This window comes from Pinus tabuliformis, chromosome Q, assembly GCF_031772625.1.
Source record: "Pinus tabuliformis cultivar Carrire ecotype Pingquan chromosome Q, CPIR1, whole genome shotgun sequence".
Classification (NCBI taxonomy): domain Eukaryota; kingdom Viridiplantae; phylum Streptophyta; class Pinopsida; order Pinales; family Pinaceae; genus Pinus; species Pinus tabuliformis.
The window spans coordinates 1,315,247,098-1,315,319,186 of NC_142296.1; the positions used below are offsets into that span (position 1 = coordinate 1,315,247,098).

The 72,089-nt window shown below is 36.9% G+C and overlaps 1 pseudogene; it reads right to left on the reverse strand.

The window, feature by feature from the left end:
* Positions 1 to 16,254: 16,254 nt before the first annotated feature.
* Positions 16,255 to 36,672, reverse strand: LOC149224672 (brefeldin A-inhibited guanine nucleotide-exchange protein 2-like; annotated as a pseudogene).
* Positions 36,673 to 72,089: the final 35,417 nt, after the last annotated feature.

Sequence of the window (72,089 nt, forward strand, 5' to 3'; positions counted from 1 at the left end):
AGACCAACATACAAGAAATATATGACAGTGAAGATAGCCACACTTCATGTTTCAAAGTGCCCATGAGACATAAGTGAGTGCACGTGCATGACAGATAGTCTGTGGACTTATCATGGTGTTGTGTGACACCACGTGCAACTTTGAAGCATAAGCACACTCTTTATTGAGACATGAAAGCAAATGAAAGAAACAAAGATAACTTGTGTTGCGCACGATTGCTTGCAATGTAAGACTCCTCCAATGCATGAGCGATGGGATCGTGTAGTTCGGGTGGAGGAAGTGTGATCTGTGTGTAAGATGCATCTTCAATGCATATAGACGAGTGATGAAGAGCCTTGGGTGATTGAACAGTTTCATGATCGGAAGTGAGACTGACCCCAAGAGAGTGAGGGCCTGACATAACCATCATCTCAGGCTGAAGTGCCTCGATAGTCTTAGGTGTCTCAACTTCATCAGTAGGTAGATAATCGTAAACCGGTGGCTTTGAAATATCAACTACGATAGATTCATCATCGTGATAAAAAATGGAAGCAAATGGATCACGACCACCATGATCAGAAAAATCAATGAATTCTTCGGCATCCTCATGATCAGATGAATCAAACAGATGGGTAGATGAAAATCAAACGAACTCATCCTCTTTGTTTTCAGAAAATACAGATAAAGGATCAAGTGGATCTTCAATTAATAACTTATTCTCTTTGTTTTCGACTGATGGACTAGCATCCGGTGAGTCCTGCAAGTGATCAACAATGGGTGTATCCATAGATGAAGATACACATACAAAATCATGGATGGCAGGTTCCCCAAAGAAGCTAGGAAGGAACAGAGCAGGCTTGGATGGAAGGGAGTCATCCTTCGCTGAGTGTTGATGTTCAAGCTCCCACTCATATTCTTCATGAATGACAGTGCATGTTGGTTGTGCAACACCAACTCCGTCAGTGGGTTGTTCCTCATTCACAACAAGTGAAGAGTCCAGAATGGACAAACACAAGACAACATCATCTAGAGAAACACCTTAGTGTGAATATGGAGGTCAAAGAAAAGAATGCATATGGTAACTCGAAGGACTCACAACCAACTTTGCATGAAAATTAAGTGGAGTGATGTTGGGAGGGTGTGAAGAATGAACATATGTGTGAACATGATCTTCAGCATCACTAGGCGAAGGTGGAATTGTTGAATGAAAGGAAGGCGGAAAATCCATTGAGACAGTGCTTGCTCCCACATGGGAATGTATAGTTCCATCAACGAAGAAGGTTGAGCGAGGCTTGACATCAAGCTTTCTCTTGGGAAAACAAATTTCTTAAGACAATGCTTGAACCGGTCCCAAAGATAAGCGAACTTCATCTGGCTCTTCAGATCTTGAAACTGTAAGTCACGGAAGCGCTGCCAAAAATCAATAATGGATTCATGCAGAGCCTCCGTTGATGTAACAGTTTCTGGTCAATATAGTCTGGACCAAAATGATGGAATGTGTATTCAATAAGATCACAGAAGTGCTCACATGAGTGCACAGCGTTAGCCGTAGTTTGAGCACCCAACAAAATGGGGATTCGCAAAGTGTGAATGCAAACAACAAACCGACCTATTCGCCAGTAAACTCATCTTCCTCATAAATCATGGAAAGGAAGTTATGTAAGTGCTCAAGCCAGACCACTTCGCTTCACCATCATACATGTGAGTGGACAAGAGATTGAAACTCTTCCATGAGATGGAGACATTTTTATGATTCAAAAAACACCTCGGGGGAAGAAGAATTCAAGATTCTATGAAAGATATGCAAAGGGTCAAAAATGGATGAGAGGACACTGCTTGTCATCAAGCCCTCCTTCTAGTGCCAGAAATGTTGATGGTGCTGGACCCGCCAACATGTCAAGGGGATCTCCTCGTAAGAATTTTCAATTAGACCTCAAACCGTTTGGTGTAGGATTCCCAGTAGTGGGTCATAAGATAATTCGTTGACCGTGATGTGACACAGAGGCAGGTAAGATAACTCTGTCAGTAGCAAGGGTGTGACTGATGCAGTTAATCAAGGAATGAGTATGAGAGGTTCCAACACTTCGAAGGGAGAGGAAGGTTAAGGTGAGTTCCAGGTTGAAAGGGATCAATCCCAACTCAGCTAGGAACACACAACATAAAGGACATGCACAGCTTCCAGCAGAGAAGTCAACATGGATGTGGCAGTCACAACATACAAGTAATATTACATGAACAACACTCACGGATCGGTCCGAGACGAGTGTGACGTTTATATAACAAGGTTCAGAGAAAGGTTTGCCCGATGTCCGATAGAGCAGTCGACACAGATGGCGACAACATTAACAACAAGATTCATATAATTGCATACAAATCAGTTCATATACAACTACGTAAGTTAAACAACATATATCATTAAGGAAACTGGAGTAATCCAACTACAATAACAACATATGCATGAAAATGTGTTGGCTTTTATTATATAAAGAAGTGTAAGTCACAATCATACAATACACCATGTAAACCTGCTAGCCCCATCAGTGGAACGTTACAGCCACATCCGCCTGCTCCTCCAAAGATATATACTAGCTCTGTGCAGTGGAGAAGCCAAGGTGCATTACAATATTGTCCAAGCCTTCTTCAAGATAGTCTTAGTAGAAGCTTGGCTGACCAAAAGCCTATACAATGAGTTATGAGGGACTATTTATAGCAAAGGGTGGGGTGACCCTTGACATTCCCCTTTGTGACAATTCAACTACCCTCATGACTCTTCACCTACTCTATGACTGTTACATCCAACTGTTGACACTCGACTTACACTTGACATGACTCAACATTACAATGCACATGTACTCATGTGAGACAACATGGCTTGAGCAAGCCTTGCAAGACATCACTGACACTCGGTCTGTTGTGGTGAGACCAAATCTTTTACATGCTTGTGGTGGTCAAGCTAGTGAGATGATGCCAAGCTTGGTCGTCTATGATGGTGTGCATGCACCTCGTGTTGACATCTTGCTGAAGTGAACTCTTGCCTCCGTTGCAACCGGTGCATTGGTTCTGCCCCTTCATCCAACTCGTCTACTAACATGCGCATGGTCTTCTTGGGTACGATTGAACCGGTAACACACTGCTGCATAGTGTCCCTACTGATCTTCAAGTGTGTGTTGGTGGTCATGCGCGTCAACTTGTCGAAGTGCATCTTCAGCCCCAGTTGGACTTGCTTCTTGTCTTCACCTTAGTGAGTGCGTTGAATGGGTTGGATTGCATGTGTGCACTCAACGACATGCATGCTGCTGGATCATTTTCATGCGATCAACAGCATTGCTCACCATGTTTTCTTTGTGTCAGCTACTAGGATGGACCTTTAACTTGTACTGGATTAGTTTCATCTGTGAGTGCATGTGCACCCACTGTTGTTCATGTTCCTGTTGCAACTCATTGGATTGTTTGTGTAGCTTCATGTTCTTCCTGAGTTGTTGCTTCAGCACATGCAACTCCTTCTTTGTTCCATCTTCTACCTTCATGTGATCTTCATGTTGCGCCATCACTTCATAGCCTAAGTCTCCAAATTTGCTTTCATTATTAGTGGATCTGCCTGATCTTGCAACTTTGATTTACCTCTATGTTGTCAACAACCTTCCTCTTACATTCGCTACGTTCACTTCATTTACTGCGTTCGTTTCATTTGGTATGTTGCCTTCAGTTGTTGTTCATAATGTTGCTCATTGTGATGTTGTTGCTTGATGTCCTTGTCCGCGAATAGCTTGATGTTTTCATGAGTAGGTAAGCCCATGGACACTTGATTGACTGCATCCCCAAGCATGCTTTGAACGATGTCTTCATCTCTGCTCTCTTGGAAACCATTGTACGTGTACTGTTGAGAGGCAGACAAACACCTGTGATACCTGGAGACATGGCAACACTCATAGCAAGAAAGTTGTCAGTCGAAAACAAAAATGAACATGAGAACTAACTTGTAACATAGCTGGGTGAATAATCATGAAGACTGCGCAATTTCCGCTAGTTGGTCAAGATACCAGCTGCCAAGGCTACACAAGGCACATTCCGGGCTACTGAGAGACCGACTAACTGCTGGAACTGCGAAATGCACAGTCCAGTCAGGCAGTTGGCTGTTGGGATTGCGCAATGCGTGATTCCACCTGGGAAAGGTTGCTGGCCCAGGGACAGATTTGTAAAAGCTTTGGGCCAAGCAGCCACTGACCTCCAGGAATGCGGAATTCAGTCCAGGAGGCGAGTGTTGGGCCAGAATGCACAAAATTTGGAGAGTAAGGTGAGCCTTCCTTCTCCAAATTGTGTAATGCATCCTTGTTGAAGGTAGAGACCGAGCCAAGGTTGGCCTGACTTACCGACGGGCAATTGAAAGCAAGTAAGTTGATGAAATGCATGGCGACACTAAGTGATAGCAGAAGTGATAAACAGTGCATGCAAAACATGAATGGAAGATTCAATAAACAAATCAACATGCATGTGGGTGAGTTTGTTCGCCAGTTGGGCGAACATCCGTGCAAAAACAGTTTCATGCATGCGACAGCAATGAGATAGCAGCGAAAATTGAAACAGGGATAGGACAAGCTAGAATACATGTAAATGACAGCAGGTGTTCAAAAAAATCAAGCAAACAATGCTCACACAAGTGAATACACAAAAAGTGACAGAAATGCGGCACAAGGCATGGGAAGCGAGATTACCCCAAAACAAATGAGCTGAGTGTGTCGACTGCTCTTAGATGTGATGTGGGATGTCAGAGCTATAAGGTTGATGTGAGGAATGAGCTCTGCAGCATCTAGTTGATTATTTTTGATAACATCGAGGTTGTGAGGCGCATGCCAAAAATCTAGGGGAAGCGACACTTGGAGGGAGGTTTCTGAATTACTCCTTGCATGTAACCTCCAGCTGCTAAACATAGATCCTTGAAACAATGGATGCCTTTGCATGTTGCCTTGGGAGAAGCATCCTATGCATGCAAGTCTGTTTTGCTCGGTCCTGGAGGGAACCGGTCAACTCAGCTACACATGCAAACGACTGCTCGACTGCTGGAGAAAAATGTGTATTTCTGACTGTAAGCTAGGCTAACTGCCCAAGGGGATTGTGCAATTTCTGGGCCCAGCAGCTAACTGCTACCCAGATTTGCGTAAATCCTACGCTGAACTACTTGTTGATGGGAAAATTTGTGCAAATCCTGTTGGGAGTGTTGGCTGACAGGATTGTGCAATCTTGGAGCCCAGTAAGCTGTCAGAAGGAATTGCATAATTCTTGGAGGGAATAGTTGGTTTCCCTCTAGAAATGTGCAAATTTCACCGGGAAGTTTCTCAATCTTCAGCTGAACCAAGTCCGGGTGAGCAGCCTGTGAAGGGAAAAGATCAAACTGTGATCGACAGGCTGCCTTTGAGCAAGAAAGACACTTAAGCTTGAGGACTTTATGAAGCAAGGCAAGCTGCTGTGAAGGTTGGTAGGGAGGCTCCAAAACAGGCTAAGGCAAAATTTTGGAGGGTGGTTGTATCCGCTACAATAGTCGGATAGTCAACGCCAGAATCAATGGATAGAAGCGTCAGTATTTTAACACCCCTGTTGGAAAAAACTCTCATCCGTCACATATTCGATGTGTCACCACCATCCTGCAACCGTTAAGAGAAATAACACTTTTTTCACACAATTTACCTATACTGTTGATTACCTAACACCTAAACGTCAATTTTTCCTATCGGAAAAAAATGACCTATGTGTTGAGTATCCAATTGTAGACTAGCGTGAGATCTGCCAGATATTCTGCGTTCAGTCCGTTGGATATCCAACAATTTGTAGCATCGCAAAACTGACTTCTAGACATCGGTTTTTTAATGACCATTTCAGCCTTTTTATGTGTTGGATGATCGACATTTGTACTGTCGAATATCCGACTATAGGAATTTACAGGGTAAGTTCCTCAGATAGAACACCAAAGGACACCACTCACAAACAAATCACAGATCAATACACCAGTATTCTTAACGTGGTTAAAACCTTCAAAGAGGGAAATAGTCCATGGCCTAAGCCAATGCGGCCACTTCAGGCAATTTATTAATGTAAAAGAAAGAAAATTTACATAAGCTTCTCTCATGAACGGTCACCCTACAAATGACCCTCCATGCTCTTTAAATAGAGATCATGGACCAATCGGGTGTTAAGCCACGGATCAAGTGTTGGTAATACCGAGGAGAGAATGAACCGTCAAATTGCTTCATGTCTAGAACACATCATGACTATCGGATTGTAAGTTACAAAAGTACATAGTAAAGAAACACACTTTACCTAACTCTACACTAGACCAAGTTATACTTAACTATTTCCTATGTGTCGGAATATCCTAACATCCCCCCTTAAGAACAACTTGGGATAGGATTGAAGGATGTACAAATATGACACAATAGGAGAAGGAAGGAGGCATTAGAGCATATCCCCCCTTAGTGACAACTTCTTGAACTCCAACCATAAATCAAAGTTTAGTAAACTTCGCCTCTGTGAGAGCCTTTGTAAAGATGTTTGCAACTTGACCATCGATTGAACAATATTGTACTTCAAGAACATGGTCATGAATGAACTTTCTGATGAAGTGCATGTGTAGTTCAATGTATTTGTGGTGCTGATGTTGGACTTGATATTTGCATATTTGAATACCACTTTGATTATCACACCAAAGTGTAGTCGGATGCTGCTGCTAAAAGCCAAACTCTAACAGGATCTGATGAAGCCACAAGGCTTCCTTACTAGCTTCTATGGTGCCACGATACTCTGCTTCTACTAAAGAAATAGAAATGGCACTTTGTTTCTTGCAAGCCCATGTAATAGGTCCAAAACCAAGAGTGAAGACATAACCCACAATAGACTTCCGATCATCAGGGTCACCAACCCAATCGGAATCAGTGACACCAACCAATAGAGGAGATTCTTCTACACTATAATTAATCCCAAACTGAAGTGTACCTCGAACATAATGAAGTATTAGTTTAGCTTCTTTCTAATGACTTTCATGTGGGTTTTGCATAAACCAAGCAATAAGGCCAACAACAAAGGAAACGTTAGGACGGGTATGGGTCAGATACAAAAGTTTTCCTCTAAGCTGATGGTATAAGGTAGCATCAACTTCAAGGGAAGTACAAGTGACTGAAATTTTGGCTCCATAATGAAAGGGAGAAGGGGTTGGCTTATAGTCTTCCATGTGAAAGTGGCATAGAAGAACACAGGCATACTTGGACTAGGAAAGGGAAATACCTTCCTTGGATTGCAACACTTGAAGACCAAGAAAATAATGCAATTTTCCTAAGTTTGTCATTTCAAACTGCTTTTTAAGGTTGGACTTCACATGGTTTATAAGGTTTGGATCACTACTAGTAAGGATAAGATCATCAACATAAAGAACAAGAATGATAAGAGACTTACCCACTTTCTTGGTGTACACAGTATTGTCAGAATGACACCTAGAAAATCCAGTTTCTAAAAGAAAGCTATCCATTTTGGCATACCAAGCCTAAGGGGCTTGTTTGAGACCATAAAGGGATTTCTTAACCTGACATACAAGGCTAGAGTCTGTTTGTATAAAGCCAGGTTGTTGTTCAATATAGATTTCTTCATGCAAGTCCCCATGCAAAAAGGCAAATTTAACATCCATCTCATGGACTTCCCATTTGAAAGAGGAAGCAAGGGAAAGAACAAGGCGGATAGAGTTCATTTTGGCAATAGGGGAGAAGGTTTCAGTATATTCAATGCCTTCAACTTGTGAAAAACCCTTAGCAACAAGACTAGCTTTATGTTTATCAACTTTTCCATCTGGTCCATACTTGGTTCTGTAAAACCATTTGCATCTAACAAGTTTTTGTCCCTTTGGAAGAGGAACAAGATCCCATGTATCATTTGCCAATAATGAACGGTATTATTCATTCATAGTCATGTCCCAATCAGGATGGCCTGAAGCTTATGCAAAGGTTTCAGGATCATAATTCGATGGAGCTTGAGCCAGTAAAGAAGAGGCTCTATCAAACTAAGAACAAGTACGACGCTGATCTATAGGATCACCTGCTGCATCCCGAGTAGAGCAGACCCATTTTGGAAGCTGAGGAGCTGAAGGAGGATCCCGAGAAGGTGGGGGAGGATTTTCATCTTCACTGTAATCATCTGAAGAAGAAATATTTTCAGAAGTAGAAGGGATAGAGAGAGGTGGCACATCCGTCGAACTAGGCTCGTAGGCCAATATATTTTTAGAAAACTTTACATCTCTTCTAATGATAACATTTTTGGATTTAGGTGAAAGAAGTCTATATCCTTTGACATCTTTAGAATATCCAACAAAAATACATTTTTCACTCTTAGGTTCTAAGGCTTTATGTTTCTCATTTGGAATATGGTCCATGCTTCACTTCCAAAAACACGAAACTGATTGACATCTGGTTTAATTTAGCTCCATGCTTCTTCTGGAGTGATATTCTTTAAAACATTAGTAGGAGTGCAATTTACCATGTAATTTTCACAGTTAATTGCTTCTGCCCAAAAATTAAGACTAAGTCCTTTAGATAGAAGCATACAAATAGCCATTTCTTTTAAGGTGTGATTATTCCTTTCAGCTACACCATTTTGTTGTGGAGTACATGGAACAATATGTTTCATTTGAATTCCATGCTTAGTGAAAAAGTTGATGAGTTTTTTGTTAACATATTCTCTGCCATTATCAGATCTTAGCTTAAAATTTGATGTCCATAATTTTTTTCAACAAAGGCCTTAAAGGCAAAGAACATGTTAAATACTTCACTCTTGAGTTTTAAGAAGTATATCCACGCACGTCTGGAGAAATCATCAATAAAATTTAAGAAATACTTGTAGGTAGAGAATGAAACAACTGGAAGTGGACCACATAAATCACTATGCAAAAGACGTAAAGGGGCTGAGGCGTGCCAAGAGGCGCATTTTTCAAAACTATCTCGATGATGTTTTCCGAGTACACATCCGGAACAAACACCATCTCTACAAGATACCATAGGAAGACCTGTCACCATATTTTCTTTACATAGATTTTGAAGGAAGTGATAGTTTAAGTGACCAAATTGATCATGCCAAAGTTTGCTCACTTCATCATTATGAGCAACAAATACTAAGGGAAGAGTTGTTGACCCAAAGTTTTTAATCTTATACAACCTTGTAGAATCATTAGCAATGCCAGTAGCTAAAATCTATTTAGGATCTCTTAGGACCTTAATTACAACATCATAAGGTGAAAATTCAATAGTTTTACCTTCACCTGAATGAGTTATCTGATATACAGATAGAAGGTTGCAGGATAAGGTTGGAACACATAATACATCATTAAATTGATCATTGTCTAGATGAACAGTTCCAGTCTCTACAACACTAAAATATCTATCATCACCAACATATATATTTTTGGTGTTACAAACATTTAAAGAAGAAAACATGGCTTTGCTTTTGGCCATGCGATAAGAAGCTCCAGAATCAATGAGCCACTCATGAGAATGAGAAGAAGAAGATACATTTAGTGCATAACCAGACCGAGATGCTTGACAACTACATGCAGAAAATGTTATTCCTGAAGATGAAGTTGAAGTTGAAGAGTGCTCCAAATGGATGTTATGCTTCTTCAATGCTGCTTCCAAGGCTTTCATCTTCTTAAAGCATTTGGATTCTTAGTGGCCATCTCGATTACAAAAGTTGCAATGTCTATCAGTGTTCTTCCCTTTGTTTTTATTTGTCTTATCATTTTGTTGAATTTATTTTTCATTTTGAGACTTGAATTGCTTAGGATCCTTATTTGGTTTAGGAACATTCTTTTTAGGATACTTCTTCTTAGGATTCTTTGAATTTGGTTGTTGTTGGGCGGCTAAGACTTTCTTATAAGAGTTTCCAAAATGAAGAAGACCAAGATGTAAGAGTTTTTCTTATTCTCTTATTAAAGAATCACAAAAGGCATCAAAAGAGAGGGACTTGTAGTCTTGTCCTTGAGAAATAAAGGCTTCTCTAGTAGAATGGAAGGTGGAAACAAACACAGAGTAGGTTGGTCCCAACTTAGTAATAATGGAATAGATAAGACTGTCATCTTATTTCTTAACCTTAACACCTTCCAAGAGAATTCTAAGGGTCTTGAATTTGGACAAAAAATATTCAATGGAAGAAAAATTATTGGGGTCCAACGTAAGCAACTCATTTTCGAGTTGATGGGCTCTAATTCATTTTTAATTCCAAAATCTTTAGTGAGTTGTTTCATTGCTTCATTAGGGATATCGAGATCTACGATATGGAATATAAGGTCTGGAGAAATAAACATCCCTATCAACCCACGTGCTTGATCTTGCCTATTTTCTCATTTGGTTGTCTTATCTTCATCTTTAGGTTTAGTTTCTTGACTTGAGACTATTCTGTAAAGACCTTTACTTCTAAGTAAATCCACAATGTAGGACCGCCATTGGAAGTAGTTGGTGCTGTCAAGAATAACTTGGCATGGACTTTCCATTTTAATGGAAACTGAAGCTGTAGATGCTGAAACTAAGTGTTCCAATGGAAAGATCTCGAAAAATTAGGCCGATTAAAAAAAAAACCGGCTTTGAAAATGGCTTACAGATGAAGAAGTTATGGTTTTTTGAAGAAAAGTTGTTGAAGATGTCGACGAAGTGCGTGAATGTGCGAAAGTGAATGATAATGTTATATTTTAAACCCCTCTCCCCCGTCCTTCCCCACTTTCTAAACTTAATCTAATTAGCTCACTTAAAAAAAAATATATGTGACCCACTTATATAAATAAGTGAAAGTCACTTTTACAATGGTACTTTATGAGTTACCCACTAAATTGTAACTTAAATAGAAGATAAAGAGACTTTATAATTATAAGTGACTCACTTATTATAATGGGTGAGAACACTTTTACATAAAGTAACTTTAAAACCTAAATTACATGCGCTTTTTGAAAAAGTAACTCAACAGAAAGGAAGACTTGAACTCAAGACCTCTGTTCTCATAAAGTAACTTTGGACGAAGTGAGCTAGTTTAAAATATTAGTAACCTTTTTGAAAAAAGGAAGGGTTTTTTTTTTTTGGTCAGTGAAACTTTGGAGTGCGTGCTTACTTGAAAAAACTCTTTTTTCCTACAAAATAAAAAACCACACAACCCAACACGGACATACAAAAAAAAAACCAAACCTTATGGCTTGAAGTTAGGTTTGCCAAAAACTAAATATTTTTCTCAATGTCTTTTATTTTCCAAGATCACACTAAGGCGGGACAAAAAAGAGAATACACATGAGAAAAATCCTTCCTTTCAGTTTCTGATTTGCCCAAATTTCACAAAGTCGCAGGGCAAAGAGCATACGCAGAAATGAAAAGTATAGATCCGGTAATAAAAAAAACAAAGAGCTAAAAAACCCGAAATAAATAGAGAGATGAATAATTAAAACTGCAAATAAAGACTGTATACCTCCAAATCTTAAAAATGACATAGATAGGGCTACTGAAAACTTTTTTCGTGTGAAACGAAGGGGGTTCCTCACTGGAACAGATGCTCCTAACACAATAGAGTAGCCCTATAGGCCTGAAAGCAGTTAGAAACAGTAGATCTAGGAAATGACAATTGCATGCACTTGTACCGGCTTTGGATTTGGATCACCAATGGATGCAGCCCTCAAATAGCTCTGATACCATGTAGGAATTTACAGGATAAGTTCCTTAGATAGAACACCAAAGGACACCGCTCACAAGCATATCATAGATCAATACACCAGTATTCTTGACGTGGTTAAAACCCTCAAAGAGGGAAACAGTCCATGACTTGAGTTAATGCGGCCACTTCAAGCAATTTATTATTGTAAAAGAAAGAAAATTTACAAAAGTTTCTCTCATGAACGGTGACCCTACAAATGACCCTCCATGCTCTTTAATAGAGATCATGGACTAATTGGGTGTTAAGCCACAGATCAAGTGTCGGTAATACCGAGGAGAGAATGAACCGTCGGATCACTTCATGTCTAGAACATATTGTGACCGTCGGATTCTAAGTTAGAAAAGTACATAGCAAAGAAACACGCTTTACCTAACTCTACATTAGACCAAGTTATACTTAACTATTTTTTATGTGTCGGAATATCCCAACATCGACGGTTACTAAATTGTCAAATATTCGATATAATTCCAACGACAATTTGATGAGCACCAATGTGTCGGATAGTCGACACCAATAAGTTGCATATCTGACTAATAACCGTCAGATTTTTGCCCCATTTGTACTAGTGAAGTAAAAAAGAGGAAGGGGAAAAAAGGGAAATTGGAATATTTTTTTAATTTTTCCAATAAGTAAACTTTTATGATGTTTTGAGATGGACATTTAATGAATTTTAAATTTTTTGAATTGACCCAGGTCCGGGTGTGACAAAAGACCCTTCCAAGACCTTTTACTTTTGTGATGTATTAAATTTCATTTTTAAAAGAACATAAATGAATACGTCTGCATGCTATAAAGAAGAGGAAAATGACAATCATCAACACATGAAAACATAAGATGTTGATAAGGGAGTTCGTCCAGGAGGGACTACGTCTCCGGGCCCCAGTGTCAAGATGGTGTAGGCCGCTGCATTAAGTGTTGTCAATAGTGATGATGTACATAAGAGATGATGTCACTATCATACAATGAAAATGCCCTCACGTACGAGTGGAACCAAGAGATGTTCTGCTACAGGAACAGTCAGTCAAAAGACTCCTATCCGTATGATACAAAACTCATGCATGATGATCATCCCACCAACACGACATAAAAGGGATCTCAATGCAAACATACATGGCGACAACTTGAGTATCCCATCAACATGACGACAAAGGGATCTCAAGTAAAACATGACGAATCATGACAACAAGTACATCACACAAACGATTCCACATCACATCAAGCAGGAATCATGAAAACAAGTAAGAAACAAGATCCCACATCAAGCATCAAACAGGGATCTATGCAGCACAATGCATAGCAAAATAAGTACATGAAAAAACTACATATACCTCACATACATTGCCTATCTGAAGAAGAGGATGTCAAACTCATTGCATCGAATCTCATGGCATTGAATCTCATGGAAATGGTTGCTCGCACATGAATGCTGACACTTGTACTCCACTTAGAAAAGTATCCAAGAAATGAAATGAGAAAATGGAAAATCTGAACACATCATCAGATTTATGGCGTCGAATAGTGCAAAAGCGACTGTCAAATTTCTGAATTCTGAGAAAGTGAGAATCTAGGGCTCAATGAGTCTTTTAGATTCCCCCTAGATTCCTCAAAGATTCCCTCCTCTGGGTCCTCTGCAAATCTGTTGCTCAGATCAGGACACTGACTGTGCCATCGAGTTCCTTGCAGAATTCTAAGAAAAAATGAGTATGAAGTTGGTTGCATTTTGACTCTGGCGAATTTCAGCCTCCAAGGAATATGGAAGATTCCCTCAAGGTTCCTCAAATATTCTCCTCCACTGGGAATCTGCAAATTTTCTGCTCAAAAGGTGAATCCAACCTTGCCATAGCGTTCCCTATGAAAATCTGAGAAAATTGACTATAAACTTGGTTATATTCTAACAAAAATAATTTTTACCTCCCCGGAGAATCTTCGGGCATCAAAGAATATTTTGCCTCGAAATGCGTGTCAAGGTTCTGCCTCCTTTTTCTCGAAATCCATGCCCACTCCTAGTTCCTCCATCTGCCTCCCGGGTGCACTGAAAAAACTAGGTTTATATAAATTTTCTAGGCGGACTTAACAATAAGTCAGTTTGGCACAATGGTAAGTAAGGAGAATAGTTGAGGAGGGGTTGGGGGATCGAATCCCGCCCCTCCCAGTTATGTTGAAACCAAAATGCATTTTGGGGGAGGGGGTGGGCAAGTCGGGTCTGCATTAGGTGGCCTACCCCCATAACTCCCGTAACCACATTTAATGGGCGTATGAATATTTGGGTTGATCGTTGGTTCAGTACACGGTACGTTGTATTTATGGCACATGGGGCCGCCACGTGGGCAGGGTCGACCCTCCTGCCGATCGTGGGTTCAACTCCCACCAGCCCCTCAATTAATACGTATGTTATATGAGGTGTGGGGTGGTGGGGGTGGTGGCCCACCACCTCCCTTTTATATATTTTTTTAGTGTTTAATAATAACAATGCATTTTCAAAAATTCGGATTTTAGGCCGAAGGAGACAAATTAATCAAGGTGCAAATTCGCCTAGAATCTGGCCCAGGTTGGCCAGAATCCGATGGTTGGCTTTGGTCCAAGTTGTAGCCTCCTTAAGCCTACCTAGTCACCAAGGTCAATCTGAACTTCGACTGCTTCTAACTTTCGCATACGGACTCAGTTTGACGAACTGTTCACACCACCGCGATCAGAACGACGAGATCCACGCTTTGGTCCTGGTTTGAGAATAATCCAAACACTTTGAATTTTGAGCTTTCATAAGCCCTCTTTGTCCTGTGTGTGTCTCTGGAGCCACTTGGATCATGAATGCACCATAGTGCATCTACAACATGTAATTTTGTTTTCATTAATGAAATTACAATTTTTCCTTGGGGAAAAAATCGTATAAATTAGATGGAGACCCACTAATTCCTTCTTTAGATCCAAATTGTCTAATTAATGCCTCTTCGTTCCACACAGGGATTTTTTCGTAGTCTAACGAGGCCACAAATTTTCCCAGAAAACAATGAAAATTACAGCAGGATTTTGAAAAAACCCAGAAGAAATCCTGATTATAGCTATCAAACTTCAATATTTTGGGTGCCCCGAGGGTTCTTGATGGTGTTGAATCCATCTCCACCATCAAAAATGCAATTCAAACACTCCCAAGATTAGATTTCTTGAGATATTTTTCACCGGATTCCGACGATAATTTTATCGTCTAAGCAAAATTATGGCCTCGATAGACAATGCCCAAAAATTTCTAACAATAGCTACTTATAAGGAGACACCAAGCTTATATCTACATCACAACTCTCAAAAAAAAGGTTTGGCACCTTAATCAATTTTGTAGATAACAGTCATTCTACATATTTTATTAGAATTACTTATCTATTAACCACATCTTTTAAATTTTGTATTATAATTAGTTTTAAATATTTCTTATCTATTAATCAACTTCTTATCATTTTTATTTTTTTTACAAAATTTCAAAAATAAGTATTGCTTTAATGAAAAATCTTACATTAAAAAACACTATTTCAATAAACCAAAACTTAGTTATAACCTCAACTTTATATATAATATGATATTATCCATTAAACCTTCGCCTCTAACAATATTAACCTATAATCTCATCCAAGAAATTTACAACAATAAATATCTTAAAAAAAATTAAGATCATATCCACATCACAACTTTCAAAAAAATATTGAATATTTTTACTACTATTAACACGAGATACTCATTTTACATATTTTCAATAATCCAAAACTTATTTCTAACCTCCACTTTGTATAAAGTATGATATCATCCATTAAACCTTCACATGTAACAATATTTACCTATAATCTCATCAAAGAAGTTTAAAACAATAAATATTTTAAAAGAAGAAAATTAGGTTCATATCCACATCACAACTTTCAAAGAACCGATTGAATATTTTTACTAATATTAACACGTAATAATCCTTTTACATGTTTTACCATATTAACACGTGTTAATATTTTACATATTAACACGTGATAATCTTTTTAAATATGTTTTGTTGAGGAACACAATGATGAAGAACCAAATCATCCCAATTTCGACTAAGTACTTCAAATTAACCAATGGAATTTAAACACTTTAGTGTTGCTTCTTCAACATCATATAATTGAATGGTTGAATAATTTAGTTTCTTAACTACGGATACATGGTGCTTCCAAACCACTCTCAACCAGCCATATACATGAGAACTTATGTTTTTCCAATTTGTGAAAATCCACTTCAAACAAATCTCTTTTGTCATATGCTGCCAAGGTGGAGTGACTTGTACTTGGAAATGATCACTATATATTTTATGTGCATGGATTGGAATAGAATTGCAATAGAATGAAGAGACTTCACAATTACCATTGTGTTAACTGTTGATAACTACCTTCTGTGCATATTATAGACCTCCATAATAGACTGAATTAGAAGAAGTTGCATTGGCGTTGTACTACATTTCATATCAGCGATTACAAGTTGTAACTTGTTTATTCCTTGTGCTTCCATTTCTTCATTGGAGATTGAAGCACCAACTATTGTATTATTCTCTTATGTGGTTCTTGCCATATCAATATCATCCATATTATGAATAATCTTCACAAAATCTGGTAGTGTGTCAACAACTACTTCCTTTAATGATAATACAACTTCTTGCCATCCCTCATTAGAGAAAAGATCTCCAACATTGGTCATAAAATGAACCAAAAGAGCTACACCAATTCCAATCAAGCTTTGATGGGGCTTATTTATAAAACTAATTAAAAGTGTTAGTACTTTGTTTAGTAGAGGGTTTAGTGAATTATAGAACTTGACAAAGAGATCTACAATAAGTTCCATGACCAATGTGCATGTTCCATAAAGCTAAGTGTCTTCTTTAGTATCATTGAGTTAGCCTTTAAGATCATCCCCATGTACCCTCTATCCAGATGGATCAATGGCATGTCTAACATAATCAAATAAGGGACAAAGATTTGAGTCATACACGCGCTCCCGTAGAGCAGGTAAGAACAAATTCCCATGGTTGTGAAGTGTGTCAAAAAGCACTTGTTTGCAAGGCACTTTTTCTATTATATGTCTTGGGATCAAATGAAAATTCAGATAATCCTACCAATAGAGGGAACCAAAAATACAAATTATCATCATTATTAGTAAATGTTGGATTGGTTGGCTTTCAATTTGTTATTGCACCATTTGATGGAGAAAGTGGCTTTCCCTTTTCCTTGTTCTTTGTAGAGGAGCCAAGTTCACCCTCTACAATTTTTAGAGAACAAAATTGAAGAAATGCAATTGCATTCAAACTAACATCCTTGTTGAATCTTCTATTTGTAAATGTAATCAAATAGTTCACATAATTTGTGAATGGTATTGTATTTGTTTCAATTATGTAAGGAAAATAGTCCTACACCATATTTTTAATTGTTTCAAATTTGAGGCTTATGGTCAACATAAGCTGCAATTGTGGACACCCTAACCTTTGATTTTCCAACCTAACTTCACATGATTTACATGAGCAAAAACCATTCTAGAAACACATTGAATGATTAGTTCTCTAATTTCTACAAAGTTTCTCTTCCACATTGTTGATTTGTGTATCTTGGGATGTACTCCAAGCCCTAGGGTTTAGGGTTTGGAGGACAAAGCGCCACAAGGGCAGCTTGTGGGCTTGCAACTCAAGTATGGGGTTTTGGAACCCATCGTGTTTTAGGGAAAACCCATGATGGATTCTCGACATTTGATGGATGAGGATGATAGTGCTCGGAAAGACAATTCCAATGCATCGAAAATCGTCCAAATCTGAGTTGTCGTTAGAGAGAGATGAATTTTTGAAGTTGACATAATTAATTTGGTTGTCAAGTAGGATGACTTGATAAGTGTCACTTCAAGTGAGATGTTGAGCCATTGTATGTGTATAAATACAAGGTGTATTGAGGTCATTTAGAGCATCCATCTTGTGCAACACATACATTGGTGAACAGTTCGTTGGAGAAGAAGATTTTCTTAATTAGCTGCAACAAGGAGAGGTAGTCTAGCATGGGTGAAAGAGGGTTGTTTTAGGGCCTATTTCAGGGTGACCAAGGGTTGGAAGGTAGGTCAAATACATTGCTAGAGGAATGAGGAAATATGGATCTGTTTGAGGGTTGTTTTGGAGGTCATATGGTGGCTAGGAACTCTATTTTATCAGGTTGTGGGAGCTAGGAGTTACTGTGTGTTGTACTGTCCAACAACCCCATTTTAATATATTATAAATTTCCTATGAAATTTATTATATTAAAATAGGGACCCTTCATCTTAAAAAATCTTATAATTAAAGTTTAATACTTAGGCTTTTTAATTAAAACCCAAATATTAAACTTTGATTATCCCAAAAAACCAAATTAAATAGCCCCCAAGACACAAACTATACTTAGGCTTGAGTATTAAACATTATGGGTTATTTGATTAAAAAACAAAATAAAACCTTGCATCGCAAGTTTCATAAGGCTCAAGACCACTCTGCCAACTCCATTGCGAGTGTGATATAAACGGACCCACAAGGATTATCCAATACAAACCATAAAACCCTGTGTCTGTAACTATTGCAAGATCCAAAGGCTTAAGGACAAAACCCGCTACACACTGTCAATTGTGATTGTGATAAAACTCCACCTCCTCACTCCGCATTCATCTCCATGATGTCAGTGTCGAATATATTGCGCTCTACGTTTTCCTGATTTCCTGCAAAAGTGATTTGTTTCAAATAAAATTCATTTATCATCTCATTTATGTTTATCTTATCGATTCTTGTTTTCCATGTTCAAGTTCATGACAGAGAAAGACAGTTGTGCTAATAGTGGCAGATCAGTTCAAACAGAAAGAAGTACATCCAAAGAATTTTATGGAACAAATGAAGTTAATGATGACAACAAATCATTTTCAGAAACTTCTACCAAAATATTGTTTTCCTTTAAGCATTGTTGAAGGGATCTGTTTAATTCCCTCAATGCTCTGCACAATAGATTAGATTTTTTATTTATTTTATTTTATTTTTATTTATTTATTTATTATTATTTTTTATATTTTAGCTTAGATGATGTAGGAAATAAAGGTCCTAAATTTTATAAAGAAAGGCTTACTAAAGCTCACACTACTGTAATTGCATCATTTTCTCAATAAAACAACTGGAACATTGTTTAGGAATTTTCATAAAGAATTTTGAGAGGTTTCATTACTATACTCCTCGAATCATCTTTGTGGGAAGGAATAAACTACTGCTATTTCTTTTATGAGATGAGAAAAGTGTATATGGTATTTATATCATTGTACCTTTGTTTTGTTCATAAGTAAATAGTAAATTTATCTTTTCAGATTGCTTATTAGTAGATATTTAAACAACAATGTTACATGTATTCACTATTGATCATGTTGCCATTGATATTTTTATACATGTTAAGTAATTTGTTGTGATATTCTAAATGTGATATGAGTTTATAAATTATTTTGATTAACTATTTAATCAAACTAATCATCTTGAAATAGTTTCATTTCCATTGGTCTCTGAGCAATCTATATTGTCATTTACTAAGGAAAATCATTATAGATCGCATCTAGATAAAATTTAAACATCCCAGGTTATAGATTAGATTAATACATATAGTTTTGCATTTAATTCATTACTGAAAATCCATCTATTTCACTTCACTATAAGCATTACACACTCATTCAATCACCTTTCATTGGGAAACTAGTCCCATACAATCTAGTCGGAGCTACTACCTAAATGGAAAAGGAGTTGTAATAAGGTTCGGATTGGGTGGTTTTCCCCCTGTGTTGAAGCAGCGATTTTTGATGTCTCGACACAATTTGGCGCTAGAAGGAGGGCATGCAGACTATGAATGGAAATTAAGTCCAATCCAAAAACTAAAGGCCATTCCAAGGGTCATTCTCCCTCCAAATCTCCTACAACTTCCAGATCCCATCCAGAATCTCCTACTTTTAGATCAGGAGTTGTACAATCACCTCCCAAGTCTCCTAGAATACTTCCTGACGTAATCGTTGCGGATTATACTCCAAAATCACCAGAAATTACAACTTTGATAAAGAAATTGGAAGACGTCTCCATTTCAGCAGAAAAGCTAAATCATCCAAAGATTTTGAAGGAAGAATAACTTCTATTTTTCAAAGAACTGGTGTTTTAACTCGGTCCCAAAGTGCAAAACTTGGCATCTCGCCATTTGAATTTCCACTTCAATCCCGCCAAATGAAAATTGCTACATCAAATTCCCAAACATCTACTAGTGAGATTACCTTACTCTCTCATTCACCAACATCTCCATTTCTTCCTTTTTCATTTCCTTTCTCTCTACCGTTCAGTTCATCTATTTCCATTTCCTCTACACAAACAACTAGTGTTGCCTCAAGCAATACTATCATAGTTACAAGTTCTTCTTTCATCACATCCACCTCCCCAACTGTTACAATGAAAGCTAGACCATGGTCCAATCCGGGAGTTGTTCAAATGCCAACACCACTTCATCCTCTACCAAAACATCCTAAAATATGGCTTCCCAAATTCAATCCAGATGATGGGTTACCTGTTGAAGAGCACCTTCATAATTATATGTTAGCCATCAATCTTAATGAAGTAGACAAAGAAGGTGTTATTGTTATATTATTCCCATACACTCTTACTGGATCAACAGGGTCTTGGTACTTTTCATTACCAACCAATTGTATTACTAGTTAGGATATTTTTGAAGAACTGTTTTTTACTAAATTTGGTGATGTTCACCCAACCACATCTCTTATCAATGACCTTTCTTAAAAACAAATTCAGGGGAAAAAGATAAAACATTTCAATTCCAGATTTAACAAATTGTTAAATAAAATACCAACTACTTTTAGATCTGGTGTTGATGTACAAATTGAATGGTATATTTCATCTCTTCCTTCTAACATAGAATTTTTGTAGATAGAGCTAATAAAAATACCTTGGTAGAAAACATGAAAGAAGTTTTGTATGCAGAGAAGGGGATAAATGCACTAGAAAAGAAAAAAGATCAGGAAGGCAGAAAATTAAAAAGAGTTACATTTAAGGATGAAGCAAAAAAGAAAACACCTAAATATCCCTTTGATCTTGAAGGCTTATAACAAGTCCTTAAAACTTTGTCTAATGAGATGGTAGAGATAAAATAAACAAGTAGTTGAATCCTTTTCCAAAAAACCTTTCAGACCATTCAAAAGAAATCATCCACCTAATCCACAACCTCCAAACACGATCTCTAATGTAGAAATTGATGATGAAGACGAGGAATAAGCAGCATTTTCTTCTAATGGATCCCAAGATGAACGATAGTTGAGTTAAATGGAATGTGGGATTTTATTCTTCCTATTTCTGATAATGAAAATGAATATGAAGCATTACCTGTTAGCACAAGAAGTAAAGGTTCAATTGATCTTATACAATCAATTCAAAAACATAAACCTTCAACTTCCATTGGTAAAGATAAAGCTGCTATTAAAAAATCCACTTCCACTTCTCCCCAAGTAATTCCATCTTCATCCAATTCTTCATCTTTACCCAGAACCTTAGTAGTTTCAGATACTATTGAATATAATATAGTTGAGGACATGAATAAAAAAAAAACAAACATTTCCTTCCATGAACTCACTAAACTCAAACAACAATAGAATTTTTTACTAAAAGAGTTTAAAGTAGTACTTGCTTCTCCTCTTCCTACTGTTGTGGTATCCAAAGCTTCTAACGGAATGGGTAAACCTTCTGGTCATCCATTATTTCATTCCTCTGATACTAATCTGATAGGTGACAGAACTAACTCACATACTCCTCCTTTTCTTTTGACTTTTGAAATATTTAATAAAAATGTACATAACTGCTTGGTAGATCCAGGGGCTTCTTCGAATATCATGTCGTATTCAGTTTATATTAAACATTTCACCCCAGAAAACCCCAATTCACATTGTGCAACTCGATAGGAAAAAATTCAAATTATAGGAGAAATGAATTCAGTTCTTATTAAATTATCTTTGAATCTTGAAGTGTTTCAAATAATTGATATACTTGTTGTTGATATCCCAGATTTCTACGGTTTAATTCTTAGCAGAGATTGGTCAGAAAAACTACACGGTTATTTTGCCATTGATTGGTGTCACTTATGGCTCCCATTTAATGGAAAGCGAAATCAAATTATAATCAACTGAGAAAAACACATGAAACATTTAGTAACAGATTTTGAAAGTGAAAATGAGGCAATAGAATTTAATAAAAATGTTCTTGGAAACTACTCTACTGAATCATTTTTTGAGAATTTTAAAGCAAAACATCACCATTTTTGAGTAATTTTGTAACTTCTCAGATTGAAAATTTTTCACAGACATACTTTTCTAGATGTGTAAATATGCTAGAAAAACCATTAGTTAATTCTTTATTCTAGACATTGTATTTTGATGGGTCGAAATAAAGTGATGGAGTAGGAGCAAGTTGCATATTGATTAATCCTAAAGGTGTGAAGACAATGTTGACATGCAGATTGGAATTCGAATGCACAAATAATATTGCAGAATATGAAGCATTGGTCCAAGATATGTATAAAGAAATTAGCCTTGATGTTAAATACCTTCAAGTTTATGGAGATTCAGAAATCATAGTAAAACAAGTAAGAAACATGATCCATTATATCTCTACACACTTGAAGCATTATCAATCACTGGTTTAGTCTCTTACGTCACACCCTTTAGCATTTAACATTTATGTTATTCCTAGGATTCAGAATGCTAACGCTGACCTTCTTGCTAACATTGCATCAAAACTGATCCCATCCGAAGATTAAAGTCCCGATAGATTTTCTGTAGAATTAATCTTTAGGCCATTCATTCCCGATAATATCACCACCTGGCGGGTATTCAATGATGATGAAGACATTTTAAGTTGCTTAACTTCTGAAAAATCATGTGATGACCAAATAATTGATGAAGATGAACACGAGGATAAATTAAAATAGAAAATTGAGGATAATTCTGTACCCAAATTTGTAGTTAAACTTGAGGATCTATATGATTTAAAAGATAGATTTAAAAGAGTTATTAATTAAAAACTACAGAGTTCAACTCTGAGATTTGAATTAATAAATCTTAGGACAGATCTTAATCCTCAGAACATCAATTTAGGACTTGGTATTTCATCTAAAGAAAGATCATCCTTCATTAATTTGTTAAGGAAATATAAAGATGTCTTTGCTTGGAGTTACGAAGATCCGAAAACTTTTGACACTTCTATCATTCAACATACAATCTCGATGATATCAAATGATAAACCTGCCCACCAAAAACTAAGGAAAAGTCATCCGAACTTAGAAAATCAAATCAAAACATAATTAAATAAACTCCTTAAGGCTAAAATCAATTTTCCTGTTAGGCATTCAAGATGGGTTTCCAACTTGGAACCTGTAGGAAGAAAAATGGTGATATCTGAATTTGTATAGATTTTAGGAATCTTAATAAGGCCAGTCAAAAGGATAATTTCCCTCTACCTACTGTGGAACATATTTTACGATCAGTTGTTGGTTCCGAACATATGACTTTCCTTGATGGTTTCTTTGGATATAATCAAATTATGGTCCACCCAGATGATAGGCTAAAGACTACTTTCAAAACCAAATTGGGAACTTATGCCTACCAAAAAATTCCATCCGGTTTAATAAAAGCAGGGGCCACTTTCCAATGAGCCATGGATATAGCTTCAAAGTTTTGTTAAATATGGTATTTCATTAAATCCGAGAAAAAAAAAATCATTTTTCACTCTTAGTGAAGGGAAACTCTTAGGATTTATTGTGTCAAAAAATGTAATTTACATTGACCTTGACAGAATAAAAGAAATTTCTCCACCATACAACAAAAAAAGCATGCAATCATTCTTCAGACAAATCAATTTTGTTAAAAGGTTTGTTCCTGATTTCTCACAAGTCATTTTACCGTTATAGCAAATCATGAAGAAGAACATAGTTTTTAAATGGGGCCAGCATGAAAAGCAATCATTTGAATTAATTAAACAAACAACTATCAAAGCTCCCTCATTAAATACTCTAAATTTCTCCAATCATTTCATCTTCTATACATTTGCTTCTTTAATGTCTTATGCCGATGTTTTGACACAAATTGATAATCAAAAAATTGAAGCACCCAGCTCATTTTTTAGTTCAAATTTTCAAGGTGTTGAATTGAATTATTCAGAAGTTGAAAAATAGGTATTTCTTGTATATAAATCTCTACAGAATTTAATACCTTTTCTCTTAAAAACACACATGAAATTAATAGTCTCATTCCCAGTAGTGAGGCAATTACTAATGCAGAAAGAATTAGGAGAAAAGAGAGCAAATTGGGTAATATCTCTACAGCAATACGATATCAAAATAAAACCAGCCAAAATTATTGGAGGGCAAGGTTTCTGAAAACTGCTTACATGAGAATCCAACACACCAGGCAAAGAGGACACATGTAACAATGAACACATTCCTGAGGTAAGTGTAATTGATGATGATTCTCAATATGTTGATTTAATTTTTTATTTAAAAAATGGATATGCTCCTCCCAAACTCAATTATAAAAGAAAAAGAGCTTTATGATTAAAAGCAAAAAATTATGATATTGTTGATAACGTGTTATTTAGGAGAAACTATGATTCCATATTGGTAAGATGCTTAGAAAAGTATGAAGCAAAAACAATTTTGCAAGAACTTCACGATGGACCAGTAGGTGGACACTTTGAAAAAGATACTACAGCACACAAAATCTTACATGCTAGATATTATTGGCCCACTCTTTGCAAAGATACCCACACATATGTGAGGAAATGCAAAACATGCCAAACTGCTTCTGGAAGACAAAGGAAACCAGCTTTTCCTCTGCAGCCAGTCAACATCGATCATCCATTCGAACAATGGGGACTGGATATCATAGGTGAGATCATTTCTCATTCTTCTAAACAACATAGGTATATTCTCACTGCTACAGATTCCTTCACTAAGTGGGTGGAAGCAATTTCGCTAAAGGTAGTCAATTGTTATTGAATTTATTGATCAATTTATCATCAAAAGATTTGGTTTGCCTTCTGCGCTTATATTTGATAAGGCATCTTATTTTCGGGTACCAGTATAATTGAATTTGCAATTAGGAGAGGTTTTAAACTCAAATATTCTTCTAATTACTATCCCTAGGGAAACGGTTTGGCAGAATCCACTAATAAAAATCTCCTTAGAATAATCAAAAGAATTGTAGATCAAAATCAAAGAAACTGGCATAAAGCTTTAATATTTGCTCTATGGGCTCATAGGATAACTCATAAGGCCTCTATACGTAATTCTTCATTTAACCTAGTCTATGGGAAGGAAGCCATTATTCCATCACATTTAGCTCTTCCTTCATTAGACCTAGTTCAATTTATTGAAGAAACACCTTCTTCTTCATTGCAATTAAGAAATTCACAAATCCTAAAACTATAAGAAGAAAGGGAAAAGGCCAAACTCACACACAGCAAACATCAACAGATGGTGAAATCTTTTTTTGATGCAAGTTCAGTCACACAAAGATCCTTCCAAATTGGAGATCTAGTTCTCAAGTGGGACAAAGCACATGAAGAAAATGGGAAACATACCAAATTTCAGAAATTATGTCTTGGTCCATTTCAGTTTGTTGAATAGAGAAGCCCATCTACATTTATACTTCAAAATTTATCAGGAAAGAGATTCTCTCCCTGCAAATGGGTTCATCTTAAAGAAATTCTTTTATTAATTTCTTTAAAAAATATATATATAATCTGTAAAAATCACTCCCAATGTACATCCTGTTGTAACTTATTTTGTTTTTACAGATTTTGTTAATAAAATGTTAAATAGTACTCTATTGAATTTTCAAACATCTCTTGAAGCTATTTTTATTTTTCATTTTGAAGGTAGGAATTTTTAAGAAGTGGTTACCAAAATTGAAAATTAGATAAAAATTATATAACTAAGAAAATCATTTTCATTAAGTTGTAAAATCTTTAAAAAACCTCAAAATTATATCCTTTTACTCTAGTTTCAGTCAAAAAGGCTATCCTTAAAAAGTAAAGACTGTCTTAGGACTTAAAACTTTTAACTCGGATTTGTCATCCAAAAGTCTTAAGGAGTCAATAGTCCTCCCCTTCCATTAAAAAGGGAATTTTTTAGAGTGTACTCTTAAAATATAATAAATCCAAAAAAATAAGAGGTCTCATCACAAGCTTGCTTACCATGTTCATAGGGGACTAATTAAACTGACATTACCACTCTGAACACCAAACCAGGGTAATGGCTTATGATTTTTAATTGTAAGACAAGGGGTCTCATCACGAGCCAACTTGTTCAGTTTGATTGTTACCAGTGAATGGCATTGTCATCATCTGGCCACCAAACTAGGACAATGGCTTTCTAGCACTAAAAAAAAAAAAAAAACCTCTAATTATTGCACTATTAAATGGATGGGACACTGGATTGTTGTTGGTTAAAAGGTAACCATGTCGAGGTTATGAATGCCTGTTGGCAGCAGTGGCTCTACCTATGACAAACTAGTACATTTTAAAGCTAAGTTGTAAAAGGCCCCCTACTTTATTTTTATAAACTAATTAATGATTGATACAAGTAAATAGGTGTTTTTCATTCACAAAAGGTTTTTAAAAGAGATTGCAAGTTAATGAGTTTTATAGTTAGAGTAATTTTATTTATCTAGATGTTTCGAAAAGCAGTTTTCACTTCTTAGATTATTTTTACTTTTTGGAAAATTTAATTTATCATAGATAACTGGTTCTTCTAGTGAATTGTCAATTGTTATACTGTCCAAAAATCCACATTTTAATATATTATAAATCTCCTATGAAATTTATTATATTAAAATGGGGACCCTTCATCTTAAAAAATATTATAATTAAATTTTAATACTTAGGCTTTTTAATTAAAACCGAAATATTAAACTTTGATTATCCCAAAAAACCAAATTAAATATCCCCCGAGACACAAACTATACTTAGGCTTGAGTATTAAACATTATGGGTTATTTCATTAAAAAAACAAAATAAAACCCCACATCGCAAGTTTCATAAGGCTCAAGACTGCTCTGCCAACTCCATTGCGATTGCGATATAAACCGGACCCACGTGGATTATCCGATAAAAACCATAAAACCCTACATCCATAACTATCGCAAGATCCAAAGGCTTAAGGCCAAAACCCGCTACACACTGCGAATTGCGATTTCGATATAAGCCCCAGACGCGATGGTAAAATCCATTACAATTCATAAAACCCTGTGTCCATGACTACTGCAAGTTCTAAAAAAACTTAATTCCATACCCCACCACCGATTGCGATATGTGATTAAACCTGGACCTGCGGGGATTATCAACTTCACTTCATTAAAATCTTGCGTCCGTGCAATCGTAAGAACCATTGCCTTATGGTGATTACGGTATGTGATATGGCCCAGACTCGACAGGATTATTCACTGCGATTTATATTAATTTCACGTCTGGGGCCTATATCGCAATTGCAAAGTTCTAAAAACTCATGCTTCATCCCCGATTGTGATATGACATTAGCAGTGACATTAGATCCACGTCATCCCCACGTCTCCTGCCATGTCTCCATTCCACGTCATCCGCCACGTCACTATGACGACATCCCTGATGTCACCCCGGGACCCCGCAATCGCAAGTTTCATAGGGAAACGACTTATAAATCCTTCACCCCCACTGATTTGCGATATGAGATATAACCGGACCAGAAAGGATTATAAAATCTATTCCATAAATCCCTGCATTGGAACTATCGTAGTTTCCAAATACTCATGCATATTGTGATAGCAATTAGACCAAACTCGATAGAATTATATGTTGCAATCCATAAATCCCCGCGTCCGCAACTATCGCGAATAAAAAAAGAACACCGTCTTTCTGTCTCCTGCCCATTCCGATTACGATTGCAATTTTATTTGAGAAGGCCCCCTTTTGGATTTTATATGAAATACTCCCGATCTAAACCAATTATGATTGTTCTAAAAGTTTTTCCCCTAATTCTATTTTGATTGCAACTGTTTTATGATATGCCCCAAAACTCTGATTTCCAATTTCAATAATCTGTAAAGTTCCACCTCCTCACTCTGCATTCATATCCATGATGTCAGTGTCGTATTTATTGCGCTCTACGTTTTCCTGATTTCTTGCAAAAGTGATTGGTTTCAAATAAAATTCATTTATCATCTCATTTATGTTTATCTTATCGATTCTTGTTTTTCGTGTTCAGGTTCATGACAGAGAAAGACAATTGTGCTGACAGTGGAAAATCAGTTCAAACAGACAGACATACATCCAAAGAATTCGATGGAACAAATGAAGCTAATGATGACAGCAAATCATTTTCAGAAACTTCTACCAAAATATTGTTTTCCTTTAAGCATTGTTGAAGGGATCTGTTTAATGCCCTCAACGCTCTACACAATATATTATAATTGTTTCCTACTATTTAAGCTTAGTTGTTGTAGGAATAAAGGTCTTGAATTTTATAAATAAAGGCTTACGAAAGCTCACACTACTGTACTTTCATCCTTTTCTCAATAGAATGATTGGAACATTGTTTAGGAATTTTCATAAAGAATTTTGAGAAGTTGCATTACTGTACTCCTGGAATCATCTTTGTGGGAAGGAATAATCTGCTGCTATTTTTTTTATGAGTTGATCGAAGTGTATCTGGTATTTCTATCATTGTACCTTTGTTTTGTTCATAAGTAAATAGTAAATTTATCTTTTCAGATTTCTTATTACTAGATATTTAAACGACAATGTTACATGTATTCACTATTGATGATGTTGCCATTGATATTTGTATACATGCTAAGCAAATTTTTTGTGATATTCTAAATGTGATATGAGTTTACACATTATTTTGATTAAATATTTAATCAAATTAATCATCTTGAAATAGTTTCATTTCCATTGGTCTCTAAGCAATCTATATTTTCATTTACTAAGAAAAAACATTAAAGATCTCATCTTGATGAAAGTTAAACATCTTGGGTTATAGAGTAGATTAATACATATATTTTTCCATTTAATTCATAACTGCAAATCCATCTATTTCACTTCACTATAAGCATTACACACTCATTCAATCACCTTTATTGGGAAACTGGTCCCATACAATCCAGTTGGAGCCACTACCTAAACGAAAAAGGAGTTGTCATAAGGTCCGGATCGAGTGGTTTTCCCCCTATACTGAAGCAGGGATTTTCGAGGCCTCAACACTGTGGTAGGCCGCAGACCCTAACCCCACAAAAAGGCAATTGTGTGGACTATTTTGGGGTTGTTTTTACCCTAAATCAACAGCATGTAGGCAGATCATTCAAGCAAGGGAAAACTGCATTTTTTGAGGGCTGATTTGATGGCTGGTTATGGGTTGTTATATCACTGTTTAGTGCCCTAACCAATCACTATGGTGACGACATAAAAATAAAGGACAAACAGTAGTGTTGAAGTGTGTTGGATCATAGTTTGGTGACTATATTGGATCAGATTGACAAGCAGCCTGTTGGAGCCATTTATATGACATTCCAAGTTGAGGAAAAGTCATATTAGGTGCAGATTAGCAATGACAAGATTAGGTGTCATAGAGTTGGTTGGAGTTCAGCATGTTGGCTACCCAAAGTAGCCTTAGAAGAGTTATCTTGAAGGATGAAGAGCAGTTGAAGGTTGGGTGAAGGACATTGTTGAAGTGAAACATTTTGATGGACTAAAGTTGTTGCTAGCATGGCAGATTGGAGCTCGGGAATTAGGCCTACCCAGAGAGAAGTTGATGAGATCATGTTCGTTGTAGCAGATGTGACTTGTAGCAGCGATAGGAGGCGAACCTCTTGGAGTCTCGATGTGTCAATGCCTTGATGGACTAAGGCACTACTAGTGAGCAGTACGGGAGCGAAGGACCAGAAGGAAGAGATACGACATAGAAGCTGCAATGAAGTTTGTTATTGTATCTTATATACCATAGATTGTTGTATTATTCAGAATTTGGTTTAATATAACAAAGATTGGGATTGTACATATTGTACAATTTTGTTTAAAATTGTGTATATTGTGCATATGTGATTTACTGCTTTATATTTCCACTGTGAAAAGTAGTTTATGGTTGATATTCTTGGTTTGGTAGCATCAATGATTTTAAAACCGTAATCTAGACCTAAGGTCTTGGAAATTCAACATGGTATTGGAGCGTGTCTGAGCTACTTTGGAAGTAAGTAAATCAGATTTGTGCACAACAAAGTACAGTGTGAGAGGGAGTTGGTCACATTGTGAGTGAAGGGTTCACTACAATGTAGAAGTTGCAGACAGGTATCCGATATGAGGACAAGTTGGAGGGATTGTCCAACTATAGTCCATGGAAGGAAGGATCAAGTTTATCTTGCAGGTCAACAGGATCTGGGATTTTGCTGAGAAAGAGGTCAAGAAGCCAATCGACCCTAAGGAGTTGGAAATAAGGGAAGATTTGGATGTGAGGGTGAGACTGATCATTCTAGATGGTATGAGGGATGCCCTAATACCTCATTTTTCCAGGAAGAACATTGCACATGAGATGTGGGTGTCTCTTCAGAATTTGTTCCAGAATAAGAACGAGAATCGGGTATTGGTATTGGAGGATGAAGTCCACCAAGATGTTAAAGGGTGAAAGCATGACCTCGTATCTAATGATATTGTCTCAAGTCAATGTTGAGCTTGATGCCATCAGTTTGACTATGTCAAATGGAGATATGGTAAGGATTTCCTTGAAAGGGTTCATCGAGGAATGGAAGCCCTTCATCAAAGGGCTCGTTGCCAGGGAGAAGCTGCTAAACTGGGATAGGTTGTGGGATGACTTCATTCAGGAAGAGTTGTGAGACAAGGATATTCAGCGAAAGCATAAAGCTTCATATGATGACACGGTACTTGCATCACAAATGAAGGGTAAGAAAAAGAAGGACTTGAGTAAAGTCAAGTATTTCAATTGTGGCGATATGGGTCATTTTTCATTGAGATGTCTGAAGAAGAAGAAGGAAGATGATGAGAAAATAAAAGGGAAGCAAGCTGCCCTTATTGCTGATAAAGAAAAGATGGATGAGCTTGCTAGAATATTAGAAGATGAAGAGGAAGATTTTGCTATGATTTATCATTTCTCATAGAGTACTATCAAAGAGGATGGATGGTACGTGGATAGTGGTGTGACGAAGCAATTGACAGGGTCACAGGATATTTTTGAGATAATTGAATGGGACTCAAAGTTGCACATGGTGTTGGGCGACAAGAGTCAGTTGGAGATCCGAGGATAGGGTATTGTTCCATTCAGAATGGAGACATGATGTATGATGCAGGTCCAGAATGTATTTTTTGTGCCAAGACTCATATATAATGTGATCTATGTCTCGATGATGGAGAAGAGAGGGTTTTAAGTCTTGTTCCAGGATGGAAAGGCAATATTTAGGCTTAGAGGCTCTAAGTCCAATGGGATTGTACTCAAAGTTAGTGAGCATGGTCTCTACAGGTTGATGGGCAAGCCTGTGGATCATGGAAAGAAGTAGGTGGAGTAGGTACAGGTTCCAGAGAAGCAAGAGAAGGTGTAGGTGCAGACACAAGCTTCAGAGGAGAAGGTACAATTTCCCGAGACGAAGGTACACTTTCCCGAGAAGTTCCAGGTTCTAGAGACTCAGAGGGAGTCTAGTTCGAGAGGGAGCTTGTAGATTCAAAGGGAGATTTTGCAACCCAAGAAGAGCATGTGGTCAGTGGTGAGAAAGGGTGCTCCTACAACTACCAAGAAGGAATCATGGAAAGAGTGGAAGATGTTACAGGGTAAGAAGAAGAATCAGGTTTCTTCCAACAGTGACAGCAACACTTCCAAGAATGGCATAGTTCACAGACATGGATTGCTGCAATTTTGAGCACCAAGAGTTGGGAAAGTGTTGCAAGCAGTGATGATGATGACGACATACTTGCTAGTATTGGAATTATCTCCATCACTAAGAGGGAGTGTTGATTTGTGTATCTTGGGTTGTACTCCAAGCACTAGGGTTCAGGGTTTGGAGGAAAAAGCGCCACAAGGGTAGCTTGTGGGCTTGGAACCCAAGTGTGGGGTTTTGGAATCCATCGTTTTTTGGGGAAAACCCATGATGGATTCACAGAATTTGATGGATGAAGATGGTAGTGCTCGGAAAGATGATTCCAACGCATCGAAAATGGTCCAAACCTGAGTTGTCGTTAGAGAGATCTAAATTTTTGAAGTTGACATAATTAATTTGGTTGTCAAGTAGGATGACTTGATAAGTGTCACTTCAAGTGAGATTTTGAGCCATATTATGTGTATAAATACAAGGTGTATTGAGGTCATTTAGAGCATCCATCTTGTGCAACACATACATTGGTGAATAGCTCGTTGGAGAAGAAGATTTTATGAATTAACCGCAACAAGGAGAGGCAGTCTAGCGTGGGTGAAACAGGGTTGTTTTAGGGCCTATTTTAGGGTGACCAAGGGTTAGAAGGTATGCTAAATACCTTGCTGGAGGGCTGAGGAAATATGGGTCTGTTTGAGGGTTGTTTTGGAGGTCATATGGTGCTAGGAAATATGTTTTAGCGGGTTGTGGGAGCTAGGAGTTACCTATGGTAGGCTGCATGCCCTAACCCCACAGAAAGGAAATTGTGTGGATTGTTTTGGGTTGGTTTTACCCCTAATCAACAGCGTGGCGGCAGAGCAGTCGATCAAGGGAAAACATAGTTTTTTAAGGGTAATTTGATGACTGGTTATGGGTTGTTACAACACTGTTTGGTTCCCTAACCATTCACTATGGTGAGAACAGCAAAAGAAGGGAAAAAACAGTAGTGTTGAAGCGTGTTGGGTCATAGTTTGGCAACTATATTTGGATCAGATTGACAAGCAACCTGTTGGAGCCATTTATTTGATATTTCGAGGGATGGAAAAGTCATATTAGTTGCAGATCCAGCAGTGACGAGATTGGGTGTCATAGAGCTGGTTGGAGGGTAGTGTGTTGGCTACCCAAAGTACCCCTAGATGAGTTATCTTGAAGGACGAAGAGCAGCTGAAGATTTGGTGAAGGATGGTGTAGAAAGGCAACACTTTGATGGACTAAAGTTGTTGCTAGCGTGGCAGATTGGAGCTCGAGAATTAAGCCTACCCAGAGAGCAGATGATGAGCCCTGTTCATTGTAGCAGACGTGCTTTGTAGCAGTGATAGGAGGAAACCCTCTTGGAGTCTCGAAGTGTAGATACCTTGATGGACTAAGGAACTACTAGTGAGCAGTACGGAGCGAAGGACCGGAAAGACGAGATAAGACATAGAAGCTGCAATGAAGTTTTTCATTCTATCTTGTATAACATAGACTATTGCATTATTCAGAATTTGGTTTAATATAATGAAGATTGGGATTGTACATATTGTACAATTTTGTTTAAAATTGTGTATATTGTGCATATGTTATTTACTGCTTTATATTTCCGTTGTGCAAAGTAGTTTATGGTTGAGTTTTTTGGTTTGGTAGTATCAGTGATTTTAAGACTCTAACCTAGACCCAAGGTCGTGGAAATTCAACACGCATTAAAATGACAAATGGTTTCATAAATTCATTATGGAGGTTGTAATTCACCAACTCCTCACGTTTAGGATATTCATAGCAAGTTTTCGTAGGGAATCCACTGCAAAATTAGCAATGAGTAAATTTTCAGACCATCCAATTGTAACAAAGAATAAAAAATAAATTTCAAATGCGAGAACAAATTAGCCTAATGTAGTTCATATTATAAGGTACAAACTCTAACAATTTTAGTAAGGATAAAAACTCGAGGATCAGTTGGGAACCGTATCTCTTCCATAGAAACTTTACAAAGTACCTTTAGAAAATCAACTATTTCCTAATTAGCCTAATGTAGTTCATATTATAAGGTACAAACTCTAACAAGTTTAGTAAGGATAAAAACTCGAGGATCAATTGGGGACCGTAGCTCTTCCATAGAAACTTTACAAAGTACCTTTAGAAAATCAACTATTTCCTCATTGTTCAACCTTTGGATTCACGTGAATATGTGATTCATTTCAGAGCTACCAATATATTCAATCATGTTTAAATTGGTAACACGTTTTTTCATCTGCTAAGTTGTAACTACTCCTAAAGCATGACCCCCAAAACCAACACTATCATATATGATCCCTGTCAAGTAACCACAACTTCATATTGCAACTGGCTAGGCCCCTTCCTCTTGAGAACTAGAAGAATGGGTGATTTGGGTTGCTCTACATTCTCTGATTCATTCTGAGGTACTACAAAAAATGTAGTGTCTAGAGGAGCACCCTCCCCTAGCAGGTGAAAATTCTCAAAATGTGAAACACGTGTTAAAATGTGCTCCCATGCTTCTTAGAAATAGTTACCATCTTCATCGACAATGGTGGCGTTTGCCTTTATTGCATCAATATTTTTATGCTTGATATTGATGTTAGTAGCTGAATTCAAAGATGTGAACTTTGCCAAAGAAGTCACAAAAATGTCTTGTTGTGTTTGCATACAGATGACAGAGATAACACGATTTGCATTACTAAAATATTCAAGGCACTGGTAGATAAGAACCTCATCCTCACTTTTGTCAAGACGAACATTGAATGTTGCTAGCACTGAAGCCCAACAAACCTCCACCATAAATGTTAAGATTACCACTTTTATAACAGCATCATAAATAGACTTGACTTACTAGCTTTTGCTTTAAACTGCTCTTGCATGTGATAAATAAGATCATCACTTATCTCCAAATATTTTATCCCCTCCCCCCCTTTACTACTACTATGTAATATATCGCTAGGAATATCTCAAACTTTCCCACAAATTTTTTTGAGTTTTCTTGGTTTAGTCATTGAGTTATTTCATCAAACAATTTGCATACACATGGATGTAGGTGCATTCTATTGTATCTTATTTTAAAAAACATACATTGTACCAATTAGATGCTTATGAAAACACCCCAAATAAGCATTAACTATTTGTTATTAATTTATGAGAGGGGAAATACCAATAATATAGCTTGACACAACAATATTAGAATAGATATGGTGATGAAGATCAATATATTGTGTACATACAACTCATTGTAGGATAACAACTCAGAGAGTAAATATGGAAACTCAGTCCACAAGATAATTTGGCCTGATAAAAGAGAATCTCTTCATCATTCCTAAACACGTCCTCAACCAATTACACTATTATCTTTGTCAGCTTGAATGGGAAAAAAAGAGAGGAACTCAACCTCCTCAAAACAACAACTTGATCTCTTAATTGACTCGATGCCTTTTATCAGATCTTGGTCCACATTTACTTGCATTGTACTTAGCCACATAAGAGGAAATATCTCAGCATGCTAACCAGAGAAGATACACGGTCTTGAGCTGGAAACAAAATCAATTATCAAAGAACATAACTCGGCCCTTAACAAGGAGTTAAACTCATCCCTCCATGAGGAAGATATCATCGGCCCACTACAACTTAGATTCGATCTCAAGAGATGATAGACCTTTACCTTAAAGGGACATTCAACTCATACAACAATGAGTGATAGAACTCGACCTCTTCAACAAATGTAAATCCAGTCTCTTTGTAGCTTAGAACTCATCCACCAAGGAAGAGATAAACTCAGCTAACACTCCAACAAAGACAATGAAACTCAACCTGTAGGGAAGAGTGAGAAATATTAAGAGAGAATATAAAATCAATTGATAACACCTTTAAATCTTCCCCACTTCCACGATTGTCTATATCTTCGTCAACAATGAAGCCCAATGTTGAAATCCGAGTGATTCCGCTCCAATACCAATTAGGGTGTATAGTTTCAACACCAAAACCAACAATCGGAATGAGGGTTTCCAAAAGCCCTAGTGTCTTTCTCAAGAGATATACAAAATTCTATTTTTCAAATGAGCAAATGCAAGAATGAGGAGAGACTCATCATTTTCTCCTATTTATACTTCACTTGACTCTTTTGCCACATTTTTACCCTTTTATTTTAATAAAGTCACTTTAGTGGGTTTTCTCACTCTATAATTTAAAAGTGACTTTTCGTTAGCATAGGACCCAAGTCCCATTTTTCCCGCTTTAGCTTTAATAAGGTTTTCTCCTAGGTGAATTGTGCTCCCTTGATTAATTTTCTCTTCCTAGCTCGTGGAAACTTAATTAGACTAGAGGAATCATCTCTTTATGTTTCCCAATTGAATGGGAACATTGCATGTTATTTTCTAAACTCTCCATTTTCTTAATACCATTATTTTTTCTCATTTGCTTGCTACGAATAGTTGTTTTCTTCTCACAAAAAGTCAAAGAAACCACAAACGTAATCAGTGGTTCAAGGGGAAGAGCACTTAAATTGTTGGAAGGATCAAAATATTGGATGGTGTATATTTTAAACGAAGGCATGCATAAAATTAACCCGTGCTCCATCCATGGAATGTTGAGTGTCTCACTTTTGGCAGCATTTGTATCAACTTTGAAAACACCTTTCCCATTATATAGATAAGCATAGACACTACCGCTAGAGATAAATTTTTCTACAATGCATGAATCTAGTGGATTTGTGCATGTACCACTAAGTTGGTCCACACTCTCACACTAGACCTTCCTTGAATTAAACACTTCTTGGACAACATATTGACTCCAATAAGAATCAGGTGTCACTTTATAATCAGTGTTGTTATTAATTTCTTGAAGTTGCATTAAGTTTCATTAATTAGTGCCTAAGATCATATGTATTCTATCTACACCTTATTTATCTTTCATAGATGTAATTTATCCTAGTTCTTCATTGATAATTTGATCATATACTTCACCTTCAACTTTCATCTCGCATGCATCTGCAACATGGGCAAATACTTTGTTGCTTAGAGTAATAGATATTGTCGGCATGTCGTTTATTTCGCACATAGGAACTTCTTTATTGCTAGGATTTTGTTCAATAGTTGTGTTGCTTCCTTGATCCTGTATTCAGATCTGAAAATTCTTTTTTCCCTTCATCACTCCTGATAATGCCCATGCTCCAACCTGTCCTATCACTTTTGTGAGGTGTCAAATGTAGTCTTCAAAAATCAGCAAGAGTTTAACATTTGCCCATTCCATTGAGAGAAATAATTCCTTGCTACAACATTTCTCAAATAAAACCCTTCAAATTGACAGGAAACCAACTTTGAGACCACTATAATATCCCCTTTTAAATTACTTTGTAATCCTCCCAGACTTTTCCCCAAATTTCCTCAGAAAAAATTTAATAAATAATTTTGCTGTAAAATTTATTTTAATTCAATAGGAAAATTTTGGAGAACCCACATTTTTATTTAAATCCATACAAGAAAAATAAAAAGCCAATAAATTTGATTTCGAGATAAAAATTCCACAACAAAATTTCAACTAATTTTTATTAATAAATTCTAGGGAAATCTACACAAAAACTATTCATGGAACCTAGTAGAAAAATTTGGATGATTTCCCCTTAAATAAAATAGGTCCTCCTTGAAGATATGTGTATTGCTGCAATGGGACCCTTCTTCCAGAATTTGATCTTAATCCACATTCTCTGATGTGTGCCAATGAAGAACCTAAAGTGGTTCTCTCTCTTGACAAGCTAGGTGGATGTTTCACCACTGAAACTCGTCGCCACCAACATTGAAACTAGGATCCTTGCAAGGGTTTACCCTCACACAGTGAGCTACTAGATCTCCATTATCAATTCATCAAATATCCAATCATATCTTGAATGAACTCCCACCTCTTTTTATAGTTTTTCTCCATCCAAATACCATGCATTGAATACAATGGGTTGCTCGAGTCACTTTTTTTAATAATAAGTTATCTTTATAAGTTTTATTTCTCAATTAAATCCAAGTCACTTAATAATCCATTTTTAATTTAATTATCAAATAATTAAGTGACTCTTCTTTTCTTGATTTTAGGAAGCGAAATATACTAGTGAGTCTCCACGATGATCACTTGGAAAGGGACATGACACTTACTTTTAAAGTAATTACTAACTTCAAATTGAAAGTAAAAAAATTCAATTAATTTTTAATAAGAATAATAAGAAAAAAGATATGTAATTCACTCAATTCGTAATATAAAATTAAGTGACTTCCTTTTCCCTGATTTCATTTTGGGTGTAATCAATTGGAATTATCTTAGGTGGTTGCACAAAATGGTCTTTATCTTTCCCATTTAGGTTCAATTCCATGCAAGGACATGATGATGAGAAATATTGTAGTAATGGCTACATTAAACCAATATAAATTCATCTTAACCACAAATCTACCAAGTGAGAGTCCAAGTGTCCAGAGGGATCAAATCCCATGATATACAAACCTCTTTTTAGAATGCAAAACTTGAAAAAAGTTTTACACATCAAGAGATTTATTGCATTTTAGTACTTGATATATATATATATATATATATATATATATATATATATATATATATATATATATATATATATATATAAAGTGTATGTGTGTATAAATGAAGTGTGTGCATGGCTTCAGATTGAAACCAAATGGATACAAAATTGCTGATTGGTTGTGGCTTATTGCCAAGGTGGAGAAGAGACTTCAGGTATGGTACCATAGATATCTTTCTCGGGCCGGCCGACTGATTCTTATTAAAGCAGTAATTGAAGCTACACCGGTATACTGGATGGCCCTCTCTTGGATCCCCAGGGGCATACTCAACCGATTACAGCACCTATGCAGTCGGTTTCTTTGGAAAGGCCACCAACCAGGCAGAATCTTTGCATGGGTCAAATGGGATACTATTGCAAAGCCTAAACGATGGGGGGGCTGGGGCATCAAAAGGCTCGATCTTTTCTCAAAGGCTCTGGCGGCTAAGCTTGGTTGGCAACTTCTTACTTCAGATGGACTTTGGACAAAAGTTGCATATGCAAAATATATCAGACCTTTAAATGTACTGGATTGGATATGCAGACAACATGGATCACTTCATAATATATCCATCATATGGAAGGCCGTTATTGGCACACTGCCCCTTATAAGAGAAGGCATAACATGGCGTATCAAGGCTGGTAATGTGGTCCGTATAGGTCGAGATCCCTGGGTGGGATGCGGGAATACTCATAGACTCCCTGAAGATCTCATTGAGCTTCTAAATAACAGGGGTATCATATCTATCATGCACATTGGCGATCAAGCTAATTCCTCCTTTTTACATCAAGCCTGGCTCAGTGCACAAGCTCTTGATATCCCTGTACATTGGCACATTGTATGGGCTGAGTACACGGATGCACTCTCGCAAGCACATATCAGACTTACAGAAGGTACTGATGAGATCATTTGGGCATTTGCTAAACACGGTGTATATACGCCAAAGCTTGGCTATATAAGACTTATGGAACCTCATAAGCCTCTCATTATCCATCCTGCATGGAAGTTAACTTGGAAGCTTAAATCTCCTCCGCGTACCCGATTGCTTATGTGGAATGTTTTATTTGACAAGGTGCCTACTGGTACCAATCTAATGAAACGCTCCTTCCACGGTCCCTTTCGCTGCCATCTATGTCAGCAGGAGGAAGAAAGCACCACACATCTATTTTTGAATTGCTGCTCTGCACAACAACTTTGGCAAGAAATCACGTCCCATTTTTCGCTGCAGAATACTTGGCATGGAAGCAGCGTTATGGAAGCATGGGAAAATTGGAATCGAGAACATTCTGGAAAGGCCATCAACATCCCTCTTCTTGCATGCTGGGCGATATGGATTGCCCGGAATCAGGCAATCTTTAACCTTCGAGCCCCGCACTGGCCTACCATCCTCCAGCACACCATTGCAGACTATAACTTGATTCCTGAGGATAATAACCCGGGACCTGTACGCATCCTAAAACCCTTGGATATTGACAAATCAAAACCATGGGCTTTCTTTGACGGGTCTGCACAAGAAGTGGGTTGTGGGGGAGGAGCTGTATTACATATCTCAGACTCTCACAGCTACAAAATTCAAATCCCCCTAGGCAGAGGAACTAATAATTTCTCTGAATTATGCACTGCCAAACACCTCATTCACTATGCCATTCAAAAACAATGTAGACATCTTCAGCTGTTTGGAGATTCCAAAATTGTTTGTAATTGGCTGTCTGGTTCATCACATTGTCATGCATTTACATTGAGGCACATTCTAGATGAGGCAAAGCGTCTGACTGCTTCCTTTGAATCTTTTGTTTGTCGTCACATCTACAGGGAACAAAACACCATTGCTGATCAACTCTCCAAAGAAGCAGCGCACAGGCAAGGAGACAATTGGCTGATATTGGAGGAAATCGAAGGGTCATTCTATCAGCATTATCATCGACCCTTTGATGATCAGATGGAAAATGGGCACTAAAGCCCAATTACAGATCTACATTTTGTTTTTTTGTTGAATATGACTATGGATCTACACTATATATAGTTTTTGTACAGCACTTTATTTTGACATAACTGTTATATATGGCTCTCTGCGTAGAGCGAAAGACTCCTATATTTGAACTCTGATAGTATACAGTTATTAGACTGCTCCCTGCGAGGAGACAACTGCTTGAATTTTGTTTATACAGCACTGCAGACTGAATATGTTGGGCAGACCTGCCAATACTCGAATGCTTCGGCATATACAAAATGTAATTTCTTAATCTTAATAGAAATTACGACTTTTTCCCAAGGGAAAAAAAAAAAAATGAAGTGTGTGCATGTATATAGAGAGAGGTTCAAACAATTTATTCAAGTGTTATATTGAAATATTTATAAGTGAAATAGATTTGTTTATTTTATTTTATTTTCTAATCTCTATAAAGTTATATGAAATTATAGTATTTAATGTAGACATCTAAATACTTTATTCATTATTCGAAGAGTGAAAGTGAAATATAGCAAACCAAGTGGGCATAATGAAAATGTAATTATTAATGTTTTATAATGCTTTTAATTAAAATTAACCAAATATATATAATAATTTATGTTTTTCCCGGATGCGGGTGACTTTGAAGCGTGAAAGGCAGGTGTCAGGTGTGGCTCGTCACATGGGCAGGTGTCAGCCCAGACGAGCCACGACATACAAGAACGCAGGCGTAATAAATTCGATGGGAGGTATAGTTATTTGGGTTTTAAGGCTGGTTCATTCGGCATTCAATGTGCAACAACGAATGAGGAAAATGGCGCTCAATATACTCGAACCCCATGTCGCATGTCTTCATTCCTTCAAGCGGTCCGAGCAGAAGCTGGCAGAGACGGAACATTCTCTGGCTCAGTGCAAGATTACTCAGAGGAATTCTTGTCTGGAGGATAATTCGAAGATGCAAAGAGAAAGGCCCAGAATGAGCAGTCGCCGTGGCGGTTCCAGGGGTCGCTCGGCTACTCAGCGACCAGTCAATTCGCCTTCCTCCTCGGTGGACCGCAACAATGTGCGTGGGTGGGGAGAAATTCCGGACTGTGGTCATGTGGAACATCCGGCTGTTCGCTACCGGATCCCCTGCACTCTGGAGAACAACACTCTCATTGTCTCAGTCATGGTGGAACACTGCAGCAATCTCAGGGGGCCTTTGGACAACCTGAATGTGCCAGTGGTTGACATGCAAGTTCCTACGGTTGATATGCGGCGGCCAACCAGAGCAGACTCTCCCCAAGCCACTCACGCTGCGGATGCTGGTCCCAGTGAGCCGGTTCAGAGGTCGCTGCGCTCGGACATGGAGGAATCTCAGAAACTCAAAGGTCAAGCGAAGGATGAGCCTCACACAACCGATGAGGATTAGCACTTCCGTCACTCTGTCTTTCGCTGCCAGGAACGCAACTCTCTGTTCGTCTTTCATGCTCTTTGTCGGTTTTCTGCTCTCTTTGTCGGTTTGTTTATGTGTCCACCATGACGGTTTATATGTCCACCGTGTCAGTTTATGTGTCCATCGTGTCGGTTTATGTGTCCATCGTGGCGGTTTATATGTTTACTGTGTCGATTTAGATGCTGGCTATGTCGGAAGGATGGAAAGTTGTTCCAATTTTGTAATGATGTTGCTCTGAAAGGTCCATTATGGGGAAAATCTCTCTGGAGATGCAGGGCCACGGCCCTGGTGTAATTTTTGCTGTAATTTTTGAATTTTTTGTAATATAAATAGCATAGTCTTACAGAGAAAAAAAAAAAATTTATGTTTTTATTATAATGGACATTGTTTTTCTAAGGACACATGCCAACTCCAAGTTGAGCATAGATGGAATTACACATGGCCTTCATATTGGATTGTAGAATATGTCTCTCAACACAAAGATAGTAATAATAATTAAAAAATTCAACTTGATTTACAAATAAAATATTTCAATATTCATATTAAATAAAATATTTTAATGTAAATTATGTATATATTATATATGGTTAAACAAGAAATACTTATATATTATATATAATAATTCAAAAAAAATGGTTAAAACATTTCAAGTAATCTCACTTTCCTACATTAAAATATATTAATAATAAAAATCAACTTGATTTATCAAAAACAAAAGTCAATGTTATATATATATATATATATATATATAAACAAAAATAATAATATTCAATTAGTCTCACTATTGTACATTAAAAAAATGTTAATAATAATAATAATAAAATTCAATCTGGATTATAAAAAATATTTTAATATTCATATTAAATAAAATATTTCAATGTCAATTATGTATGTATTATATATGGTTAAAGAAAACCTACTTATTTATTAAATAAAGTAATTGAAAAAAAATGTTATCTAACATTTCAAGTAGTCTCACTATTCTACATTTTGGCTTTGTTTAGGTATATTTTTCAATAATTTCATTTAAAATATAACAAAAAATATGTTCAATTTGCAAATGTAAGCTATGTGATCTTTACAGTTATAGTTCAAGTGCCAAGGGGAATGTTCAAGGCATTAAATGCATTTGTGCATTCAAACATGCAATTTAAACAATGAAAATTACACATTGTGTGTGTATAGATCCATCTTAACTAGAAGGACCAAATCTATCTAGATACAAACATTTACTCAAATTTTATGCTTGAAAAAAAAAAATTACATCTCAAAAAATTTGATCCTTAAACACTTAAAAAATCCATAATTAAAATAAATCTATACTAATAGTATAAGATACAATAATTTTGACCATGCCAGAATTACTTTTAAGTAAATACTTTTAACTTTCTTCCCTGTAAAATCCCTCATCATATATCGGTCATGTTTTGTGATGGAATAATCCTTCCTAACATGAAGCTAGATTATATATATATATATATATATATATATATATATATATATATATATATATATATATATATATATATATATATATATATATATATATATATATATATATATATATATGTAAGTATTTCCATTGTATCTAGGTGGATTCGACAATAAAAAAGGGAATTAACGTTTCTTAAAAAGTCAATACGACATCGACCACCTGGAAATGACTAGACCAACTCTCACTCGCTTTGTCCTACACTTAATGGTGGGATCATCATTTTACCCATTTTAGCTTTTATAAGGTTTTCTCCTAGACGAATTGTGTTCCCTTTATTAATTTTCCTGTCCTAGCATGCAAGAACTTAATTAGGCTAGTAAAATCATCCCTTTATGTCTCCTAAGTAGATAGGGACATTACATGCTATTTTCTAGAACTCTATATTTTCTCAATACCACTATTTTCTCTTGTTTGCTCGCTAGGAACAATTGTTTTCTTCTCACAAAAAGTCAAAGAAACCACAAAGGCAATGAGTGGTTCAAGGGAAAGAGCATTTAAATTGTTGGAAGGATAAAAATATTGGATGGTGTAGATTTTAAATGAAGGTATGACTAATATTAACCCTTGCTGCATACGCAAAATGCTAAGTGTCTCACTTTTGGCAGCACTTATCAATTTTGAAAATGCCTTTCCCCTTGTGTAAATAAGCATAAACACCGAAGCCAAATATACTAGTGAGTCTCCACGATGATCACTTGGAAAGGGACATGATACTTACTTTTTAAAGTAATTACTAACTTTAAATTGAAAGTAAAAAAATTCAATTAATTTTTAATAAGAATAGTAAGAAAAAAGATATGTAATTCACTCAATTCGTAATATAAAATTAAGTGACTTCCTTTTCCCTGATTTCATTTTGGGTGTAATCAATTGGAATTATCTTAGGTGGTTGCACAAAATGGTCTTTATCTTTCCCATTTAGGTTCAATTCCATGCAAGGACATGATGATGAGAAATATTGTAGTAATGGCTACATTAAACCAATATAAATTCATCTTAACCACAAATCTACCAAGAGAGAGTCCAAGTGTCCAGAGGGATCAAATCTCATGATATACAAACCTCTTTTTAGAATGCAAAACTTGAAAAAAGTTTTACACATCAAGATATTTATTGCATTTTAGTACTTTATATATATATAAAGTGTATGCATGTATAAATGAAGTGTGTGCATGTATATAGAGAGAGATTCAAACAATTTATTCAAGTGTTATATTGAAATATTTATAAGTGAAATAGATTTGTTTATTTTATTTTATTTTTTAATCTCTATAAAGTTATATGAAATTATAGTATTTAATGTAGACATCTAAATACTTTATTCATTATTCAAAGAGTGAAAGTGAAATATAGCAAACCAAGTGGGCATAATGAAAATGTAATTATTAACGTTTTATAATGCTTTTAATTAAAATTAACCAAATATATATAATAATTTATGTTTTTATTATATGAAATTATAGTATTTAATGTAGACATCTAAATACTTTATTCATTATTCGAAGTGTGAAAGTGAAATATAGCAAACCAAGTGGGCATAATGAAAATGTAATTATTAATGTTTTATAATGCTTTTAATTAAAATTAACCAAATATATATAATAATTTATGTTTTTATTATAATGGACATTGTTTTTTTAAGGACACATGCCAACTCCAAATTGAGCATAGATGGAATTACACATGGCCTTCATATTGGATTGTAGAATATGTCTCTCAACACAAAGATAGTAATAATAATTAAAAAATTCAACTTGATTTATAAATAAAATATTTCAATATTCATATTAAATAAAATATTTTAACATAAATTTTGTATATATTATATATGGTTAAACAAGAAATACTTATATATATTATATAATAATTCAAAAAAAAATAGTTAAAACATTTCAAGTAATCTCATTTTTCTACATTAAAATATATTAATAATAATAAAAAAATTCAACTTGATTTATCAAAAACAAAAGTCAATGTTATATATATATATATATAAACAAAAATAATAATATTCAAGTAGATTGTACATTAAAAAAATGTTGATAATAATAATAATAAAATTCAATCCGGATTATAAAAAATATTTTAATATTCATATTAAATAAAATATTTCAGTGTCAATTATGTATGTATTATATATGGTTAAAAAAACCTACTTATTTATTATATAAAGTAATTGAAAAAAAAATGTTATCTAACATTTCAAGTAGTCTCGCCCACGGGGCTTTGGATTGACGGTGAATGAGTGCGCTGTTAAGGCACTCCTTGCGATAGGTCACTGGTTCAATTCCCCGTGGGTACTTAGTTTAGTCTTAACCTAGAAAAAAAAAAAAAAACATTTTAAGTAGTCTCACTATTCTACATTTTGGCTTTGTTTAGGTATATTTTTCAATAATTTCATTTAAAATCTAACAAAAAATATGTTCAATTTGCAAATGTAAGCTATGTAGTCTTTACAGTTATAATTCAAGTGCCAAGGGGAATGTTCAAGGCATTAAATGCATTTGTGCATTCAAACATGCAATTTAAACAATGAAAATTACACATTGTGTGTGTATAGATCTAGTATAGATCCATCTTAACCAGAAGGAACAAAACTATCTAGATACAAACATTTACTCAAATTTTATGCTTGAAAAAAAAATTACATCTCAAAAAAATTGATCCTTAAACACTTAAAAAATCCATAATTAAAATAAATCTATGCTAATAGTATAAGATACAATAATTTTGACCATGCCAGAATTACTTTTAAGTAAATATTTTAACTTTCTTCCCTATAAAATCCCTCATCATATATCGGTCATGTTTTGTGATGGAATAATCCTTCCTAACATGAAGCTAGATTATATATATGTAAGTATTTCCATTGTATCTAGGTGGATTCGACAATAAAAAATGGAATTAACGTTTCTTAAAAAGTCGATACGACATTGACCACCTGGAAATGACTAGACGAACTCTCACTCACTTTGTCCTACACTTAATGGTGGGATCATCATTTTACCCCTTTTAGCTTTTATAAGGTTTTCTCCTAGGCGAATTGTGTTCCCTTTATTAATTTTCCTGTCCTAGCATGCAAGAACTTAATTAGGCTAGTAAAATCATCCCCTTATGTCTCCTAAGTAGATAGGGACATTACATGCTATTTTCTAGAACTCTCTATTTTCTCAATACCACTATTTTCTCTTGTTTGCTCGCTAGGAACAATTGTTTTCTTCTCACAAAAAGTCAAAGAAACCACAAAGGCAATGAGTGGTTCAAGGGAAAGAGCATTTAAATTGTTGGAAGGATAAAAATATTGGATGGTGTAGATTTTAAATGAAGGTATGACTAATATTAACCCTTGCTGCATACGCAAAATGCTAAGTGTCTCACTTTTGGCAGCACTTATCAATTTTTAAAATGCCTTTCCCCTTGTGTAAATAAGCATAAACACTACCATTAGGGATAAATTTGCTACAATGTATGAATATGGTGGCTTTGTGCAAGTACCAATAAGTTGGTTCACACTCTTACGTCGAACCTTCCTTGAATTAAACACTTCTTGGACAACATATTGATCCTAGTAAGAATCAGGTGCCACTTTAAAAGCAGTCTTGCTTTCAATTTCTTGAAGTTGCATTAAGTTTCATTGATCAGTCCCTAAGGGCACATGTATTCTATTTGCTCCTTGTTTATCTTTCACATATATAAATTCTCCTAATTCGTCCTTGATACTTTAATCATATACTTCACCTTGAACCTTTGTCTCACTTTGTGCCTACAACATGGGCAAATACTTTGTTGCTTAGAGTGGTATATATTGTTGGCATGTTGTTTATTTTGCACAGAGGAATTTCTTTTGTTCAATAGTTGTGTTGATTCCTTGGTCCTCCATTGTTTCTCTATCATCTTCAAGTTTGTAATTTCTTTTTCCCTTTACTGCTTCTAATAATGCCCATGCCTCAACCCACTCTATCACTTTCGTGAGGTTTCACCTATAGTCTTAAAAAATGCGCAAGAGTTTCGCATTTCCCTTTCCACTAAGAGATCATTTTTGCTGCAATATTTCTCAAATAAAAACCTTCAGGTTGGCAGGAAACCAACTATGATACCACTATAATATCCCATTTTAAATTATTTTGTAATCCTCCTATATTTTTCCCCAAATTTCCTTAGAAAAATTTAATAAATAATTTTGTTGTAAAATTTAATTAACTCCAGCCTTGACATCTTTGTGATTCGGTTGATCTATTGGGTGTTGTAGGTCTGGCTTACTTGCCTTGTTGTTGAGCCTCTCGTTGTTGGTCTCGTCCCCTACTTTCCTCCCTTTTTCTTCTCATCTCCCCCTTGTCATTTTCTTCCGTCTCCTGCACAATTCTACCTGGGTTGGGTGGTCTCCATGACTAGTTCAGCCTCCCCCTCCCAGCTTGTCAAGAGATTGTAACTTTCAATTTCGTAGTCTCAAATGGCCCAAAATTTCAAAAGGCCACATCCTCTCGCTTTGTAAAGAAGTTGGATGAGATCCTCAAAAGTTGAGATATCGGCGCCGCAAGCCAGATCTCGTGCTCTTCATCTTGCATATTAGGGCCTTGTAGGCCAATTCATGGGTCTTTGGCCCTCCCCAAAAATAATGCGACAATGGGTCTTGAATAACTAGAAACCCTTGATCGAAGGTGAAGTCACTTCGTCCTTTTGTGGGAAAGGTTTTTTCACCTTTTTCTTTGAGAAAAGAGCAGATCAAACAAGATATTTCGAAGTGGACCATACTTTATGGGTGCTCAAGGGCTATATTTGGATCGATGGAGCACCATCTTCAACCTAGAGTGTGATGTGCCTACCTCAGTGGCGGTTTGTGTTAACCTCCCTTTTCTTCCATTACATTGCTGGAATGATGCGACATTCAGGAAGATCAGGAATGCCCTGTGCAGATATGTGGACTGTGTTGATCCAAAGGATGGCCTTTTTTCTTGTGCTTGAATATGCATTAAAGTAGATTTAGAGAAGCATCTGCCAGCCGCAATCAATCTAAGCATGGATTTTGGGTTACACATTCAAGAGATAAACTATGACCAACTCTTATTTCAATGCAAGATCTGCCGCGACTATGGTCACTTTGCTAGAAATTTTCCAAAAAAGGTGGATGATCCGGATTTAAGCAGGAACGCAATAGATTACAGAGATAACCATAAATACAGAGATGCGATAACCATAAAAACAGAGATGCAGTGGAAATAATACTTCATTTCATTAATGGAGAATACTGAAATATGCTTACAAATAGAAATAACCCAGCTAGGGCGATGGTAGCTTATCTCTGAGAAGAGATGTGTCGGCTACATGCCTCTGAACTGTTTCGAACTGTCTTTACAATGAGGCTCGAAGGCCTATTTATTATTGAGAAACAATGGAAAACCTTTAACATTCCAAAACCTAACCCTAGAAGATGAAACGCTAAACTATGGGCCCCGTTTGGGTAAATTGGTACATCAACTTCCCGGGGTCGTAACTTTGGCATATGATGTCCATTTGACGTGCATGATAGCCCGTTGGAAAGATCTCTCCGAGGACTACGACGGTTTATAAAATTGCGGAGGTAGATTTCCAAAATAAACGTCGTTTAGGGCCTCAAAACGGCTCCGGAAGTTTAGGACCCGAAAAACTGCTAAAAATAGTAAACTGCGCTATAATTAAGGAAACTGAAAAACTGAAAGAGACAGTTGTGGGGGTCCAAATGGGATAGTGGGTGTCCACCAACATCCACCTGGATCAGTGGAAGAGCCTACAAAGCAAGGAGGTTCAATGGCAGCAGGTTATGTTGAAAATGCAACAAGAAAATCCTAATTTAATTTTGTCCTTGAATTAAAATTTAATTCCACATCTCATGACAAATTATAATAGCTAACTAAGTTAATTTGACTTCTTTGGCTCAATTAATTTGAGTTGAGGGTATAACCTGAGTCATGTAGAGTGTCTCCTACTTTTTAGGAACCATGGTCGAGTTTAATTTGAGTTATAATTATTTAATTCAGTTAAACTAGTTCCAACTGATGGAGGAATTAGCAAGAGATCCAGTAGTGGGGTGTAACATGTAGTAGTGGGTTGTAACCATCATTGATAAACCAATAAACTGAATATTCACTCATAATTAAATCATGCATGTCAGATCATATAAAGACCCAGTTAAGATTGGAGTTCAGGGCAATGTACTATCAGATGTATAATCATCTGAATTGTACAGCTGGTCCATTCAATCAGAGGAAGGCCTATGAGGGTTGTGCAATTCATATTTGTGGAATTTCCCAATTAAATATGGGCTAATACCCTAGGAAATTGCAGAAGGAAATAGGAGCTAAGCAAGTAGCAGAATTGGCTAAGTATTGGCTTGATCTTGTCTGGGAAGAAGAGAGATAGATTGAGATAGTGCAGAAGTTGCTCGAGCTTGAGAAAAACATCGTAATCTTCTCATATTTTCTGATTTATACAATATACAGATAGCAGGGGTTTTTCGTTGTGGATTTCCCCATAAAATTATTGTGTTGTGTAATTGAATTCTTTCTCTTTTATTCATCTTGATTTCATCGATCGTTTATTGTTTCTATTGATGAGTAGAGTAGATTCAAGTCAATTATTTTAGAATATTATAATCTTCAATTTGAATCTACATGGTATCAGAGTTGAAATCACTACAAAAGAGGAGAATACGAACTTGTTTTTTGCACAAGAAATTGAATTTGCAATATCAATCTTCAGAGCCAGTAGGATGTCATTTTATTGATTGAGACTCGAATATGCCCTTGAGGGTAGTTCGAACTATATTTATTGTAAGGAAAAGATGGAGGTAGTGTTGGAAGACAATGGCTTAAGGAATTCATAGAAAAATATATTCCTAAGTCATTTGATGCTCAATATCTGGAAGAGTGGATAAAGTGTGTGGAAAAGGTGAGATGGATTATCCTAGAAGGAGTTCAAGATCATATTGTCTCAAACCTCCATGGTAAGGAAATTCAATTTGCAATGTGGAAGGCCTTGACAAAACTATTTCAAAACAAAAGTGACCACAGGAAGTTGAAACTAAAGGATAAGCTCAGAAAGATCAAGATGGAGAAGGGCGACTCAATACCGAAATATTTGACCAAGTTCATCCAATGTCGGGATGAGCTTAGAAGTGTTTGTGTTATAGTTGTTGAAGACAATCTTGTGATCCTAGCACTTCTAGGTCTTCCCAAGAGCTGGAACAGCTACCAAGACTCGGTTAATGGGAGGGAGAAGCTACCAGAGTGGGAGTGATTGTGGTCTGACTTGGTGCAAGAAGATATTTGGTGGAACACTAGAGATGGATCCCCATACAATCATGATGATGAGGAGAATTGTGCCTTAACTAGAAAGGAGAAGAAAGGGAGGGGGAGGTCATCCCATTCCAAATCATATTCTAGTCAAGGCGGCAAGAAGAAGGACATGTTAAAGATTAAATGTTTTCATTGTCACGAGCTGGCTTACCATGCCATAAAGTGTCCGCACAAGAAGGATGGTAAGAATGCCTCAGGAGGAGGAGAAATTGAAGCTCTTGATTCACAATTCGAGTTGGATTTCACCCTCATCGCTTGCATGGTGACATTAGTGATGGGTAGTGTGTGGTACCTAGATAGTGGAGCCTCATTCCATATGACCGACAACAAAGAGTTCTTCACTGAATTGGAGGACAAGGACCTGTAGATGTACATCGAGATGGGAGATGGTGGGAGATATAATGCTACCGACATCAGTACCATTACCTTCAGAGGGAGTCTGGTTCTCCTCTCACATTAAAAGATGTCATGTATGTTCCAGGTTTGAAGAAGAATTTGGTTTCAGTTGCCATGTTGGAGGATCATGGGTACGATGTGATATTTAGAAAGGGAAAGGCTTTCCTTCATCACATAGACTCAAGACAGGTGAAGCGGATTAGGGTTTGGGTGAAGAACCTCTACAAATTGGATGTAGAAGATTGTGTTGCTTTGAGCACAAAAGCAAAGAAGGTGCAGAGTCGAGACATCGGTGAGTTGTGGCATAGAAGATTGGGTCACTTACACCACGAAGATTTGAAGATCATGGAACAAATTTCTACAGGACTTCCCAAGGGTGCGTTAGAGTAGAGAGACACATGCAAAGGGTGTACTTTGGGGAAGTACACCAAAACTTCCTTTCATGATAAAGACAATCAAGTGCAAGTGATCCTTGATAGATTTCACTCATATGAGTGTGGACTGTTCTCGACAACATCCACGACCAAGCACAGGTATTATTTAATATTTGTTGATGATTTTTATCTTAAGTGTGGATTTTTTTCATGCAGAAGAAAGATCAAAAGTTTGATCAATTTTGTGAATTTAAAGCACTTGTTGAGAAAGATACTGGTAGGAAAGTTAAAGCTCTCAAAAGCGATAATGGTAGATAATATGTGTCGAATGAATTCAAGAACTTTTTTGCATTAGAAGGCATTCGATAGGAGTTAATAGCACCTCATAACCCATGGCAGAATGGGGTGGCTGAAAGGAAGAATAAAGGAATTGTGGGAGCGACACACACGATGTTACATGATCAAGGCCTACCATTGCACTTGTGGGTTGAAGCATGCAACATAGTTGTTTATTTGCAGAACATAAGCCCTCATCGAATTCTGGGGATAAGTATACCAGAAGAAGATTTTTCAGGTAAGAAACCATATGTGGAACACTTCAAGATCTTTGTTTCATCAGTTTACTATCATGTTACCAAGGATGCACGGAAAAAATATAAAGCCAACAGCTGAGTTGAGTATATTTTTGGGGTACACTAATACACCTCACAACTATTAGGCTACATGGCTCTGATGAGTGAGTGTAGAGGTTGATCCATCCCCATTTGAGGAAGCAATGCATCAACCAGTATGGGTTAATGCCATGGTTGAGGAGTATGACTCCATTATTAGGAACAGTGTTTGGGAAGTGGTCCCAAGACCAACAAACAAGTTAGTAGTGAGTTCTAGGTGGCTTTACAAGGTAAATCAAGAAACAAATGGGAGTGTGGAGAAACACAATCCCAGATTTGTGGCTAGAGGGTTCTCTTAGGTAGAGGGAATTGATTACGATGAGACCTTTTCTGCAGTAGGAAGGTATTCTTCAATCAAATTTATTCTAGCACTTTCAGTGCAAAAGGGATGGAAGATACATCAGATGGATGTGAAGACAACATTCCTTAATGGTATGATTGAGGAAGAGGTGTATATTTAGCAGCGAGAAGGATTTGAGACCTTAAACAGAGAGTCACACGTGTGAAAACTCAAGCGAGTGTTGTATGGACTAAAACAAGCACCTCGTGCTTGGTACACCAGGATTGAAAGCTATTTTACTGGGTTGGGATTCACCAAAAGTGAAGCAGATGTGAACCTTTACCATATTGTGGTTGAAGGTAAATTGTTGATTATAGTATTATATGTCGATGATTTGATTCTAATAGGTGATGAGAAGTTCATAAATCTTGCAAAGAGGATATTGCAAGAGAATTTGAGATGAATGACCTAGGGCTCATGCATTACTTTCTTGGTATGGAAATATGGCAAGGAGATGAGGATTTTTTTATCTCTTAGGGTAAGTATGCCAACGAGATACTGAATAAGTTCCACATGGAGAGCAGAAAACCCATGGAGACTCCTTTAGAGATGCTCATTTGGTAAGCAGAGAGATAGATTGAGATAGTGCAGAGGTTGCTCGAGCTTGAGAAAAGCATTATAATCTTATCATATTTTATTATTAATACAATATACAGATAACAGGGGTTTTTAGTAGTGGCTTTCCCCAGAAATTATTATTTTATGTGTTATTGAATTCTTTCTCTTTTATGCATCGTGATTTCATTGATCGTTTATTGTTTCCACTAATGAGTAGAGTAGATTCAAGTCAATTGTTTTAGCATATTACAATCCGTAGTTTGAATCTATAAGGAATTTCTACATGCTAAAATGAGAAAAGGCCCTCAAAGGTAGGAACACTCTCCTCCTCAACAACAAAATTCACCCTCCTCAAAGGATGTGTTAGTGTCAGTCTTTCCAGCCTTCCTACAGTGATCAAATATGCTCTTACAAAGTGGTCTCAGAGTTTCCAAGTCAAATTTTGTCATTTCAGTGAGTCTTCAAGCAAAATTTGGTCACTAGGCATTAGGTCTAGGGTTTGCCCAAATGTCAGTCCATGTCATCATTCGGCTGAGCCTATCATCATTCAGAGGGTTTTCATTATCATGTCAGTGTCTAATGAGTCATTTCACACCTTGTTCATGCTTCAGTTGCACCTAGGCAAGGTCATTTCCCTCTCCTAGTGTTTTGAAGGCAATTTCTCTTGGATGGTCAAATCACCGGCAAAACTTGTTTCCTGATGTTCATACACCTTCCCCTATCCTTAAAGTACCTTATCAAACACTTCCCATCCCTTAGATCCCCCAAATTCCTCATTTTTGCACAAACCCTAGTTTCTAGCTACAACCTGGCAATTTTCTAGGTTTGGCCTGTGTTTTGCCCTTTTCGACCCCTTCCCCTCACTCAATCACTGATATTACACTTTCCCCTACTTCCTAACATCCCTCCCCACTCCCACAAATTTCCCCAAGAATTTAGAAGCCCCATATCCCCTTCATCTCGCTCCATTTTGACAAAATCCCTTGTTTCACACATCGGGACAAGTTGCACTCAAATGATGTTCCAGAGAAATAAAAGATGAATTTTGAAAAACTGAGAGAGGTTTTTGTCCATAACATGCCAAAGAAGAAAAACCTCCTTCACTTTTTACACAGGTGTCATGGTTTGAGAGAAATGTCAAAAATACCGGCGAGAACGAAGGTGCTCCAAGGACGGTTGGCCAAAGCACAAAAACGAAGGAAAACGCCCGATCCACTCCAAACTTTGGCCAAAGATTATTTGACTGAGCATGGTACTTGATTTGGGACTCCCAGCCCAAATTTCAAGAAATTTGGAGAAAATTTTGTCATTTGTGAATTTTTTGTGCAATTTACAGGTTTTGGCCATTGGAGTGGTCTCACCCCCCGCGCGACCACTCGGGAGGACTGCTCAGAATCACAAAAAGTTGACATTTTTGGAAAGGGCATGCAAAAACTAGAATTACCTATACTTGGGGTCAACTTGATTTTGAGATTTGGGCCTCCAAAAGCTCAAAATACATCAAAATTTTGACTTTCTGCCCACTTTTTGAGTTGCAGAAAGTGACCTTGGGAGAATTGACTTTTGAGGAGTCAAATCAAATCCAAATCCATAAATTCCACTTGGGATGGAAAGTAGACACACAGAGCTTTCCAATGAGCCATCTTGCACTTGATTTGGACAACTGGAACCCACTCAAAAAGTGCTGCAAAGGGGCGCGACCACTCGAGCAGGGGGCGCGACCACTCGAGCTAAAATTGCCAGTTTTGACTTTTCAGGCCTGCAAACTCTGTTTTTTACCTTGGTTGATCATTTGTACTTGTAAATGATGGATGTATGGATAACTTTCATGGCACATTGATAGATTTAATCTCTCTTAACCCTTCTAGAAGTTTCCTTGATGTAAATAGTGAATATTAAATGCATGGATGGGTTACCTAAGTTTTAGAGGCAAGTTGTTTTGACTGCCTATTATCTAGTGCTCAGTTTAGAATTAGTTGAAACAGCTCCTAGGAAGCTGAGCTCGACCCCTAGAGGTGGGGAAAGAAGTTAGATGGTCTATATTATGCCTTCTCTTGCTCATTTTCATGGTTGGACTCTTGTGGGAGAAGCATTATTGTATATTGTACATCTATTACTGCAATTTAAGGAAAAGGAAGGCCAGGGTTTTGCAGACATCATTGTGGATTCTTGTGGATTGTTGTGTTGATGGTGTGTTCTCTACATGTTATTGTAAGTGTGTTTATGTGTTCCATCTCTTTCTTTGCTGCTAATTGAACAGATGAAGTGATAAAGTTTGAATTCATGCATGCCATGCTCAGCTTTTAATTTTGTTCAATATCTATGTTTTCCACTGTCTAAAGAGGATTCAAAGTTGTTGTTTGCCCTCTTTAGCTCCTCCTCTATCATTCCTGATCATCCATCTCCAGATTAAGGCATCAGCATTCACTCCTACCTCGCCCAAAGATCTCCCTGCAAAAACTGAGCCCAATCCCCGCACCCTGAATTGCACTCCCTCCAATTGCCACCAAAAACCCCAAAAATCTTTAAATCAACCTCCCTTATCAATTTACTAGCCTAAAATCTTTGTTCCTAATTGGTCAGCTTATCATATTGAAAGATCTACCGAATCTGACCCGAGAGAGCCTTCTCATACCTCGTTGGGCTAGCTACGAGGTGAAATGGTTTGATGTAGCCTTGAGAGTTTGTCTATCTCAGCCTAGGTGAATTCCAAGCGCTAACATAGTGGTGACCATACTGGGGAGAACAAACTTGTTTGTTGATTGATGTGTTGGTTTCATAAGTCTTAGACGGAGCCTGAAGTTACGCCAGAACCCTTCGAAAACGCTCTTGTTTTACATCAGCGTTAGTAGATAAACGCTGCTTCAGTCAATCTCCGTGAGCTTGTGAATACGACCACCTAGATTGCATTTTACCCCAGTACATGTATCAAGTTCAGATCTGATTGTTGATAGTGGACAACGATCAGACACTTGAAAGGCTGAATCATTCACTTGGCGACTCCTTTCACTGAAGAATCCAGCAACCTATGCTTCATGGTGACTTCACTGCAGGAAGATCAGTAGCTGTGAGATTTTCATGATGGACCTAATCGCAAGAAGATATGCTCCCTTGAGCCGAGATCACATCCCAGGTTTTCCAAATAAAATTCCGAAGGTAGATTGGTCAAGGAATTTGCCTACATTTAATGATGATGGTAAGAAGGATGCTGCTCTACATCTGGTTAGATTTCACATGCATATTCGCAAGTTGAAGGTTGATTTTCCTGAAGATTGCTTGATGAAGATATTCTTGGCCACTCTGGAAGGTAAAGCCCAATCATGGTATGAAATTTTGCCACCTGCTTGTATTTACTGCTTAAAAGATTTTCATGCCTTGTTTATTGAAAGATATAAGGACTCTTATCCATCATTGAATTTAGTTCAACACTGTTGCAAGAATGCCTATAGTTTTATTGAAAGCCTTGAGAAGTTTTATGAAGATGATAATTTCATGGATGAAGAGATCATGGAAGCCCTGTATGAAAAGCTGTTTCAGCAGCACATAGAAATCTTAGAGGATACTTGTCAAGATCAGCAGGTTGAAGATGGCCATATGGCTGTAATTGATGAAAGAGAAGTGCTTGTTTCAGATCTGCCCACAGAAGAAGACAGCGTGCAAGATAGCCAAGATTCAATTTTAGAATGTAATGCAGTCGACTCAGCTATATCAGATCTAAATTCATACTCGATTGTTGAGATCAGCTGGCATGAAGAAAACGAAGTTATAAATCTAAGTGCTCCCACCTCGCCGGAACTAGATCTTCATGAGGAGATCATTCAGTCAGCTCATGAACAGCAAGGTGAGATCTTTGTGCAAGTAAGTGATGAACCTCCATTCAATAACTCAGTAATAAATGATAGTTTGAATGCCTTGTCATATGAAGATAATTATTGTTTAAGCAGAAGAAAACAAAAGGCATTGTCTCCTTTGTCTGAAGAGGAGATAGATCAGCTTTTGAAAGGTCAAGCTACAGCAGATTTGCAATGCACACATAGTCAGGAAAATGTTGGGGAAACTTCTTCCTATGTTGAAGAAGATGACTGTCTTGTAGATCAGCAAATAGATAATGTTTTCCTTCACAAAGATGTTATTCTGGCTATCATATCATTTGAAAATGATCTACCGTATTGTCAAGCTACAGAAGATCAAAGCATACAGGATTACCTTTCAGATTCTTCATATGTTTCATGTGCTGAAATGCTTTTCCAAGAAGAGATCTGCTCATCTACTTGTTCAGAATTTTTTGAAGCCCATGAGCATACTTTTTACGAAGCACATGATGAAGGCATATTAGAATTTGTAACAAAGGACACCTTGATCTTTCAGCAGGAGGTGGCAGTGGCAACTCTTCATGTTTTTCACGATCCTCTAGTAAGTTTGTTGCAGCCAACAATGAAGGTGATTATTGCAGTATTCAGTGATGAAGGAGAATATGGTCAACTATGTTTTTGGATGCCAAGTGATAGGTTTGTATTGTTGACCAGAAGATCTAATCAGGAGAATCAATCAAGAAGGCATCTGCTTGATTGGTTGCATTGGCATTATGATATAGTTTGATGGTATATTGTCTTGAAAGAAACACCGGTGGTTGTCATCATGATTTCACATCTTGATGGACTGCTGCCCTTCTCTTGTTTTAGTTAAGTTAGTCATGAGTCATTTGTGTTTGGTCTATTGAGTGAGTTTTTTCAAGTTATTTCAGTTTGCCATTGAGTCGGTTTGAGTCAAGCTTCAGTTAAGTTTCAGTCAAGTTTTCATTCAATAAATGTGTCAAAGTTTTGTGTTAAAGGTGTAAATAATGACTCCATCGCCCAATGGTTGCAAGCACTGGTCTGCTCTCCCAGAGGTCTGAGGTTCTTGGCACCTCCAAGGAGCTACCATCCCCATTGGAGCCAATGTTAGTGTCAGTCTTTCCAGCCTTCCTATAGTGATCAAATATGCTCTTACAAAGTGGTCTCAGAGTTTCCAAGTCAAATTTTGTCATTTCAGTGAGTCTTCAAGCAAAATTTGGTCACTAGGCATTAGGTCTAGGGTTTGCCCAAATGTCAGTCCATGTCATCATTCGGCTGAGCCTATCATCATTCAGAGGGTTGTCATTATCATGTCAGTGTCTAATGAGTCATTTCACACCTTGTTCATGCTTCAGTTGCACCTAGGCAAGGTCATTTCCCTCTCCTAGGGTTTTGAAGGCAATTTCTCTTGGATGGTCAAATCACCGGCAAAACTTGTTTCCTGATGTTCATACACCTTCCCCTATCCTTAAAGTACCTTATCAAACACTTCCCATCCCTTAGATCCCCCAAATTCCTCATTTTTGCACAAACCCTAGTTTCTAGCTACAACCTGACAATTTTCTAGGTTTGGCCTGTGTTTTGCCCTTTTCGACCCCTTCCCCTCACTCAATCACTGATATTCCACTTTCCCCTGCTTCCTAACATCCCTCCCCACTCCCACAAATTTCCCCAAGAATTTAGAAGCCCCATATCCCCTTCATCTCGCTCCATTTCGACAAAATCCCTTGTTTCACACATCGGGACAAGTTGCACTCAAATGATGTTCCAGAGCAATCAAAGATGAATTTTGCAAAACTGAGAGAGGTTTTTGTCCATAACATGCCAAAGAAGAAAAACCTCCTTCACTTTTTACACAGGTGTCATGGTTTGAGAGAAATGTCAAAAATATCGGCGAGAACGAAGGTGCTCCAAGGACGGTTGGCCAAAGCACAAAAACGAAGGAAAACGCCCGATCCACTCCAAACTTTGGCCAAATCCTATTTGACTGAGCATGGTACTTTATTGGGGACTCCCAGCCCAAATTTCTTGATTTTGTCATTTGTGAATTTTTTGTGCAATTTACAGGTTTTGGCCATTGGAGTGGTCTCACCCCCCGCGCGACCACTCGGGAGGACTGCTCAGAATCACAAAAAGTTGACATTTTTGGAAAGGGCATGCAAAAACTAGAATTACCTATACTTGGGGTCAACTTGATTTTGAGATTTGGGCCTCCAAAAGCTCAAAATACATCAAAATTTTGACTTTCTGCCCACTTTTTGAGTTGCAGAAAGTGACCCTGGGAGAATTGACTTTTGAGGGGTCAAATCAACTCCAAATCCAGAACCTCCACTTGGGATGGAAAGTAGACACACAGATATTTCCAATGAGACATCTTGAACTTGATTTGGACAACTGGAACCCACTCAAAAAGTGCTGCAAAGGGGCACGACCACTCGAGCAGGGGGCGCGACCACTCGAGCTAAAATTGCCAGTTTTGACTTTTCAGGCCTGCAAACTCTGTTTTTTACCTTGGTTGATCATTTGTACTTGTAAATGATGGATGTATGGATAATTTTCATGGCACATTGATAGATTTAATCTCTCTTAACCCTTCTAGAAGTTTCCTTGATGTAAATAGTGAATATTAAATGCATGGATGGGTTACCTAAGTTTTAGAGGCAAGTTGTTTTGACTGCCTATTATCTAGTGCTCAGTTTAGAATTAGTTGAAACAGCTCCTAGGAAGCTGAGCTCGACCCCTAGAGGTGGGGAAAGAAGTTAGATCATCTATATTATGCCTTCTCTTGCTCATTTTCATGGTTGGACTCTTGTGGGAGAAGCATTATTGTATATTGTACATCTATTACTGCAATTTAAGGAAAAGGAAGGCCAGGGTTTTGCAGACATCATTTTGGATTCTTGTGGATTGTTGTGTTGATGGTGTGTTCTCTACATGTTATTGTAAGTGTGTTTATGTGTTCCATCTCTTTCTTTGCTGCTAATTGAACAGATGAAGTGATAAAGTTTGAATTCATGCATGCCATGCTCAGCTTTTAATTTTGTTCAATATCTATGTTTTCCACTGTCTAAAGAGGATTCAAAGTTGTTGTTTGCCCTCTTTAGCTCCTCCTCTATCATTCTTGATCATCCATCTCCAGATTAAGGCATCAGCATTCACTCCTACCTCGCCCCAAAGATCTCCCTGCAAAAACTGAGCCCAATCCCCGCACCCTGAATTGCACTCCCTCCAATTGCCACCAAAAACCCCAAAAATCTTTAAATCAACCTCCCTTATCAATTTACTAGCCTAAAATCTTTGTTCCTAATTGGTCAGCTTATCATATTGAAAGATCTACCGAATCTGACCCGAGAGAGCCTTCTCATACCTCGTTGGGCTAGCTACGAGGTGAAATGGTTTGATGTAGCCTTGAGAGTTTGTCTATCTCAGCCTAGGTGAATTCCAAGCGCTAACAGGATGTAGGACCATCCTCCCCTAAACATTCAACAGAACCCAAAGACGAGTCTAACAAATCATTCTCCCAAGAAACTTCTTGTAATAGATTCGAAGTGCTAACAAAAGATCATGAAGAAAGAGAGAAATTGATGACTGATCCTCCAAACATTGATCCGTTAGTCTTACACCAAGTGCTCCAAAGCTCCACAACGGACATCTTAGCTCCAAAATACGAGGAACATGAAGCTCCCTCTCAGGTAGAAACCTTCAAAGACAAAGAAGATTTTTTGTCACCCAAAGAAGGAGCAATTGGAGCCCCTTTTTCAAGCTCCACTGATGAGAAATCATATGCAGAAAAAAATAAAGGATAGAGATCATCGCTCTTGTAGGTATGGAAGAAAATCCAACTGGGAAATCAGGATCGAACAAATACAAAAGGGAAATTAAATAGGACATCAATCTACTTTGAAACACATTCAGTTGGGAGAGATTGGAGGAAAAGGAAATAAAATAAATGCAGGTCCAACCTCGTTCAAGGGGATCCCCTCCTCCAAGTCTAAAGGATGATTTTCCTCTCTTGGAACTATAGAGGACTTGGTTCAAAAAAAAAAGTGGAAGTGAAATCTCTCATCAAAAAGGAAAATCCCTCTATTATGCTCATTCAGGAGACAAAACTCTGAGAGAAAGAAGTATTAGTTCAATCTCTCTTTTTATGGAATGGCGGTGAAATCTTGGTAGTTAGCGCGAGAGGGGCCTCTAGGGGTATTTTTACCCTTTGGGATCCCTCCCAGGTCCGTCTTATCAGCTCCACTTCTAATTTTCATTGGCTTGCTATCAAATTCCTTGACCTATCTTCAAATCAAGTATGTTCCATTATCAATGTCTACATGCGAGTTCATTATAAGGGAAAAAATGAATGTTGGAAATCCCTCAATTTCCTAGCCAACACAGATTTTGGGACCTCTAACATCTTTGTAGGTGATATCAACACCACTCTGAATAGAGGGGAGAAAAAAGGGGGCTCTCCCAGTTAGGGATCCTTTCTAAGAAAATATGGAAGACTTCATATCTCAAGCTAAGGTGGTAGATGTCAAGCATGTCGGTCTTAAATACACCCATTTTAACAGACATATGGGTCCCAATCACACCGCTTCTAGACTGGATAGATTCTTGATAGCAGATTCCTTAAATCCAACCTTTCTATTTCCTCCTCTATTCTTCACTGGAATGGATCAGACCACTGTCCAGTTCGCCTTGACCTCTCTCCTCAAATGAATTTCAGACTTCTCCCTTTCAGATTTAGTCCTTTATGGCTCCACCATCCGGAATTACATGAAGTATTCTCTCAATTGTGGCATCGATGGATCGATGGAAATCCAATCTCTATTTGGGAGTAGAAAATCAAGTGCTTGAAAAAATCCTTAAGTCATAGGCACACTCCATCAATACATATAGGCAAGAGGAAATACATGTTGTAGCAAATTCCATCTCCCAGCTACACACTAGAATAGAAAGAGACCAAGTCTCAGAGAAAATGGTGGATCAGGACAAGAAGTTGTTTGAAAAATACCATGCCCAACTCAAGGACGAAGAGGAATTCTTGGGACTAAAGTCCCGGAGTGTTTGGTTGTAAGGAGGTGACCGAAACACTAAATATTTTCCCAATCAAGCTAAAAATAGAGATCGGAAAAAAAACCATGCACTAAATACAGATCAATGGAGTCCAGGTCGATGATTTTCAGTAGATCAAGGAAGAAGTGATCAGCTATTTCAATAATCTCTCCTCCCAATTAGACCCTCCTTCGCTAGACTCATAAATTTATGAGTTGGAGTATATCCCACCCATCATCACAAAGAAAATTAATGATATTTTGACCTCCCTCCCTAGGGTTGAAGAAGTTTGACACATAGTGTTCTCCTTTCAGCCTAATAAGGCCCCAGGTCCTGATGCATTTTTTTCTCACTTCTAAAAAAATTATGGGATCTCATCAAGAGAGATTTATGCAAGATGGTATCTTATTCTTTGATGAATGGCTACATGGGAGGTGGGATAAATCCTTATTTCCTTTCCTTAATCCCTAAGGAATCAAATCTCTCCTCGTTTCAACATTTCTAACCTATTTCATTATGTAAGGTTTCTTATAAAGTCATCTCCAAACTGATCATTGAAACACTGAAAAAAATCTCCCAAATATAGTCTCTGAAAATCAAGGGGGTTTTGTCCCCGGGCACCAGATATTCGATAATATAATTTTGGTTCAAGAAGCAATTTTTTATAGCAGAGAGAGAGGCGAAAAAGGCATGGAAATCAAGCATGACATGGCCAACGCATTTGATAGAGTTAGACACAGATTCCTCTTTAAAGTGTTTTCCAGGCTTGGTTTTGACAAAACTTTTATTAATTGGATCTTTAATTGTATCATCTCCCCTTGGATCGCTCCTCTTGTCAATGGAAAAGTCACAAAATTATTCCAGGCCTCCCGGGACTTCACCAAGGGTGTCCTCTCTCTCCATTCCTCTATATCCTGGTTGTAGATACACTGAGCCAAAGGCTCGAATTTGCTCGAAGTTTTGGACACCTGTCGGGATTAAGATCCACTTGAAAGGTAAATAGTGTAAATCATTCACAATTTACAGACCATGCCATTTTTCTAGGAGGTGCCTCGGTGGCTATTGCATGCAGATTCAAAACGATTTTGGACCACATACTTACAGCGTAAGGTGGATCAATTAGTTCTACAAAATCATAAATATATTATTGGAATATCTCGATCAAGGAGTGTCTCCAAATTGGGTCATTATTAGGTTTCAACATAGTAAACAATTGGAAAGAATTCAAATATTTGGGGATCCCCATCTATTTAAAATTCCCCTCTCCTCAAGCTTGGCAATCAATTCTCTCAAAAATCAAGGGCAAGTTAGATTCATGGGGAGAAAAATGGCTCACTCTAGTTGGTCGAATTGTGCTAATCAAATCAGTTCTATCTACTATTCGGTTATTTCATTTCTAAGCTCTTATGGCACCCAAATATATTCTTTAGGAAATTTATTTGAAAATTTCTATGGGAAGGAAGCAAAGTTGCTACAAAAAAGTTCCACCTGGTAAATTAGAAGATCATTCACGTCCCTCGAGCGCATGGAGGGTTGGAAATTAGGTATTCCTCCCTAATGAATAAATTGTTGGGGGATAATATTGCCTTGAAAATGAAAATGAATAAACATGCATGGTGGGTGCAAGTTCTATCGAGCAAATACATGAGCTCTGGCTCTATTGGTTGCCATGACACTCCTCATAAATCCCTTTCTCCAGTATGGCATCTCATCTTCGCCTCTTCAAATCTGATTAATAGCCACGCAAGTTGGATCCTAAGGAATGGATTAAAAATAAATTTGTGTATGGATCCTATCTTAAATCATACCCCTCTAATGGCCTCTGAAGAGCTCAGGCCTTTGCTTCTTTATTTATCAAATCAAGGTATCGAATCGCTTGCTCAATTCAAAAATTGGCACAACAATGGAGCTTGGTCTGTGTTAGGGTCCTATGTTATAGTAATCAAAAGTAAGCTTAGTCTTTTTATGATTTTGGTAAATATGTAAAGGGTTTTGCTATGATCTCTTAGAGATCAAGCTATTGGTGTTTGTAAAAAATGGAAGATTTCATTATTGATGTAATTATGTTAGAGTGTGTGAGTGATAATACCAAGATAGTCATTGATTCCCTAAAGATTGAGTTAAGTGAGTCTAGGGTCATGTTTCTTACAAGATCATGAGTGATGTCATAGAGTGTCTTGTCTCCTCATCATTGGCACAAGTTAGTGGGGTCAGGACAATCAGTTAGGGTGTCAAAACATATTGTGCCATGACATCATCATCAGTACAACAATTATGAGGTATGTGTTACACTTCTAACAACTGTTGCACTTTCATGATTAAGGTTCAAAATCACAATCACTGCCCTTGAAATTCAGGTTTTGTCACCTTGGGAGTTCAAAGGCTTGTTTTAACATTCAAAAATACCAAAGAGCCATTCCTTCTTCCATCAAGAGCTTGCAACCCTCATAACCTCTAAGTCGTTGTGTTTCCTTGCTACACTATTGTCAAAAACATTAAAATGTGGTAGCAGATCAAAATTTTTGGAACTATTTCATGCATGGGGGTTCAAAGAAAGTTCTGGAGGTTGTCAGTATCACCTATAAAAAAGAATTCTCAGTCAGAGATTCAGCATCTAATCAAATCATTCAGGTAAAGGTTCATTGCGCTTTTGCTATGAGGAGTAATTTTGAAGTATGTAGGTTCGTGGTTGGAGTAGAAGTCTTATGACATGTTTACAATGTTTTGTGAGTCATTTTCCAACTATCCAGTACTTTCAGAATTTCATAGGATGACTGAAAGCATAAGAACTTTGGAGTCGTTGCGCTTTCTTGCTGCGCTAAAGTTGCAAACGTATTTTCACCATATCTCTTAAACCCTAAACTCGTTTGTCATGAAATTTTTACAGGCGATGCATTAGGATGAGATGAATAAAATTACTCAATTTCGGGTCAAAATTCTTCAAGGTTTTCGAGAAACGAGACATTGTCATTTATATCCATTTTTGGATTTTCTCGAAATACGTGAGTTCGATTCAGCCAAAATTTCTTGTGGAGAAGAATCATGATGATATTAACTTGCTGAAAAAACTAAACTCAATCTAGTTCACCTTTTAGGAAATATTCGAAAAATATCAGTCATTGCGCTTTGGCATTGTGCTTTTGCTGCAGGTGAGTTGCTGCGATTTTGGACAATTGCTACGCTTTTGGACAGTTTCACTTCAAAATCGGCTTCTGAACTAATGGAGATGAATTTTGAAAAGATGAAAGAGGATTTTTTCAAGAACAAGTTAAATTATAATAACTTCCATTTTTTTAATAGGTGTCACAGATTGGAAGATTCGAATAAATATTTACAACCTATTTTTCAAATTTCGTCATTTCCTATTTTAGTCATGATCTTTGGGTGCGTATTCCGAAGAGCTGGAGAAGAATTTTCGAAAACTGAGAAAGGTTTCTCTCAAGTACAAGTTAATCAACAAATACCTCCTTCTTTTTTGTAACAATTGTCATGAATCGAGAGATGTGATCTAATATTCGACCCTTATTTTCCATAAATTTAGTCCTTATTCCTAGCTGGTAGTTCTAAATTTAATGTAATTGATTTTATGTTTGGTAAAATGGTTGAGATCGACCCCCTAAGTCCAAGGATGAGCTAATTATATATATTTCATGAATTCTAGTGTTAAAAAGGTTGGTTGGTCACATTTTAGAAGAAGAGACATTGTGTACTTCTTTTTTCCGATATATTTTTCAGTGAATGAAAAGACAAAGGTCTAAATTTACAGGGATTCCTGTGTCAGTTTCTATGGATATGTGCTTCTTTGTTTTTTAAGTTATATTAAGTTATGAATTTGTCTCGTAATTTGCTTTAAAAGTTCTATGCTTCAGTTTGCTAAACAATTTATGTTTTCTCCTTGAATGGCATTTAGAATTCATCCTATTGTTTGATGCTCTATATGTTATTTTTGTAGAAATTTTGAATAATATGACACTTATTCACAAAGATTATCCTGATTATACACTATTTGCAGAATGCATGCATAATACATAACCTCCTCTACGTTGATCATCAATTTTGCAGAATTAAGAAACAATCACATGCGCACATTGAAACATCAATCACACATATCAACACAGTATGTACTGGGGAAAGCATACAGCTAAAAATCCCCAACTATCTTTATATTATAATGATAGAGAACATGTAACAATACATAGTACAATACTCCTCACAAGTACTCAGTACTATCTCCACCTGCTACACACAAACTAGCTTAGATCTGAATCAAGTCACAGGTTCAAATCTCCTCCACTGTTTGCCTGCCTCTACTGCGCAATCCAATGTGAGAATAGGAATGATCCAAGCTCGTTTTCCTTAGCTTGTACTGCGGAATCCTCATTGGCAATCTCCACAATTGCATGTGCAAATCTCATGCACGACTATAGTCACAACTGATAGTAGTCTCACTCTTTCACCCACCTCTAGCACTTGTCTCCATTGAACTGTCCATGCACTGAGTTAACTGATGTATTCTTTAGTTGCTTTATGAGTTAATAATTAGTGAATTAATTAATAATTAATTCACATCACTCATCACTAGTGTATTCTGCAGTTAGACTAAATACAACTAGTTCAACTAAGTCAAACTTAACACAACTCTATCAACTCATCAATCAACTCCACCAAACTCAATCACTTGAGTTCTAACTGAATTCCATCATGCAATAGCTCAACTAACCCATAAGAAAAGTGTATTTCCTTCTGGCAGTTGCATGTGCCACATCCGTAGCTTGAACTGAAGTGCTCCAAGAGGATAAGATAATGTTTATAGTCCAAATATTATTAAGAGCTAATAATATTCGACTGTTCTATTTTTTAGCCTGGCAGTCTAAAAATATACTCCACCCATATGTATAAAAATATAAGTCCATCTATTTTTACCAACATGACCAATCATCCACAAATAGCATCCTGCAACTCATAGACCATGATCCATATGTCTAAAAATAGACATAGTCTAAAAATAGACATAGTCTAAAAATAGACTTTGTGCCAAAATTAGCCTACGGGCCCACTTAGTGAAGGCGACTCCTTTTCACTAAGCTCCATCATCTTGTTGCATTTTCAAAAAAATTTACCTTTCTTCTACTCACCCTTCTATAACGAATTTGACTAAAAAACTCCAAAAATACTTCCTACCTTTCCATTGTAGAAGATTCTTCTTTCTCTTCATTCTGTCAATCGAAAAGGATCAACTTATATGACCGTATTGCCCAATGGATTTATCTTCTTCCTTGCCAACAAACCTTTAAAATCTATACCCCTCTGAGCACCATACCTAGCATAAAATCTAAGTGACTGAATTTTTAGACAGAGAGATCCCTCTCTGAAGCTCGAAGGGCTAGATTCAAAGCTTCCAAGTGGTTTGTGGTTACATCTAGGTTTCCTTCCTACAACCTAAGGAAATTACAGAGTGCTAACATAGTGGCGCCATTACTGGGAGAGAAAGATTCCATCTTCTAAGCGGTTTGTGGTTCCCTTTGGATTCATCTCCTCATCCTGGAGGAATTACAGAGTGCTAACAGTCTAGGTGGAAATTTGAGCTCATCCTTTCTCCCTTCGCCAATTTAGTAGGTACACTTAAACTTAAATTGTCTAATTGTGCCCCAATAAATTACCTTATTGTAGATAGGTTGGGTTCAAAAGACCACGAGTGCACAACGAAAGTTGGATATGAGGAATTGTTGTTCCAAGATCAAATCCCACCAAAAGCCTTAGTTTGGAGGAACCTATGGTCAAATAATGTTATCCCCAAGGTAATTTTTTTTTTTGGGCCCTTCTCCACAAGAAGATCCTAACCTTTGAGAATCTAATAAAAAGAGGAATTAGTGACCCCTCTCATTGTCCTCTCTGTTCCCTATATGAGGAATCGATCCCTCACCTTTTCTTGAGCTGCCCCTATACTCTCCATGTCTGGAACCTCATCTTAAGTCCCTTGTCTCATAGATGGAGCACACACGTTGATATCCCAAATCGCATGGCTAACTAGAAAAAGAAGTACGCAGGAACCTTTGTAGGCAAGCCAACCTCAAATGGATATGGACTGCCCTTCCAAAATTTATTTGTTTGCAGATATGGCTCACCAGAAATAGATCGATCTTGAAATATATCAGGACCCCTCCTCGAGAAGTTGCTGCTAAATTTTTATCCCTATATGTTGAAGCGAAGCAACTGCACACCAAAGATACGGATTCCCTTCTAGATTAACACGAAATAAATTGGATGGATCAAATGGTCATTCCTATGGCTAACTCTCTAATTCGGCAATCTCCCAAAATATTGGCCTCCTGCCAAAGGAAACTCAGGATCTCGGAGAAGAATTTCAAAACAAGAAACTTCGTTAAAAATTTTGGTTGTTGTTCTTCAATGGAGCCTCCAAAAAGAACCCAGGGGTGGCAGGAGGGGGTGGCATCCTCATCAATCCCGAAGGAAAAATTGAATTGAAGTTTGCATGGGGTTTGGACCATAGATATAATAATTCAGGAGAGATGTATTGTCTATGATTTGGTCTTCAACTAGCAAAAGAGTAGGGCATCTCATCAATTTCAATTCTAGGAGGCTACCTCATTGTCATTCAACATCTTATCTCTGGTTCCTTCCCCAAAAATAATCAATTAGATTCAATTCTCTGGAAAGTTCATGGCTTCCTTAAGACTCTCACTCAGAAATCATTCTTTCGTATTCTCCGAGGGTAAAATAAAGAAGCATACCTTCAAGCTAACAACACATGTCAACTCATAGAAGGTAGATACGAAGTGAATGGTTCCTCAAATTGGATGGTCATCCCATGAAGTGAATGGTTCCTAAAATTGGATTGGCTAATTTTGTAGAATTTATCGTAGCAATGGGTCTAGTTTGGTCCTCAAATCATAGGTAACGAAATTGTGAAGGGAAATCTTGAAGAATTTTCTTCTCTCAGTTTGATAAGCTTTTCTGGAATTCATGTACAATTCCCATGTACCTTGTAGTGACCGAGAAATGACTTAATAGAAAAGTCCTTCTTATTCCTGTAAAAATAATACTTTTGGATATGTTTGATTTTCCTTCCAATTTCTCTAGAAATGCCACAACCTCAAACTTCACAATTATAAATGGAATAAAAAGATATTAAAAGGTCAGTTTCCACCAAAATTTGATTTTATGTAAGATTACCATAAATTTTCCATCCTTCCTTATAGTTCTATTGACCTTGCAACGAAAATAATCTTACAATATGAAAATGCTAATCAACCCAATTTATAGCCATCCACTAGGTAGATCATTTTTCATTCCATTCAGTGTTAACCACCATAATTTAGTGAGTGGGATGGTGTTTTTCCTTTGAATTTTGCTCAAAGGAGAGGCTTAGTTCTCCTTTAAGTGGTGAATGAGCAGCAATGGTGGGTAGGCAAGTGATGATGGGATCAAAGGTGGTGGGGAGATTTTAGGGATCCCCTGTGTTTCCCTCTATTGTTGCTCCTTTGAGTCATGAGGGGAGGAGAGAGGGTTTGGGGTGGGGGACATAAGAAGGGAGAGTTGGGGGTTGGACCTCAAATGGACATATTTTGATATTAAAAAAATATTTTTATTTTTTATAATTCACTTTTCTTTTATTATTATTATTATTATTATTAAAAAGTTTTGAATTTTTAATAATTTCTTTTTCTTGTTTTTTCGTTTATTATTATTATTATTATTGTATGTGTTTAATTTTTTTCTATGTTTCAAGGAAATTGTAATTTAACCTTAGAAAAAATAGAAATGAGAAGTGTTCTAGTAGTATCTTTTTTCTATTCATATCTTAAAACTTTGATCTCTATGAGTTGTTAAACTTATAGTTTCAATGAAATTGGAAAAAAAATGTTAATGATAATATCACTTTTCAATTGGCATATTAATTTAAAAATAAAATAAAATAAAAACATAACAAAACATTACAAGTTTTTAAAATAATAACTTAAAAAATACAATTTAATTTCAAAAACAAACAATTTTAAATCCACCCTTTTAAATTCTAATTAAAAATATATATTAAATACAATTAAAAAATAAAAAATAAACTCAGGCCATAAATACGAGTTATTCAATTAAATTCCATTACCTTAATTCATAGTCATGTACCAACATTATAATAGTGAGCTACACTATAGTCATGCCACAAATACTAGATATTCAATTAAATTCCAATACCTTAATTCATGCCACAAATACAAGCTATTTAATTAAATTCCAATTGCATTACCTTAAAACCGCTGTAAATTATAAAACCCAACAACTACAAAGTTTAGCTAATTTATTATTAAAATCATTTTCAACTCAATTTTCAAACCTTATTCTATATCAGATAAATCAAAGTCCTTTCCTCGCAATCGAAGGTTAAAGTGAAAATAGTATACATAGAAGTTTAATTAATTTATTACTAAAATCATTTTCAACTAAGTTTTCAATCAAAGTCTTTTTCTCACCAAAGTAAAGATAGTATAAATAAAAGATAGTATAAATACAAAAAAAGTGTTCACAAACATATAATTATAGACATCACATGCCATTATGTTAGGTATGTATTACATATGCCAACGTTCCCATAAAGTGGATTCTATTTCCATGGTTTTTGAAAAGTTGAGGCCATACCATTAATGAAAAGCTTAAAGTGGGCAGGATGGGAAAGCAAGACTTGAATTAAAAAAAATTACTGCAAGGGAAAGCAAGACTTGAATTAAAAAAAAATTAAAGGCATACAAAAGGAAATTCAGAATTTCAAACGTATCCTCCAATCAATGTCATTGTAGGTAACAAATAACATTGGATACATAAATAGGTGTGCACTATTTTCGCAGTCCCATTGGTATCTTATGTACCAAAATCTCAAAAATCAACCGCATTTCTATATGTTATTTTCACCTTTCTTCTACTCACCCTTCTATAACGAATTTGACTGAAAAACTCCAAAAATACTTCCTACGTTTCCCTTGTAGAAGATTCCTCTTTCTCTTCATTCTATCAATCGAAAAGGATCAACTTATATGATCGTATTGCCCAATGGATTTATCTTCTTCCTTGCCAACAAACCTTTAAAATCTATACCCCTCTGAGCACCATACCTAGCATAAAATCTAAGTGATTGAATTTTTAGACAGAGAGATCCCTCTCTGAAGCTGGAAGGGCTAGACTCAAAGCTTCCAAGTGGTTTGTGGTTACATCTAGGTTTCCTTCCTACAACCTAAGGAAATTACAGAGTGCTAACATAGTGGCGCCATTATTGGGAGAGAAAGAATCCATCTTCTAAGTGGTTTGTGATTCCCTTTGGATTCATCTCCTCATCCTGGAGGAATTACAGAGTGCTAACAGTCTAGGTGGAAATTTGAGCTCATCCTTTCTCCCTTCGCCAATTTAGTAGGTACACTTAAACTTAAATTGTCTAGTTGTGCCCCAATAAATTACCTTATTGCAGATAGGTTGGGTTCAAAAGACCGCGAGTACACAATGAAAGCTGGATATGAGGAATTGTTGTTCCAAGATCAAATCCCACCAAAAGCCTTAGTTTGGAGGAACCTATGGTCAAATAATGTTATCCCCAAGGTAAATTATTTTTTTTGGACCCTTCTCCACAAGAAGATCCTAACCTTTGAGAATCTAATAAAAAGAGGAATTAGTGACCCCTCTCGTTGTCCTCTCTTTTCCCTAGATGAGGAATCGATCCCTCACCTTTTCTTGAGTTGCCCCTATACTCCCCATGTCTGGAACCTCATCTTAAGTCCCTTGTCTCATAAATGGAGCATACATGTTGATATCCCAAATCTCATGGCTAACTAGAAAAAGAAGTACGCAGGAACCTTTGTAGGCAAGCCAACCTTCAAATGGATGTGGATTGCCCTTCCAAAATTTATTTGTTTGCAGATATGGCTCACCAGAAATACATCGATCTTGAAATATATCAGGACCCCTCCTCGAGAAGTTGCTGCTAAATTTTTATCCCTATACGTTGAAGCGAAGCAACTGCACACCAAAGATACAGATTCCCTTCTAGATTAGCACGAAATAAATTGGATGGATCGAATGGTCATTCCTATGGTTAACTCTCTAATTCAACAATCTCCCAAAATATTGGCCTCCTACCAAAGGAAACTCAGGATCTCGGAGAGGAATTTCAAAACAAGAAACTTCGTTAAAAATTTTGGTTGTTGTTCTTCAATGGAGCCTCCAAAAAGAACCCATGGGTGGCAGGAGGGGGTGGCATCCTCGTAAATCCTGAAGGAAAAATTGAATCGAAGTTTGCATGGGGTTTGGACCATAGATATAACAATTCAAGAGAGATGTATTGTCTATGATTTGGTCTTCAACTAGCAAAAGAGTAGGGCATCTCATCAATTTCAATTCTAGGAGACTACCTCATTGTCATTCAACATCTTATCTCTAGTTCCTTCCCCAAAAATAATCAATTAGATTCAATTCTCT